General features: G+C 36.7%; 5 protein-coding genes and 1 pseudogene across 6 annotated transcripts; 5 read left to right on the top strand and 1 right to left on the bottom strand.

Moving 5' to 3' along the window:
- The first annotated feature begins 3178 nt into the window (after positions 1-3178).
- LOC148697819 (uncharacterized) lies at positions 3179-3829 on the top strand (annotated as a pseudogene).
- Positions 3830-29670: 25841 nt separating this feature from the next.
- LOC137714515 (F-box protein At3g62230-like) lies at positions 29671-31475 on the bottom strand. The gene is made up of 3 exons (XM_088690305.1): positions 30573-31475; positions 30066-30242; positions 29671-29964 (listed from the first exon to the last, which is right to left on the bottom strand). The coding sequence occupies exons 1-3, from the start codon at positions 31473-31475 to the stop codon at positions 29671-29673; spliced, it is 1374 nt and encodes a 457-aa protein (XP_088546431.1).
- A 1257-nt stretch (positions 31476-32732) lies between these two features.
- On the top strand, positions 32733-40850 carry LOC137715442 (uncharacterized). 2 transcript variants are annotated; one of them, XM_068454777.2, is made up of 11 exons: positions 32733-32948; positions 33509-34278; positions 34734-34762; positions 35162-35228; positions 35437-35494; positions 38418-38510; positions 39195-39309; positions 39398-39445; positions 39536-39581; positions 39692-39762; positions 40303-40850. In XM_068454777.2, exons 2-11 carry the CDS (start codon positions 33541-33543, stop codon positions 40340-40342), a joined length of 1305 nt encoding a protein of 434 aa, XP_068310878.2. In that variant the 5' UTR covers positions 32733-32948; positions 33509-33540; the 3' UTR covers positions 40343-40850. The 2 variants fall into 2 exon arrangements, with proteins under 2 accessions (XP_068310878.2, XP_088546926.1); XM_088690800.1 differs by lacking the exon at positions 38418-38510 and having other exon boundaries at positions 32809-32948; positions 40303-40813.
- A 3873-nt stretch (positions 40851-44723) lies between these two features.
- Positions 44724-48379, top strand: LOC137715074 (tryptophan synthase beta chain 1). The gene is made up of 5 exons (XM_068454295.2): positions 44724-45365; positions 45728-46084; positions 46834-47276; positions 47362-47456; positions 47859-48379. The coding sequence occupies exons 1-5, from the start codon at positions 45018-45020 to the stop codon at positions 48032-48034; spliced, it is 1419 nt and encodes a 472-aa protein (XP_068310396.2). The 5' UTR covers positions 44724-45017; the 3' UTR covers positions 48035-48379.
- A 5466-nt stretch (positions 48380-53845) lies between these two features.
- On the top strand, positions 53846-58736 carry LOC137715355 (glucose-6-phosphate/phosphate translocator 1, chloroplastic). The gene is made up of 6 exons (XM_068454651.2): positions 53846-54270; positions 54372-54928; positions 55341-55566; positions 55978-56200; positions 57152-57365; positions 58432-58736. The coding sequence occupies exons 2-6, from the start codon at positions 54407-54409 to the stop codon at positions 58441-58443; spliced, it is 1197 nt and encodes a 398-aa protein (XP_068310752.2). The 5' UTR covers positions 53846-54270; positions 54372-54406; the 3' UTR covers positions 58444-58736.
- Positions 58737-61891: 3155 nt separating this feature from the next.
- On the top strand, positions 61892-70022 carry LOC137715898 (AP-5 complex subunit zeta-1). Its single transcript, XM_068455258.2, has 16 exons — positions 61892-62168; positions 62341-62481; positions 63421-63512; positions 64366-64462; positions 65017-65060; positions 65474-65562; positions 66147-66238; positions 66329-66475; positions 66885-67032; positions 67118-67194; positions 67817-67888; positions 68245-68292; positions 68378-68505; positions 68610-68769; positions 68967-69177; positions 69643-70022. The coding sequence occupies exons 1-16, from the start codon at positions 62070-62072 to the stop codon at positions 69690-69692; spliced, it is 1695 nt and encodes a 564-aa protein (XP_068311359.2). The 5' UTR covers positions 61892-62069; the 3' UTR covers positions 69693-70022.
- Positions 70023-70763: the final 741 nt, after the last annotated feature.

Below are 70763 nucleotides of genomic sequence, written 5' to 3'. Positions count from 1 at the left end.
TTGATTTGGTTGGGATTTAAGGTTTTGGATGAGCTTTGGATATGCAGTTTGTGCTCGATTTCGTTGACGTTGGGCATGACTTGATCTTGGTGGCTAATGCCTCTACATCAGATTTGGGTTTGCAAAGATAGAGAGGGAGAAACGCCTTGGGATGGAGGTGGAGATAGAGGAAAAGAAGACGGTGGTGGGGTTCTGGTTTTAGTGTTGAAGGAAAGTTTGGGGGAGGGGGGGACATGGGTGGATAGGGAAGAACCGAAGAAGGGGTGATGGGTTGTAGGGGTGGGTCCCCCATTTAAAAAAATTATTAAATAATTTTATTTTTTAGTTTTTAATATTTAATTACTTTTTTAATATTTAATTAATTTTTTAATAGGAAGTGGGCCCCACCTCAAGTCACATCAGCATTTAATGGAGGAATTGACAGACAAATTGACGAAAGGTATGACATTGCAACAAATTCGAAGATAAGGTATGACATTAAAATATTTTAAAGATAGGGTATGAAACTGTGATCGGTCCAATGTTTGAAAGGGGTATTTGCTGATTGGATTTGAAGTCTTTGTGTTAGACCATCCCCAAAGAAGATATCAAATTTTAAACCTAAACTTTAAATCTGAAGGCTTACGTGGCACTTTGATATCTTTTAAAGTTTTCCTTTCCATCCTGTATGTCAAATTTAAACATAAAATAAAAATTCATATTTATTTTCTTTGCATTGGGAATGAAAGAAAATGAATTAAAAGGTATAAAGATATTTAAATATTGCATTGGTAATCAAAATAAACAAAAAGGCAAGCAAGTGGTCATTTACCACCAATGGTAAAAATGTATTGAGCCCTTACATTATGGCGTGGGTTCAAAACTTGACAGTGGCTAACCTAACATTTAGTGTAACATAATCAACAATTTGATACAAAAAACAAAAACAAAAAGGCAATGCTTTAACCAATTAAAAAATTAATAAAAAGCATTTAATAATTAAGGGTAAATTACACTTTCATACCTCAAGTTTGGGGTCTATTTCAATTCCTTACAACATCTTCAAAACATTTCACTTTCATACATCACGTACTATTTTATTTCAAAATAATACTTCAATTACATTTTCCATCCATTGGTCCGTTAAATGCTGACGTGGTATTAGCGGACCCCGTTACACGTTAGCCCACTCCCTCGAAAACTTGCACACTTGGAATTTTTTAGTCCACGTGGAGCCATGTGGACTAACAACATGGCAATTTTAAAATGAAAAAAAATTCTTGAATCTTTAACCCACTATTCCCATCCCAGTAACCAACATAACCCCACTATCATCGAGCACACCATTCCCAAACCCAAAATCGAGAAGGTTGAAGTTTCTGGTAACCCTAGCCTTGCCGATGAAACCCTAGTTCCGTCGTGAAACCCTTAACCCTTAATCCGTGACCTACAACCCACAATCCACAACCCAGAACCAATTTCCGATGCAACGATAATCAAGTGATTCGAAGTCGAAGGCTGAAAATAAGCTGGGAAAGGAGGGAGGATCTATTAGATTCATTCCCAACATACGGTTAGTGCTTTTTTGTTTCTTTATTTTGTGTTGTTCAATAATGCTTGGACTAACACACCCCTACCGAAATTAAGGCGTGACGGCTAGCACGCCTTGATTTTGGTCAGGTTCTGGTGTGAGTTCCCAAAAACAAGACCGTGAGGGTGTGGTCGGAGCCCAAAGCGGACAATATTGTGCTACGGTGGAGTCGAGCCCAGGATGTGGTGGGAGCCCGAGCCGGGATGTGACATGGACTGTTTGAAAATGGTTAGAATGTTCGAAAATGTTGGTGACCTGAAATTGTTTGTACTTTGTAATTTTGGATCTATATTTCCTATTTTTAAATTGCTTTGTTCGAAAATGGTGGGGAACTAAAAATTGTTTGGTGTTGTCAGTTAATGGAGGACTTTTGTCTTTGTTTAATCATGTTGGAAAAAAGCTTGTGGGTTATGTATGTTTGGCAGTGCTTTGTTTATGCTTTATATGTGCCTTTTGTGTATGATGATTTGTTTATGCCTTTATCAATGTCTTTAGGCCTTTATCTGGGACACCACATTGTCATTTGTGGTGTGCCTTTATCTGTGAATTGTTTTGTGGTCCTGGGTCCTGAATTTTAGGTTTCAGCACTTTAAAATAGGAATTTTATATGCTGAAATTTGGGTTTCATCAGTTTATAATAGGGTTTTTTATGCTGCAATTTCAGGGAACAATGAACTATTCACAATCCAAATGTATCACAGTGAACAACTTAGTGAAGACTTCTATGTTGGAGGGAATATGGATTTCTTTGACTTCTGTGACAAAGATTTCATGTCAATGCTTGAGGTTGACAATATGGTTAAAGAACTGGGATATGGAAATGTGTTCATAAGTTACCAGTATAGGATCCCAAGGATGGAAATTCACAATGGGTTGAAGCCTTTGATGACAAATTCAGATGTTATCAACATGTGCAAATTTGTGCCAAACCACACTGTGATTGATATGTATATTGAGAAGATAACACCTGAAGAATGTGTCTCTCAAGAGATGAAGTTTATTAAGTCATTTGAACCGGTTGCTCAGAGTAGTGTGGTTATTGAAAAACTTGATGGTGATGAGGATAACCAGTGCAAGAGGATAGAGGAAAAGCAAGTGCAAGTGAATAGAGGAAATGCCAAGCTAGCCATAGAATATCCAGTCAGTGGCCTTGGTGGTGAATGTAGTGTGCCTTCTCAATGTGTGACTCAAACTGATGAATAAGTGCCTAATGAAAAGGGTGATGGAGTAGTGGGTGAAAGAGTGGCTGATGAAGGGGTGGTTGATGAAGGAGTAGCTAATGTGGGTGATGAAGAAGATGATGAGAATGACAGTGACTTCATAGAAGAAGAATTTTCTGCTGATGAAGATCACTTACAGTTTATGAAGTTTGTAGATGATCATGTGGATACATAAGATGATGCAGTGTTGGCTGGCATTAGGGAACAAAATAACCCTCAATCAAGGGAAGGATCTCAACAACAAAGGGAAAGATTTGAAGAAAAGATTGATGTAGATGTTGTTAGTGTACCAAATTACAATTCGGATGGCCTTCACATTGTGCATAAAGATGAAGACAGTGATGGTAGCAAAAGTGAGCATTATCCTGAGTTTAATGAGAAGATTGACATGAAGAACCCACACTTGTCGTTAGGGTTGATATTTAGGGATGTTACACAGTTAAGAAAGGAAGTAGTTATGCACTCTATAATAAATGGGTATGGGGATGTCTATTTTCCCCGAAATGAGAAGTTCAAGGTTGATGCAACTTGCAAAGAATGTTGTATGTGGCTTGTCAAGTGTGGGAAGATGTGCAATTCAAACAATATGCAGATAAAGAAGATTTTGGATCATAACACGTGGTAGATTATGGATGAATAGGAATATGAAACAGTCTTGGCTTACTGAGGAATACTTGGAAAGGATCCAACTTAATCCAACATGGCCTGTTAAGTCATTTGTGGACACCATTGAAGCTGAATGGAATCACGGTTGCTCTAAGATGAAAACTTATAAGGCTATGGTTGCTGCTATGAAGATTATTGAAGGTAAGTATGCTAATCAATACACAAGATTATGGGATTTTGCTGGAAATTAATAAGACAAACATGGGGAGCACTGTGAAGATTAAGTTGGATGAAGGAATGTTTCAAAGGATGTATGTGTGTTTGTGTGCATGCCAGAAAGGTTTAAAGCATGGATGCAGACCCTTGATTGGTTTAGATTGTTGTCATTTGAAGTCTCAGCATGGGGGTCAATTGTTGGTTGTTGTGGGGATAAATCCCAATGATGAAACTTGGGTGACAACTTATGCAGTTATCGAGATGGAGAACAAAGATTCCTAGATTTGGTTCTTGGAGTTTCTGGCCGGGGATATTGGGATTGTAGATCAGCATGGTTGGACATTCATTAATGACAAGCAGAAGGGTTTAATTCATGCATTCTTGGCGGTTCTTCCCGATTGTCACCACAGGTTTTTTGTTGGCCATTTGTACACAAACTATAGAGAACAGTTTAAGGGTAAGGCATTGAATGATGCTTTATGGGCTGTTGCCAAGACCACTACAATTCCACACTTTAGAAGAGCCATGGAGGAGCTTAGATTGTTGAACGAAAATGCATATGATTGGTTCATGAAGAGACCTACCATTCATTGGAGTAGGTCTCATTTTCAAACGCAAACCAAGTGTGAAATGTTGCTGAACATCTTGTGTAAAAGTTTGAATGTCGTGATAATGAAGGCAAGGTTCACGCCAATTATAAACATGCTTCAGACCATTCATACCATGTTGATGAGAAGGATTCAAATAAGAAGAGACATTATGGTGAGACAACCTGGAGATTTGTGCCCCAAGATTAAGAAGAAGTTGGAGGATGCAAAAATGGAGAGTGGTCGATGCATTGCTCAATGGTCTAGTAGGACTAAATTCCAAATGGATGCTGGAAGAGGTGACCAATATGTTGTTGACTTGACTGAACGTACATGTTCATGTCGGAGATATGACCTCACCGGTATTTCATGCAACCATACCATTGCTACCATTAATTATAAGAATGAGAAGCCAAAAGACTATATGGATGTTTGTTATTCCAAGGTCATGTACTTCTAAATATATGGACACTTGATCCAACCTATGAATAGGATGTCGATGTGGAAAGTCACTGAAAATCCACCTATCCAGCCTTCTCTATATACTAGACAACCTAGAAGACCCAAGAAGAAGAGAAACAAAGAGGCTGCATAAATGGAGAAATAAGCTAATCCTAAACAAAGTGAAGCCACTAACAGAAGTGAAGATATTCCACAGCCACAACAGCTCTCAAGGAAAGGCCAAGGTACCCTCAAATGTGGAATTTGTAAAAAAGAGGGTCAAAATACTAGGACTCATCACATGCATCTTCCTACAGGACAAGAGGTGACATATAACCTCGTACAAAGGTATATGATTTCTAAGTTGATTTAAGACTTTGTTAATCCTGAAATCCTTTAATTTCTTTCAGGCATCAAGTTATGCGCATGGAGCATCTAGTAATCCTGGTGGTGTACCAAGGAAGAGGGGAAGGAAACCCAAGGTAAGCACTGTTTCACTTGTTTTATTGAGTTAGGGGAATTTGTGGCCTATATTATGATAACTTAGGGATTCTTTTGTATGCATTGGATGTGGGTATTCTTTTGTGATAACTTATGGCCTATATTGCTGTTGATTTGGATATTGGATGTAGGCATCAAACGCAGCTGGATAAGGTAATTCAGAGGTTCAAACGGATGGAGGAGTGAAGAAGAGAAAGATAAGGCAACTAAGAAAGTGAAAAGTGTTGCTATACAAGAACAAACTGGGTTTTTAGATGATGGAATTTTTTGCTAATGGCTGGAATTTTTTGTGAATGGTGGCAGCAGCTAGGAACTGTTTTTGTGCTTAGCTAGGAACTGTTATTTTGCTCCCAATTGGATTTGTAGCTTATTAGGAACTGTTATTTTGCTACTGGTTGGATATCCTTTTGGGAACATGCTAGCTTGTTAGGGTTCCGAATTCTTATTTCCAGTTGAACTCCTAGATGTTAGCTTTGGTTGCCAATATATGGAACATGCTTGTTATTTTCAGTTGAACTCTTGTGAAATATATTGCTAATTTAGTTGCCTATTTGGATATTGGAATGCATTTTTGCCTATTCATTGATTACCAGGTTCAATTCAATGTACATTTTCAATTGCATCTGATGCAATTGTTCATAACTATAAATATAAAAAAAAAAATTAAAAAAGGCGGGAAATTTTGAAATTTGAATTTTTGGCCATGTGGCGCTTTTTTCTGAGTTGGCATAACGTGGCAGATGGATATCCACTTGTGCAAGTTTTGGTGGGGAATGGGCTGACGAGTAACAGGTCCACTAATGCCACGTCAGCATTTAACAGACCAATTAATGGAAAATGTAATTGAGGTATTATTTTGAAATAAAATAGTATGTGAGGTATGAAAGTGAAATGTTTTGAAGATGTTGTAAGAAATTGACATAGACCCCCAATCTGAGGTATGAAAGTGTAATTTACCCAATAATCAATTAAAAAAAATGAAGGTGCTATCAAATTTGGCAGTAAGAAGGAGAGGTGTCATTCCATGCCATACCACATCAGATTTGGCTTCTCGGTTGAAAAACATTACTGTTGTCTTTTTTTTTTTACTGTTATTGCTGATTTGGACATTTTGACATCTCCTTTGGGGGGTGTAGGCTTGACTTGCCACTAGATTTTACTAAGCGGTACTACAATCTAATAAAAACTTGCCATGTAGTAAGTCTTAAGTATAATATTGGATTAAGTACCTACTATCCCTCAACCTTTTAGTGTCATTTTAAATTGGTCTCAACTTTTTTAAACATTCTAAATAAGTACCCAACCTATTAAAAATGTCGCATTCGTTAAACCGCAATTAATTGTTTAAACATGGATTCTATTCAAAATCCACCAACTGGGTATATCATGGACATTATAAATATTAGTGGCCTCAAAATCTAAATTTCTAACATATATTATAATATGAAACCCAATGATCAAAAGGTATTGACTTGAATCGAAAATAGACCCAAATTAAAATTTCATTAGGAGGGCAATCTCTTAATAGATAAGAGGGTTAAGAATTCAGATAGGGTTTCAAGGAATTTGTTTTTGTTCGCCAATTCTCGGTTCATAAAGCTTCCAGTTCTTCTTTGTGGGTGGTGAAGATGGTGGTGTCGGCAACATGGTAGTCCATACCATTTCAGCACCTCCATGACCTTCTTCTTGATGTTAGCCGCGTGAGGTGTAGGGTGGAGTTGGTGGTTTTGTGTTTCATTTGGAAGTGATTGCATGATGAGGGTGGTGGTAACCGTTAGTTGGTGTAAGCTACACTTTCATGACCTTTTATTGATTTTGGAGACGAAGAAAACCTTGTTAATTTAACAAATTTTTAACTGGGGCTTAACGGATGTGGCGTTTTCAACAGGTTGGGTACTTGTTTGAAATGTTTAAAAAGGTTGAGATCAATTTTAATCCTATAATATTTTATCATCTTTTAGTATTTAAAACTCTCATAATTATTTTTCTTACTAATTAAGATTAATTTAATCGTTCAACTTTTTCTCTTCTACTTTCCCTCTTTTTTTATTCCCAAATTTTCTCGTCTCCAATACTTCAGAATTGAGGATATACAAAACCATGTTTTACTTTTACATAAGTCCTCCTTATAGTCGTTATACGGATTTGTCTTCAGTAATGTCGCTTATTAAGTGGTCCAATTTTTAAAACAGATATTACCGTAACATTTTAAAGTCAATTGTAACTGTTTATTTTCCGAACGTTACTCTGTGTCTTTCCGTCTTCATAAGAATTTTCGGGAAAAAAAAATTAAGCCATTAATTTTTTCTTCCCAAATTTTCTCAGCAAAAGATTTCTTAAAAATGTATCAGCAAATTTATTTACAAATTTATTTATCTTTTATTAGTTGAGGACATATGCAAGTCGCAATTGTTGGGCAATGAAATATTGCTCACAAATGAAAAAATGAACAAACAGTTTTCGTAAAAAAATGAAATATGTGTTGAATTTTTTTTTTTTTTTTTTCATTTTATGATAGTTTGAGAAGATGACTAATTGTATCTTCTCTATATTCTTATGAAGAAAGTAAAGACACGGAATGGGGAAGAAGACGGTAGAGAAAATTTAGGAGAAAATGAAGAGAGAGAGGAGAAGAGGAAGCAAATGAACGATTAAATTAATTTTATGGTATATATTAATTAGTATGAAAATAAAGTTCCACATAAGTCTTTCTCTTCGTTTGGAGATGCTTTTAAGAGTCAAATTTGACATTAGTGCCAAATTTATCCACTAAAATTTCAACCAATAAAATTTTGTTTCAACAAATTTTTTAATAAATACAACAATTTAAAGCTTTACATTAATAAAAATAAATAATATTTGACAACTCGGTTGGATAATCATACAATTTGACATAAGATTTCATATTGTCACACAATCAATAGTAAAATTGATGGTGTGGCAGAAAGAAAAGAATATTTTATTAAAATAAATATTTATTTACTTATTATTTTAAAAATTAAGGAAAGAAAAAGAAAATGGCCAAAATACTATCCCCTCTCTCTGCTTCCCCATCTCCCGTTGCCAGCACAACAAAATTTTCTAGGGTTCCTTTTTCGGCAAGTTTTTCTAGTATGATTATTTGGAGATAGTTTTTGAAATTGTTGGTGATTTTGAGAGATTTTGTTGAAAATACAGGGCTACAGATTGATTGATTTTGATTGGATTTTAGTAAATTTCAGCTTCAAGTTTAGAATTGCAGAGCTGTTGTATAAACAGATGGCCATACAATTTTTGGCGTTTTTGTAAATTTAGTTAGAGAAGATGAAGAGTTTCGAAGCTGTTGCGGAGACGGTGAAGTTTGGAAGGAGCTGGGAAGAAGACAACGGGAGGATGGGTAAAAGTAGACATGCACGCATTATCTAAAACTTGAAAAACCAACTTCCCGAACCCGTGGGAAACATGATGGCTCCTTTTGGCGACAATTATGACAGAAGTCACATCATCAAGCTCGTCCCCGGAGCCCGTCCTTCCTGCGCCTGTTAATTCCGACATTAACCAGCCCATGCTAGGCGGTTGGCTATAAGAGCAAGCCCAGCGTGGGCTATAGCTCGGGGGACAGTGGGCAGAACAAGGGCCCGAGGGCCGGTGGGAGGGCTCCAGCGTGGGCTAGCCCAACCGAAGGTGGAGGCCCGAGCTCCGGGCCCGTGAGGAATTGCCAGCCCGAGAGCCTGATGCCATGTGACGTCAGCGCTGACGTTAGCCTGGCGTCAGGCATTATTTAATTTTTTTTGTGTCAGGCGCGTGCACCCCACTCGCGCGTGGGGGCGCGTCGCTGACACAAAATCAGAAAAAAAGAAAAAACTTTGTCAGTTACTGTTGGGAAGCCACGTGGCTTCCCACGGTCCGTTAGATCTCAACGGTTATTTAATTTGGATCGTTCGATCTCTACGGTCAAAATAAATAAAAAAGTCTTATTTAATATCCACCGTTCGATCTAAGATCAACGGTGGATATTAAAATGCTTTATAAATAAAAAAATAAAAGAAAAAATTGTTTTAAATTTAAGAAAAGTTACCGTTGTGACACGTGGCACAATCTGAAGTGTTGGAATTCAAATTTTTTTATATCCAACGGCAGAGATTAATTAATTGAATAAAAATTTTAAAAAAAATTGTAAAAAATTCAAAAAAAAAATCTGAAAAATCTGAAAAAAATTGTAAAAAAAAATTGTTTTTACTTTTGTATAAATACTAATATTTTATAAATAAAAAAAATACTAATATTTTATTGCCTATTGCCAGGGCTATTGAAGTGTAACGGTGGAGATGCAAATTTTATTGCCAGGGCTATTTACTGTTCATTAGGTGGATTGAATAGTGCATTGTCTGGGGAGAGGGCTCCAACGCTGGAGTTGCTCTAAGGATTAATGTCATAGGGAAGGGGTACAACTTTGATTTTTGAATAAAGGTGTTAAGGAGACTATATTTGTAGACAAAATTTAATAAGCTAAATGATATTGAAGTTGATGATTGAGTTATTACTTAAGCATTGATAAATATGTTTATTTATGTTGGTGATAAATTATTTAGTTTGCAAATTTTATTTACAAATTTAGTCTCTATAACATTCTATCATTGATCTCTTTTGTTTCAACCATGTGGCACAATTTGATTGGATGTGGGAATTATACTTTTCCCACATCAGTAATAAGTGGGTCTTAATTGTGGCACATAAGTAAAATTCAACTGTTGTTTAACTTAATAGACAAAATCTAAGCAAAATGAAGCAAAAATTTGACTTTCTAGGGTTTAAGTAACAAAAATTGAGTTTCATGGGACAAGGTGAAATCAAAGTCTAATTTCATGGGGCTTTATACTTGTACCATATAAGCAATTTGGTCTCCCTAGAATTATTTTTAACGGAATCAACGAAATCTAGGCAAAATAGAGCAAAAATCGACTTTCAAGAGATTAAGTGACGAAATTGAGTTTCATGGAGCAAAGTGAAATCAAAGTCAAGTTTCATAAATCATAGCTAATAAGAGCATCTCCAAAAGAGGTGCCAAATTTTAAACATCAAAATGATACTTGATGGCTTATTTGGCATTTGACATTTTGCACAATATTTTGCTCCACCCAATATGTTAAATAATAATGGTATTTAATAAAAAAAATTTATCTTTTTGTGGGGTACAATGATTGAGGCAACCAATCAAAAACATGGAAAGAGATCCTCTCCGAATCTATGCATCCGAAGCCTAGGGAAGAAATGATTCGGGCCTCTAAAATTTGATCAAACGGCTAAAAATAGAAAAGTTAGTAAAAACTTTTAAAAACTACAATAATTTTTTGTCGAATGATCAAATTTTAAAGGTCCGGATCATTTGATCCCTAGGATCCGAATGCATAGATCCGGAGAGGATCTCTTTCCGAAAAACATAACAATATTTACTATATATTATATTAATCTATTAAAAATTATTTAATAAATTTGACATCTTCTGTCAAAAGACTTTACCTTCAATTAACTCTCCATGTAAGAAATTGAAAGCTTGGTTGAAAAGAGTTTACTGTCATTTTATACTATTGTATGTCTACCTGACAATTCTGATATGTCATTTGGAGATGCTTTAATAAGCCTAATCATTACAACATCTGCTCTCAAGTATAAACCGTAGCCACAATCTTCGATATTTTATTCAGGGTCACAACATATTCGAATCAAAAGTTAGCTTCGAACTTCAGTATCTGTTACTTAATCATTAAACAATTGTTATGGACAAATTCTCCGATGCCTTTCTAAAACCATGCACTTGCTCAGCTACATTGCAAAAAATTATGGGCCGCGGTTGCTCTCTTTACTTGAGGTGATCAGTGATCACAATAAGCTTCTCCAGCACACGAGGTTGACAAGATAGAGCATCACATGGACTTCATTTGGCGTCCCCTTGAAGCCCTTGATCTCAACTTTCCTCAAAGTTTGAGTTATGCACTGGAAAATTATTGCACTGCGCGTCCACTGCAAAACCAGTACAATTTTTCAAAATCATTTTACATAATGAGTACCATTCATCAACCAAAAACAGATAACTCAGGAAAAATAGATAACCCATAATTTTCCCTATAACTTTTACATATGGTAATAAGATTAATAAGCCTCGGCCATGCCCAACGACACATGTAAACTTTGAAAATTCTTGGGTCTATTTCAAAATTGTGAGAATTAACGGTAACCACTCAGTTCTAATGACCAAAAACCTCAAGGAAAAAAATTATAATTAGTAATCTCAATACATATGTAGATTGAATGAACGGATAAAATGGTAATGGTTGTATATACCTCTGGTGAATCATGGATACGATAAAATGGTCTTCACCAACGGTTTTCATCGTCATCTTCATCCAAGGTTAATGATGCGACTTTCATCATCTCTTAATTGATTCCTTATCCTTAGAAGTTTTAGATTGCCCAGTAAACACCTCATAATGTTAGGCTAATTTTAGTGTGGACGGATGCTTCGAGAGAAAGCCAAAGGTGTAGTGGTTTTCCTAGAATAGTAGGTAGATGAATTCATTGAGAAGGCCAAAAGGGTAGTCCGTTTTTTAGAAACATTGGGAGGGCGGATGCTTCAAGAAGTTAGAAGGGTAGTGGTTTTCCTAGAAACAGTGTGGTTATGTAGATTTGCAAATCTAGTCTTCAAGCTTTTCTCGTGAAATTGGCAAGTGTTCTGCTAAATTTGATGGACCTATTTGGAAACTAATACCTAGGTTTACGGTGTAAAATAATAATGTAAAAGCCTTTTTTAATGAAAAATATGTTATGCATATGGAAATTGGTCAAATTAACCCTAATAGCGGAAAATATCAGTTTTCTAGTATGTGGGAGATAAATGATTTCTATGTACACCAATTTTTATCGTTATTTTATTAATCAACATTTCGTCAATATTAGATTTGATCACTTCAATAATTATGCTTTGAATTCATATCATTTTAGCCATCTTTCCAAAAAATTTTAACTAAAATGCCATATGTTTTTTGGGGAGAGAAATGTAAAGGAGATTCTCTCAAAGTGAAACTCTCTATGAACTCTATGACACCTCACGTTTTTTGCACAATAGTTTATAATGTTGGCACGGAAATTATACCAAAAACATAAGGTGCGGAGTGTCACATCCCGGACCAGGATCCACCACATCCACCTCCCGGGTCCACTCCACCACCGTAGCAGGATATTGTCCGCTTTGGGCCCCGACCACGTCATCACGGTTTTGTTTCTAGAAAATCACACGAGAACTTTCCAGTGGGTCACCCATCATGAGATTTCTCTCGTGCGCTACTCACTTAACTTCGAAGTTCCCATGAAACCTGAAGCCAGTGAGCTCCCAAAAGGTCTCGTGCTAGGTAGGGATGGGAACATACATATAAGGATCACTCATCTGGGTGATATGGGATCTTACAATCCACCCCCCTTAGTGGCCCGACATCCTCGTCGACACACCACGGCCAGGGTTAGGCTCTGATACCAAATTGTCACATCCTGGCCCGGGGTCCACCACATCTCGGGCATGCTCCACCACCATAGCACGATATTGTCCGCTTTGGGCCCCGACCACGCCCTCACAGTTTTGTTTATGAGAACTCACACGAGAACTTCCCAGTGGGTCACCCAGGCCTCGTGCTAGGTAGGGATGAGAATATACATATAAGGATCACTCCCTTGGGCAATGTGGGATCTTACATGGAGAGTCCATGGAGAGTCCCACTTTTGATCTTTTTCTTAGAAACAAGGGGCAGACAAGTTCTTAAAGAAAGACAAAAGGGTAGTCAGTTTCTTAGAAATAGTAAGCGGGCGGATTATACGAGAAGACCAAAAAGGTAGTGGGTTTCTTAGACACAGTGACCCGGCAGATGTTTTGAGAAGTTAGAAAGGTAGTGGTTTCCCTTGAAATAGTGGGCAGACATTTATGAACGTGGTTATGCAGATTTATCATTAACATATCTAGTCTTATAGCATTTCTCGTGAATTTGGCAAGTGTGTCTACTAAATTTGGTGGACCAACTTTGGAAATTTATATTTAATACCTAGGATAACGGTCTAAAATAATAATGTAATAAAATTCTTTTTTTAGGAAAATTGTTATTGGCACTCCAAAATTCTCAGTTTGCACTCTAAAATTTCTATATTTAGAAAGAAAAATACACTAGTGAGTAGACCAATAAACAGGTCGATTTTATTGGGTTTGGGTTGGTTTGAACCCAACCTTTTAAGCTAAAGGGTCACTCGTTAACATCTGTTAACAATATTTCTTTCTTTCTTTTTATTTTTATTTTTTTTTTCTTCTTCTTTTTTTTGCAGAGGTAACTCAAACACAATTGTGTGGAGTCAAAAATAATCCCAAAAATTCTAGAGGCGACACGTGGACTTTTATTCAAGAATGACAAGATTGCCCTCAATAAATGGGCAGGTTTCTTAGATGCTCCCACTCGCAGCTCACATCCCTTGAAGGCTCAACAGTAGAACACAACTGCCCACAACTCACCTGTTCTTGGCAAGGAATTAAAGATAAGGATTAATTACCCAAATCCTATCTTTAATACATTCCTAATTGAAGATTGACTCCAATCAAGTAAGTAATCCTAATTTAAAACAACTAGGGATAATTACCCCATTATCTCAAGATATTATTTCCTATTAAATATATTGGGAATATTTAGAGAATATCTCTCCATTAAACACTATATGGCCGGCCCGATCCCTATAAATATCTCATATTCTACCAAATTTTTAGAGCTTTTGCAACCCTAAAAAAGCCTTAAACACTTTACTCTCTCAAAGAAACTAACTTAGGCATCGGAGATCCGTTGACCTAACCACCCCCCCCCCACCTCATGGGCACGTGAGGCTTAGGTCTTTGATCAAAGGTGTTGATTGTTTTGTAGGTGCATTTTTGTCAAGACTGAAGATGACAAAAATTTGCATCGACAAATTGCATATTTTTTCTAAGTAACAGATTAACAATTAGTGTCACATCCGAACTCCGCCGTAGCACGATATTGTCTGTTTTGGACCATGCCCTCATAGATTTGCTATTGGGCAAGAGAACCTCACTACCCAAAATGCTTCAAGCTAGGAAGAAAAGGGCATGTACATATAAGGCCAGGGACCAACCCTCACCCCGCCGATGTGGATACTACAATCCACCTCACTTAGGAAGACCGATGTCCTCGTCGGCACATCCGAACGGACGGTGAGTCTGGTTCTGATACCAAATTGTCACATCCCTGTCCGCATAGTAAGATATTGTCTGATTTGGACCACGCCCTCACAAATTTGTTCTTGGGCAAGAGAACCTCACTACCCAAAACGCATCATGCTAGGAAGAGAAGGGCATGTACATATAAGGTCAGGGACCAACCCTCACCCCACCGATGTGGGATACTACAGTTAGAAGTTAGAAATTGTTGGAGAGATGTCAACAATCTGTGATAAATTTATATATGCTAACAAATAATAAATGCAAACAACTAATTAATAGTGTATGAACAATGAAATAATATTAAATAGAAATATTGAAGATCGAGGCTTGCGTACCACAATGTCTTTGAAATAGAAATTTCATCTCTACTCATTGCTTATAGTTTTACAGACGTCTGCTTCACCAGGATTCAACGATCAAGTCAGAATTCCAGCACCGGAAAACTTAACTTCTGGCGAATTTCTATGTGGTTCTCTCAGAAAGGATATTTGTGATTGTAGAAGAAGAATGTTGATTTTTTGTGTTCTAAATGCCATGCAGATAGATGTATATGTTCGCAACAGGTATGAGAATGAGATGTGACTGTTGGGAGACATCTCTTCAGAGGGATGCTGTGCTTTCTGCGTTTTTTCATTAACTTTAAACTTCATCTGAAAAACTGAGTCTGTTCAAATAAAAAATAATTTAATTAAATTCAAAATTAATTAAAAATAATTAATTGAAGAATTTAATTTTCAAAGCCCCAAGGCAACAGACCCATCTTTTGATAATTAATTATTAATTAATTATCAATTAATTAGTACACCCCAAAGCCCAACCCCAAGGTTGAGCCCAATTTCATTCTCAATAGTTTATCACTCCAATAACTATCTATAAGAGACAAAACCTTATAAAGTGAGGACACCTTTTGGGAATGGCCAATGTGGGACAATGAAATTTCTACTCAAAATTTCCAACAATACCCCACATTTGAATGCAAATGTAAATGCAAATGCAAATGTATGATTAGGCTACCTAAAACTGAGAGAGAATAGACATGATATGCATCGGATGAAGTGTTTTTTGGACTTGAACTTACCCTAATGAAAACATATCGGGTTTACTTGGTGACGCAGTTGATGTGGAAGATCTTGAACTGTTCACCGCAGTAGTAAACCGAGATAATATGCTACACACATATGATGTCTGCCACACGTTAATTCATACAATAGTGTTCATTTTGGCCCTGAATAGATCCCGGATTTCATAAGAGCTTTAGAGAATTTATCCATTTCAATTCTCATAAATGCGGCCCCATTTACTCCTATATAGGTGACATTAATTAAAAATAGTCTGCCATATTCCTCTTGATAACAAGATATTAATGTCATTAAATGTATAAAACATAACCTCTCGAACTCAACAGACAACACACATTTTATCATAAGAATGGGTAAGTTGTGTGTGCAACTTGTGAATCAAACTCAACCAGTTTTCCTATTGAACCTAAACCATGGGATCTCCAATCAGCTAGGTTAGGTTTCCGCCCAGTCCGATTCATTGAATTGGCTTGAGACTCATTCCCCTCGATGTAAATAATATTTCCTCTCTTGGTAGGCCTTTTGTCAAAGGATCAACTATATTTTTCTTTGACTTCACATAATCAATGGATATTATTCCATTGGAAAGCAACTTCTAAAGAGTATTATGCTGACGCTTGATGTGTCGCGACTTTCCATTGTATACATGACTTTTGGCCCTTTATTGCGTGGTCATACTGTCACAATGTATACATATAGCAGTTACAGGCTTTGGCCACACTGGAATATCATCCAGAAAATGTTTGAGCCACTCGGCTTCTTCTCCAGCCAAGTCTAAAGCTATAAACTCTGACTCTATGTGGAACAAGCTATACATTTCTGTTTAGAGGATTTCCAAAATATTGATGCACCTCCCAAGGTAAAAACATATCCACTTGTCGACTTGGATTCTGTAGTGTCAGAAATCCAACTGGCATCACTGAAGCCTTCTACAACAGGTGGATACTTTGTGTAGTGTAATTCGTAGTCAAATGTATTTTTCAAATACCTTAAGGCCCTGTTTGGCACACCGTATAAGGCACCGGATAGTACTAATAATACAGAGTACTGTGTTTGGTGTTCGTTTGGATTAAATAGCCACCAGATTAAATAATCTGACCCACCTTTTTTATATGGTCTATACCCGCTTGCTTGTACCGTCCAAAACCACGGTACAATTTAGTCGGGCTCCTCTCCAGACGCACTCTCGGTCTCCAAACGCTCTCTCTTCCTCTCCAGACACATTCTTGCTCTCTCGTCTAAATCTCAGGTTCATATTCTCAAATTCTTCTTCTTCGTTTGAATCCCAGTTCGTTTTTCATTTTTCTTCTTCTTCCCAGGTTCTGCCCCTCCCTCTGTTCTCCACCGTTGGCCAAATCACCATTGACCCAAAATAAGGCCTAAGGCTTTACCCTCCATTCTCTTTTGTCAAGGGCACAGAAGTGGAAACCCTTGATTATTTTCCCTTCGTAGAGAGCTGCTTTTTCAATAGAAATTTTCCAGAAATAAAATTTGACGTTAGAAGCTCTTATGCCAACCGAGGTACCTGGTCATCTCTTCAAACAAGAAAATGTACTAAATTGACAAACCCGCTTTGGTGTTGGCGAGGATTATATGTTTCTGGGCTTCTTCTGCAACTAGGTCTTGCAAAGAAACATGGTGTATTTGCAGAGAGGTTCTTGACTGAAATTGCAGTGAAGGAAAACTGAGTCTGTGGGTGTTAATTGCAAAGCTTCAGAGTCAGAAATCAATCAGGGAAGAAGAAGAAGGGAGGGAGAATGAGGGAGTTCGGGGGGTGCGGCGAAGAGATCTGGGGAACAAAAGAGTTGAGAAATGATTTCAGTTTTTTTTTATTTTTTTATTTTAAGTTTGATTCCTCTTGTCCGGTAAAATACCAAACGCAGTATAAATAATACGATCATTAGTCCGATACTGCACCAAAAGCCCGATTAATCTAGTCAGTACCATTCGGTGGCTATTTATCCTATCTGACAGAAATAGTCAGTACAGTTCGAGTTGCCAAACGAGGCCTAACACTCTTACTAAAGCATCCCAATGCTCTTATGCTGGATTACTTGTATATCTACTAAGCCTACTTACTACATAAGCTAAGTTAGGCCTAGTTGAATTCATCAAGTACATTAGACTTCCAATTACTTAAGAATATTCAAGTTGAGATATGGCATTGCCTTTATTTTTCTCCAACTTGCATCCAGCATCAAAAGGAGTTGCAGCAGGTTTGTAGTGAAATTAATTATTAATTAATTAGTACACCTCAGAGCCCAACCCCAAGGTTGAGCCCAATTTCATTCTCAATGGTCCTTCACTTCAATTACTATCTATAAGAGACAAAGCCTTATAAAGTAAGGAAACCTTTTGGGAATGGCCAATGTGAGACAATGAAATTTCTACTCAAAATTTCCAACAGAAATTGAAACGTAACACTAATTTGAGAATATTTTGCATATGAATCAATCACATCCTGTAGAAATTATTTAGCAAGAGGGTTCAATGATGCTTCTTTTTGAACCCTTGGGCTCACACTTGCTAAACCATCGAGCTCATATGATCATATACCTTGGACCAAGAAGGTGCATATCATGATGAATTATAATGATCAGATCAAAAGTTTATTGCCGCCAACCATACTGTCGATTGCGGTTTCCACCCATCATGTTTGAGCTTCGACCTGCTGCAAAGCCACCATAGGGACCATTTTAAGGATTGTTTGGAGCACCTACTCCATGACCACTCTCTTCGTCCCTGTGAATCTACATAACAACAAAACAAACAAACAAACAACGAAAAAAAAAAAAATTCAACATCAAATAACTCATAAATTTCAATTTTTATATAATTGAAAAAGAAATATAATGAAAATGGGAGTTCTACAAACTTGAGAATGGCTTGGATGCTTTCTCTCAATGTTTCGCAGGTGCTTCCTGCCATCGGTTGAGCGACAACACTTCAGCTGCTGGGAGAACACGATGATGGAACCGTGTGGTACAGAGCCGCAAAGGATGAGAATGGTGGTTCAGGTCCTAAGCTAGGTTCTTGCAAAACCACACAGAGGTAGCAGTTTACTCAGATGAGAAGGGGAGGAGTATGGTTTTGAGAAGGAAATAAGGATTAGTTTTTTTTTTTTTCAATAATAAAATTACATAAACATCCTCACTAACGGGTCTTAATGGGTTCGTGGGTGAACCCACGTAAAATAACAGGTGATTAACGGGTCCATCCGTTAACAACCTGACCCCTTAAGCTTCACCCAAATATTGATTTTAACGGGTCGGTCAGGTCCAAAATGCCACCTCTACTTGTGAGAACTGTCAATGAGATTTTTGGAGCGCCAATAACAAATTCCCCTTTTTAAATATATTAATGCATATGAAAATTGATCAAATCCCTAATAGCAGAAAATATCAGTTTTCTAGTATGTGGGCGATATATAATTTCTATGTACACCAATTTTTATCGTTGTATTATTGATAAGTGATTGGTATGTCGTCAATATTTAATTTTGATCACTTCAATAATTATGCTTTAATTTTTTTATCATTTTAACCATCTTCCCAAACTTTAGCTAAAATGCCATATTTTTTCCTAGACGAGGCATCTCTCCTAATCTTTATCCTCCTAAGCTAACTTAATCTTTTAATCGCCATTCAATACTACATGTCTGGTGGTATTCATTTTCACTTGTAAGTAAGAGGTCTTAGCTTCGAATCTCATGGATGGTGGATTCAATACCAAATTCGATTGCCCATTGTTTGGCTTAGCCGAACTCCCCCTCCCCTTTAGTGTAAAATATATCGTTGTACCAAAAAAAAAAAAACTTAATCTTTTAATCCTGTGCATTGATAATTTAATGCTGGTTTTTTATTTGCGATTGGAACTAAAATATAAAGATTTCATTTTATATTAAATATTCCTTTTTTCCATTTTTTTTTTTTTTTTTTTAAATTGGGTGACATGAAATGTACACGGAAGTTTTTGATAAAATGGTTGTTCTACCAAGGAAGTTATGCATGTAGACATGCTTAAGTGTATTCCATCCGGATTCGAAACTTCACAAAGCAACTTCATGTAGCAATGTTACTGGAATCTAAGTCTCAGTGTGACATATATTTTGGTGTCAAATTGAGTGGTGTATTTTTTGGTTAGAGTGGTGCATTTTTGGAATGGAACATAAAAAAGCACAGAACTAAGCAGTCACATTTTAATTCTTTCCATCTAATTTTTTGTGTTTTTTTACAATGTTTGAGATGGTCGTTATTTACTTAACTGTTTAATGATATGGAACTTTCAATTATAAGATTCTAGTTTCTCTGCCAATATATTTTTACTAGCCTTCATACACGTCCTCACGCGCTTTCAGAAGACATTTTTTGAATTACAGCGTGCTACACGCGACTTACACGTTTTAAATGTATTTATATGCGTGAAATTGCTTAAATAATTTTTTTATGACAAAAAGAAAGTCAAATATTTGAAGTAAATGACTAATATTAGACCATGCTAGAAGAAACCCCTCATAAACCAATCAAAGCAATTTAATTCACATAATAAAATCGGTCTTTCAATTTCCATCCACATTCTATTGAATTTACATTAAGAATAGAAAAAATAATATTTAATAAACAACTGATTAAATCACATTATTACTATCCCATTGTGAGGCTAAGCCCACCCGCTCCCTCTTAATGTAGATAACATCGTTTTGTTCAAAATAAACATCATTCAACAACTAATTGAATCACATTATTATGCGTGTGCGAAATGCCTTTTTTATAACTGGCACTATGCGCCTCTTAAATGTTTAAAAATAGAGAAAATAACATTTAATAAACAACTGATTGAATCACATTATTGTGCACGTGCGAAACGTCTTTTTTATCACCGATAGTACGCGCCTCTTAAGATGTTTTAAATGGGTTTAAAGATAGAGAAAATAATATTTAATAAATAACTGATTGAATCACATTATTGTTAGCCCATTGTGAGGCTAAGCCCACCCATCCCCCTTAGTGTAGATAATATTGTTTGTTCGGAAAAAAAAAAAAACAATCATTTGACAACTAATTGAATCACATTATTATGTGTGTGCGAAAGACTTTTTTTATAACCAACACTACGTGCCTTTTAAGATATTTTGAACATATTTAAAAATAGAGAAAATAATATTTAATAAACAACTGATTGAATCGCATTATTGCTAGTCAATTATAAGACTAAGCCCACCTCGTCCCCTTAGTGTAGATAATATCGTTTGTTTAAAAAAAAATAGAGAAAATAATATTTAATACATAGGGTAAATTACAAAAAACTACCTCAACTATTGGTGTCACGACACTTTCATACCTAATATTTTAAAATTGACAGTGTCATACCTCATCTTACGAATTTGTGCTAATGTCAGACCTCCGTCAGTTTTTCTGTTAATTTCTCTGTTAAATGTTGACGTGGCTAGTGATAGGACCCACTTACTAATCCAACAAGATTAAAAAATAATTAAATATATTTTTAATAATTAAATATTCAAAAACTAAAAAAATTAAGAATAAAAAAAAAATTAAATGGCCTAAGGGTGCAGGCCTTTCTTTTCCTCAACCCGCACTAACCCTTTTTCTTCTTCTCTTCGATAGTCACCAAACCCTTCCCCGTCCCCCAACCTTCCTCCACCACCATCTCTCTTTCTCCTCTCTCTCTCTGGGATATAGTCTCCCTCGTCCTCTTCTTCATCGTCCAACCACCCTCCCCACAACATTCGTGATAAGGCTCGCCGCCACAACACCACCCACTCCTAGTCCTAACGCAAAAGAAGAAGAGAGAGTGGCAAGTACTGGCAGGTCCCTTGGTGTCCCCGCCAGAATGATTGCCTCGTTTGAGCGCGATAAGGGCAAGAATGAAAGAGTGGGGCCTATTGATGGTACGCAAAACGACGAGAGGGAAGGCACTTACGCGGACCCCACCGTCTAGGACCTCGGTTTCGTGAGGGGCTGGATCGGCTACTACAGCGGATGTGAAGTTGCGCTCGGGTCGAGCTCATTGTCGTCGTCGTCGTCGCCGTCCTCGCGCTTATTCCGGCGAATATGGGGGTCGCGCCTTCGTTTCCCCCATTTGTCGTGTGAGTCTAGAAAATTCAAAACAATGTTGGGGTGAAAACAGAAATTGTGGAGTGCGGATTACTGTGTGTGTAATCAATTGAAATGTGTCAGAATTTCTAGAAGGAAAGAGGGTTTAGGTTTGAGTTTTACCTCAAAGAGAAGCTGGCATTTTTAGAAGAGAGAGTGAATTGAAGATTTGTAGGGACTTTTATTGGCTCAAATTAGAAATCAAAGGCAGAGACACACACAGAAAAGAGAGTGGTGGAGGAAGGTTGGGGGAACAGGGAAGGGTTTGGTAGCTGTTGAAGAGAAGAAGAAAAATGGTTGGTGCGGGTGGAGGAAAGGGAAGGCACGCACCCCTAGGCCATTTTTATTTTTATTTTTATTTTTAGTTTTTGAATATTTAATTATTAAAAATATATTTTATTATTTTTTAATCCAGTTAGATTAGTGAGTGGGTTCCGTCTCTAGCCACGTCAGCATTTAACAGAGAAATTAACAGAAAAACTGTCGAAGGTCTGACATTGGCACAAATTCATAAGATGAGCTATGACATTGTCAATTTTAAAATATTAGGTATGAAAGTGTCGTGACACTAATAGTTGAGGTAGTTTTTGTAATTTATCCTAATAAATAACTGATTCAGTCAGATTATTGTTAGCCCATTATGAGGCTAAGCCCATCCCCTCCCCTTAGTGTAGATAATATTGTTTGTTAAAAAAAAATGCAATCATTTGACAACTAATTGAATCACATTATTATGCGCGTGTGAAAGACCTTTTTTATAACCGGCATGACACGTCTCTTAAGATGTTTTGAACATGTTTAAAAATAAAGAAAATAATATTTAATAAACAACTGATTGAATCACATTATTGCTAGCCTATTATGAGGTACTAAAAAAACAATCATTTGACAACTGATTGAATCACATTATTATGCGTGTGTGAAAAATCTTTTTTTTATAACCGGCACTACACGCCTCTTAAGATGTTTTAAACGTGTTTAAAAATAGAGAAAATAATATTTAATAAACAACTGATTGAATCACATTATTGCTAGCTTATTATAAGGTATTAATTATATTAAAAAAATTAAAAAAAGTACAAAAAGAATTAATTATTAAAAAACATAGTTTATATGACAAAAAACGAGGCCCCGGACCAACCCGTTCTAAATATAATGAATGGACTCTTCTTCTCCATCATCTCTCCCATAATCCAATGTCTCTAGACCATCCACTCTTCTGTATTATCCTCATGGACGACGTCAACCTTTGCGACTTCGTACTTACTCTTCTCACGGTCGTCTCGACCACCAAGACGGCACCACCCATCTCTCCTCCTAGACGACATCCTAGAAAACCCAGGTCCCAGAATCATGACAACACCACCCATCTCTCCTTCTCGACGACATCACCGTCATCGTGACCACCACAACCCATCATTACCGTCGAGAACACTGCTAGCAACCATCATCCTGCTAAAATTTAGGAAATTATGAATTAGGGTTTTTTATTTGTGATTTGTTATTGGCACTCCAAAAATCTCATTTTGCAATCCAAACTTTCTATAATTAAAAAGAAAAATACACTTATAAGGAGTGCAGAATGAGATTTTTGGAATACTAATAACAGTTCCCTTTTATTTATGTGAATTTCTGGTTTAGGGATTTAGGGGTTTTTTTTAGGATTTGTAGATTATGTTCCGGGTTCTCAATTTGGGGTTTACAATTTATTCTTTTAAATTTCTAGGTTAAGTATTGGTTGATAGTTTTTTCTCCGATTGAGTTGGCTGGAGCAGTGACCAAATTGGAGCAGTGCTCATTGAGGAGGAATTTGGTAAAATTCTGTTTGCGTAATGTGTAGAATTTTTCAGGTTGACGGGCCGAAGGCCCACTCCAACAACACCGATATTGTCCCCACTTAACCACTTGCACAATCTTCATGTGTGGGGTTTTATCACAAAAGGCCTCGATGTTAGTTAGAGTGGGGTAATTCTATTGAAAGTGCTTTCTCTCTTCCCTCTTGACTGATGTGGGACAATGGGTGTTCCAACACTCCCCCGCACGTGAGACCCCATTTTGTGGGTCACATGTAGAGATCCGCACATCGGCAACCACGTGGAACCAAGTCGGGGCTCACCCATCACGCGGGGCCAAACGGGGACCCACCCAATCACGTGGCATCTTTGGCCTACATGGAGCCATGTCGGGACTCACCCATCGCATGGGGCCAAATGGGGACCCACCCAATCACATGGCAGTACAAGCTCGTCCCCTGGCTCTGATACCATGTAGAATTTTTCAGGTTGACGGGCCAAGGGCCCACTCCAACAACACCAATACTGTCCCCACTTAACCACCTGCACAATCCTCATGTATGGGGTTTTTTCACAAAAGCCTCGATATTAGTTAAAGTGGGATAATTCTATGTAAAGTGTTTTCTCTCTTCCCTCTTAACCGATGTGGGACAATGGGTGTTCCAACATAATGTTCTCTCTTCAATCCTTTTATTAATTATCTTTGCTTTCTTATATATTTTGTGTTGCAAAGTTTCAATAGTTAGTGGATTTTCTCCATTTAATAAGCTTGATCGCATTAAATTTAATGGGATAGTTGATATGTACATAGATTTTTTAACTATTATTTTATTTTTATATTATTGTAATCGATGAGTTTGTCGACTGAATTTGTTTATAATGTTCTTGAGAGATGAGTTTACATTCAAAGCTCACATAAGATGTATCATGTATGCGTATATTATATTATATATAAGAATATGTGCGTGTGTGTAAAAATAAGAATGAATAAGAATTGATGTGCAGTGCATACTCAATTTTTAAAAGCAGCTCCTGTGTGAAGCGTGTGAAACAGGTCCTGTAATTTTCAAAAACATGTATGTGCTGCTGCAGTGTTGTTGTGCACTGCAGTTTGTAAATTAAAAAAAAAAAAGTTGGACACTTGGACCAGCCTCGAATCGTCCTGTTTGAAACGGGCTGGGTTAGTCCGGTTCCAAAACTCAAAATCCCTCTACCCGCCCCATCCAGCCGGTTATTGTTTAAAATGGATAAGGTCCGGTTCCTCCAAAATTGGGTCTGCCCTGACCCGTGCCTACCCCTAGGAGGGGATGCTTTCGAGAGAGTCTGAAGGGATAATGCGAGGGGATGCTTTTGAGTGAGTTTGAAGGGATAATACTTGCGTTTTTTTTTTTTTTTATGGGGATTCAAACCCTTGTGAATAAGGTATTTACCCTGCGCAAATTTTATAATTGATACTGTTCAATTTCTTAATCTTTATGTGAACATTTTTATAAAATATCATTCAAATCGGAGGTTGTTAAGTTATCCAAATGTATGGAACAAATCCATACTATGAGTTCTAAGTAACATATTCGTGACGAGTAGAATTTTCCCGCACATGTATGCCAATTTATGTTCATTAATTGGAAAATAAAAAAAAAAAAACTAATTTTACTCAGGATTACTGATTGAATTTTACTATTTTCTGCTCGTTTGTGGTGACTTGGCTCGGTTCTTTTCATAGGGTTTAGGGTTCAACATACTGAACAATTTTTTTTAGAGGTTTTTTACCACCTGTGTAAAAAAGTTAAAACACTTAAAAATACTTATAAGAGAACAATTGTAGTATAAATGATTCAAGTAAGGTCGTTCTCTACATAGATTGAATGAATAATTTGTATATAAAACCAACTCTTACTTAATTATTTAAAACAAGTTTTGGAAAAGGTTAGAAATTGTAACAAAAAATTCAATAAAACAATTGATTTAACGTTTAATTGAAATTGGCAGCAAAGAGAAAACGAAATTGTTTATACGAAACATCAAATTGAAAGGTTTAGCGACTGTCATTAACAATTGTACGCAATCCTACCAATAATTTATGTGTTATCACATGCAACTTTGAGGTTTAAGTTTTCCTAATGGATATTCTCCACGTGATGTTCAAACAAGAATGTATATCTAACATACAATCCGTCTGTTAGGTTCAAATCAAATATAGACATGCAAGACTCATTAAGTTTTGTGAAAACCTATCAAAAAACCATGCAACCCTTAAGACCGTAATGTTCGCCTTAAGTGAAATTACAATTATCAATCACAAAAAGCCCTACTCAATTTCTGAGTGACGTCCAACATAAATTGTGTCAAATTACTTGCCTAAGTATCTTAATGGTAGCTAGTCATTAAGACATATAGATAATTTCAACACGGTGATTAATAATTCAACGTATGCATGCATAATCATAAGTAATTCGATAAAGACTACAAACTCATGCTAGGGCTTGTGGCCTCACCCTATCAAAAGGGAATTAGTTATGCATAATCATTCTTAAAATCAAAGAAAATATTATTGAGAAGAAAAGGATGGATAACACCTTGTAATTGAAATCTGCAAATCATCAAGCCTATGCCAAGTACTCTCTCAATGTCGCATAGAAAAAATAAATAAATAAACCCTAAGGCACGGTTGGCTACTTATAAACAACCCCTCATATATAATCTTACCTAAATAAGGTCTTCTAAAAAACTAGGAAACAAAATAACAAAAGGATAACAAAAAATCACAATCCTAATCAAACTAGACAATCTGCCCAAACAGAAACCCTTCACGTTTCTAGACCAAAAGCAGCTCCAAAACAGGAGAAAAACTTGTATGGGGCTTGACTTGCCACTGGACTTCGCTAAATGGCACTACAATCCACTTAAAACTCGCCACGTGGCAAGTCTTAAATATATTCTTTTGTCATTCTTTTATATTTAAAATTTTTATAATTATTTTTTTAACTAATTAATATATTATATATATTAATGTTATGTTTCCTTTTTTATTTCTTTCCCCCTATTTATTTTCTTCCCAAATCCCCCCACCACACTTTGTTTTGCCGACTCCCTCCCCTTTCTTTCTTTCCCAGTTTTGTTTGTTTGTTTCTTTTTTTTTTTTTTTTTTTTTAAAAAAAATAAATAAATAAATAAAAAGGGTTATGCACCCACTCCAAGTTTATCATGGAAAGCAACCATAAGTTTCTTTTCTTTCTTTATACAATAGTTGCTGGGCACACTCCAGATTATCGAGTCAATTTTTTCATATTTGTTATCTTTCACTTTGTTTTGATCGTAGTAACTTTCTATTTTCAAGAAAGTACTTCTCTACCAAATATAATTAAGAACCATAGATAATACTATTTGAAATAAAACTTTGATCAAAACATTAGCTATTAAAAAACTTGATATCCCAGGTGAATGTAAAAGTTATTTTGACTAAATGTCAAGCAACCAGACTATATAAATAAAAAGAAAAAAAAATCCCACATTGTCTCTTCAATTCATCCATCTTCAATCCATGAGCTCTATGTTTCCAGCATCTGCGCATTTTTCTAAGAATTCTTGAAGTTGAAGAGCTAAAGTTATGTTATCCAAGATGTCTACTGCCATTAACCTAAATCAATAAACAAAATGTTAGAATGATAACACAAATTGTGACTTATAACTCCAAATATAAGTTTCAATACAAACCTGATTATAAAAGTCATGAAATGATGGATACAAGGTTGTCATATTTGATGGAGCATTGATATACTCTTGATTATGTTGCTCTGCAAGTGTACATATATTCATTACATAATAATATAGTATATTCACAATAAAAAGTATAAAGTACCATATTGAATGAGTATATTAATTAAAGACTCATAATAAAGAAGGTAGCAACCATAGCAGACACCCTAATTCATATTATAAATATAAAAAAACCAAAAACCCTCACCCAAACCCAAAAACCCCCAATTAAAAGAAAAGAAAATAACCCTAGTGGGTTATTCATGTCACATGATCAAAGCAACTATTGTATAAAGAAAGAAAAGAAACTTACATATTCTTGGTTGCTTTCCATGATAAAATTGGAGTGGGTGTAGAACTTTTTTTTTGTAAAAAGAAAGAAAGGGGAGAGAGTACTAAAACCTTAAACCTACTGCAAAACAAAGTTGTCCGGGGTGGGGGGGGGGGGATTTGGGAAGAAAAAAACAGGGGGAAAGAAATAAAAATGGAAACATAACATTAATATATATAATATAATATATTAATTAGTTAAAAAAAAATAAAAGAATGATAAAAGATTATATTTAAGACTTGCCACATGGCGAGTTTTGAGTGGATTGTAGTGCCACTCAACGAAATCCAGTGGCAAGCCAAGCCCCACACAAGTTTTTCTCCCAAAACAGGCCCAAAAGGTCTTGTTTTAAAGATCAAGACATCCTTAAAAGAGCTCAACTCCAGAAAACGTCATCTTTATACTCAAAAATCACAATTAAGCTTGGAACAATCTGCCAGTATTGCGCATTGGGCCTTAATTGATTCACCCCGTTCAAAAGCCTTGGAATTAAATGCTGAAATTCTGATATCAGCTTGACAAACTTGTGAATCTACGCAAGTAGAAATTTTCCAAAACTCCATCATTTCATCACTTTTTGCATAGAGTAAATCACATGTCCTACATTTGAAATATAAAATAAAGTATCCAAATCTCACAAAATAATCACCAAAAACACAATAGGAATAGGGTTAAATATATAATATAAAATTGACTTATCAGTGTTCAAGCTTTTACTCTAGAAATATTAATAATATGATTTTACCATAGTGGTGAAAATGTGTTGAGCCCTTGCATAACTACGTGGGTTCAAACCCCGTAGGTGGCTTAGGATTTAAGAAATTATTCAATAAAAATGACATTGTTGTAAAACTATCTAAAAGAGATAGTGAGAGGTGATTCCTAGACAAAATTTCACCACCTACTAAGGTGGTACTTTTAATGGGTTGTCCATCATCATGGACGGAGCCACCTTAGACTCAGTGGGGGGTGGATGCCCCCACTCACGTTAGTCTGTAAAAAGAAAAAGAGGAAATGTAATGTCAATTTCCAAACTAAAAGCTCACCAAATAACAACTCTAATGAAAAAAAAAAATTTCCACTTACATTTTTCCAGCAGCACCCCACCCATCATCTTATGCCATATGCAACAGGAATTAAGCATAATTGATCTACTTTTAGGTATTGACTGCAATATTTACATGTATTTAATATAAATCATTATCTGACAATCAATATAATTCATGTGATTATGTGTATTTAATACAATGACCATCTGCCCTCGAGATGGTGATTTGTATTAAATATTTGTAAATATTGTAGCCAAATCCCCAATTTTATTCTAATTTGGAGTTTTTCATTCTAATTGATTTACTTGCTCTATGGTTGTGTTTCTTTTTCTTGCTTGTGCATATTATTTATTGGATTTTAACATGGTTTTGATTTATTGATGTTGGTTGTTTTTGATAAAGAAAGGTGATTACCACAGATGTACAACATTATGACTTAACATATAAGTGTTTCGTTTAGTATATTGTGTTGAAGTTTTTAATTTTACTTTGTTGTTCTAGAATGCCCGCATCCACAAATTTTTTTAGCTCTGTCCATGTCCATCAAAGTTGATAGAATTGAAGCTGGGCATTAATTTTGATCTAATTTTTAGTTATGTCCTCTGACATTCAATTTGGATCTAATTTTGCCCCCTGAAACTCAAATTTCGTCACTTACACCTCTTGAAACTCGATTTTTGCTCAATTTTGCCTAAATTCTGTGTATTCCTTTAAGTATGCATCAAATTGATGACGTGGTAGAAAGAAAATGATATTTTGGTAAAATAAACATTTATTTACTTGTTATTTTGAAAGTTAAAATAAAATAAAAAATAAAAAAGGCCAAAATCTCATCCCCATGCCTTCTCTCTGCTTCCCCATTCCTCCCATCACCACCTCGCACGCCAAAATTTTCTAGGGTTCTTTTTGTCGACTGATATTTCTTGTATCTAAAGGTAAAATGGAGTAAAAATCGAGTTTTAGGAGGTTAAGTGACGAAATTTGAGTTTCAGATGACAAAATAAATGAAATCAAAGTTGAGTATCATAGTGCATAGCTAATAATAAGCCTAATTATAACAACATCTGCTCTCAAGTATAAATTATAGCCACAATCTTTGATATTTTATTCAGGGTCACAACATATTCGAATCAAAAGCTAGCTTCGAACTTCAGTATCTATTAATCATTAAACAATTGTTATGGACAGATTTTTCGATGCCTTTCTAAAACCATGCACTTGATGAGCTACACTACGAAAAAATTCTGGGCCGCGGTTGCTCTCTTCACTTGAGGTGATCACAGTAAGCTTCTCCAGCACACGAGCATGGTTGACAAGATAGAACATCACATAGACTTCATTTGGCGTCCCCTTGAAGCCCTTGATCTCAACTTTCCTCAAAGTTTGAGTTATGCACTTGAAAATTATTGCACTGCGCGTCCACAGACTCTCGAACTTATCCCCCAATGGAGGTTCATATTCCTGAAGGGATGGATGCAACAAACATAAGAATTGCACAGTATTAATTAGTGTTATGCAGTTAAATAAAAGGACTAGTTACTAATTAATCAATGAGTACTCACATCACATATTCTGCGTGAGCGGTCTATGTCGATTGTAAGAGTCTCCAAACGAGGACAACTATTCAAGAAAAACCGGATGCCATATTGTTCATAATTATGCATGGCAGTCCTTAAGGTCAAATGTGTAACATTCAACCTAGGCTCCATACCAAGTGGTTCCTCTCCCATGGGAATAACCTGCAAAATCGACAAATTAACCATGAAACCAAGCTTTAGTTAATTAGGAGAGAAACATACTCAAGTAATTAGGGAAGAATTTCAGGGGTTGAAAAAATGATTTTATACTTATAACTCATAATCTTATTGCGGGACATTCTTTTCTCCTTTGCAAATCCCGCAAAAAAAATTTCGAAGCCCGCATAAATGCAAAGATAATTTGTTTAATGTGACAGGTAGAGGACGAACACTATATAGTTTTTTTCCTATTTAGGGTTTAGGGTTTAGGGTTATATCACCCACATATTATACAGATGTGAAATTAAAAAGTTGAAGGGGGGAATTAAGTACCTGAAGCATGTAGGTGCAAACGGTCAAAGCCGTAGTAGGGCAAATTTGATTGAGTGATTGATAAAGAGAATCTCCCAGTGACTCATCACATTCAGACTCAAGCCCAAAATCAAGGTCTGCCTCCTCCAATCCAGTTCCGTTCACAAAAAATACACCAACAGTGCCAGAATACTTCAAATATTTGAGATTTGGAGCCTCGATTTCAAAGTACGGATTCAGAAAATGGCACTTTTCAACAACCAAAGTTGACAACTTCAAGTCCTTCCCACAAACATAAAGGCCGTCCATGTTCCAGCAACTCTTCACGCTCAAACTCTCGAGACACCCACAGTTGGCCAGCAAAGCCTTGAGAGTAGAAACTTTGAGTTCGATCCAACGCAGCGAAATACTTTTCAGCAACCCAAAATTCTTGAATCTTAAAACGTCGAATTTGCAAGAAAAGAGTGTCACGGCTTCAAGAACTTGATGGTTGTAAAAAGACAGAGGCAAATCAAACATTGGACGTGCCGGGCCATCGAGGTCGTTTTCATCCCATGTGGGGTCGGAGAAATCAAGCTTCAGGTGTTTGACGTTGTGCTCGACAGAAAATGTGATGCATTTTTCCACCAATTCTTGGGAGTCTCCAGGCGAAGAAAATGTGAGGGAAAGTTTGTCCATGATGGGACTTTTGTTGTTTGCAATAAATTGTTGGACGAAATTGGTGAAGATTTGTGGTTGGAGTTCCACATCTCCGTTAGAATCAAGATTGGCGAAGTAAAGGTGGTTGAAGTCAAGGTTTCGGGTTGACTTCCACTGGTGGCGCCATTGCTTCGACAAGGAGGAGGTTTTTGCCGCTTCTTTGAAGGGCAAGGAGGAGAGTATGTGTGAGAGGAGGGGATCAGGGAGGTTTGAGAGGCGGTCCATGGTTGTGTTTTTGTTTTTTAGGGTGGCGGGATTGAACTGAAAGAAGTTGAAGGGACTGGGATGATTTATAGGAGATGATATGATTGTTTGAGGCACCGTTTCGGGGTTTGGCGAAAAGTTGTGTGCCTCTTTGATGTTGAGATACGACCGGGGGATGGGGTGTAATAGAGAGACACTACGTTTTATGGAGTTAGGTTCAAAGGGGTATATGTTGTGTGGGTGAATTGTATGTTGAATAAGAACAAGGTAATGTACGTGGATCAAAAATAGGAAAAGTGAAATAATACAAGAAACTAATCCAAGTTTATATGACAAGTTTTTTTGGTTTATTTATTCCCAATTACGATTGTTATAAAAATAATGTTGTGTAGTTACTTGAATCTGAAAAAGTTAACAAATTTAACAGTCTTTCACGTTAAAATAATAAGCTAAATACATGAAACTCATCACACATAAGTCTGTTTCAAGTATGCTTCTTTTTTTATTAGACTTAACTGTTTTGCGCCAAAATAATAAGATAAACACGTGAAATTTATCATGCATAAGCCTATAGATCACATGCTTGCATCAATGAAATAGGGTTTGTGATTTTTTATTTATTTTAATTCTAGCAATAATATTCAAATTTGGGACATATGTTGCAAGAGAATGTTTTTAACCAATAGTGCCACAAAGTTCTTACGATTGTGCATTTTAGCAGCCTTGCAGCCTTACTTTCCTCCAACAATGCGAGTGAAAAGAACCAAGACCCAAAGTTTGGTTGTGGAATTACCTAAATAGAGTACTTCTTTCCCGCTCAGATCAATTAGGAAGAACCAAGGTCTCTGATAGACCATTCCCCTCCCTTGAAACCATAAACTGGTTAATCTAAATATTACCATTCTTCAACAAAACATCTAAAATTAAACATGAGGTTCTTCATAACCAAATGTAAATATCATCTGAATAAAGTGCAAGGCTAGCTAGACGATGAGCCACTTTATTGACAACATTTTTTAGTGTAGCAAGAAGGCAATTTCCTTGTAGAGCTAAACATCAACTTGGCGTCCACTAATGCTAGCTTAATCATAAATTGGTCCAATTAGATTATAAAGAGTTAAAATGATTTGAAGTAAATCGCTTTCAAAAAGAAGATTATTATACTCATTGATTTTATTATTATTATTATTATTATTATTTTCAAAATTCCTTCTTTTGTTATTACTATTATTATTTTTTTATGAAGAATAAAAAGTTTAAAAATATAGAAATTCTATTGTCACATGGGACCAAAAAAAAGTTTAGGGCTTGGGCTTCCAGAGTCTCATACTCTACCTGTCACTTCCGGCTCTCCACCGCCTTCTGGTTTAAACTTAATCGTATTCATATTCCTTCCGCACTTCACAATCCAGAGCTTTATGCTAACAATTTACAGCGACAACCATACCGTCGACGAAGCTTCAACCTCGCCATTGCCGCTCTACTCTCTCTCAGGTTAGTAGATTTTTTCCCTTTTCTTTTTCTTCAGTAAAACCTCTGATACCAAAACCCTACGTTTCTTCTGGTTCAACGTCGGGAAATTCCAAAGCTTCGTTGCCCCAAATTGTATCTTTCCATTTCTGTATTCTGCATATTTGAATTTCTATCGCAAGCTTTTGCCGCTACATCATAGCATGCTCCAACGTGCACACCAACTGTTTGATGAATGTCTCTACTAAAAATTTCCAGTCTTGATCTTTTGTGTTTTTATAAAGGTTTTGCTTTTGCGTACTCTCTGTGTGTTATGCCTGCTGGGAACTTCTTTTCTTATGTTGCCGTTGCGGATGATTTCTGGGGTGGGCTTGTTATTTGAATTTTTCACCATTTGAAAATTGTGTAGAATATAATTAATGGTTGATTGTGTATTTATTTATTTAGCATTTCCATTAACAAATATTGGGCGATGAGGATATTGATGCATATTAGACCAGTACATGACCTCGAGCTTTTACAATTTTTTTGTTGTTGTTGCTTTATCTGAATTTCTACTTTGTGTGTCAATTTTTCTTGGATAGGTGAAGAGGCTCATGCATTTGTGAATTGATTAATGGGGCGTAACGTTTCAAATCGTTCAGTATCTCCGGTTGGGTCTCCTCGTAGGAGGAGCCCATATAGGAAGAGTCCATCTCGAATAGAAAGATCACCTGCCCGACATAGGAGATCCAACAGGGGTAGTTCTCCGCCAAGGGAGAAACATTCAATTCACCCTAAGTCTCCGAAGCATGCAAGGTCCCCTTCTCCTCTTGCTCGCTCTCCTTCTCCCCGGACAAAACGGTTAAGAAGAGCTCAAGCTGGAAGAGAGGCTGACAGAGTATCCGAAAGGAACAATGGGAAGGGAACTGATAAGGATTTACAGAAGGAAGTGGGTTCAGTGAGAGATGTTGGGAGCGATAGAAAGGAGAGACGATCGGGAAGAGATGATACTGATGGTAAATCTTTAACATCAAGACATGGTACTTCTCCATCAGATCGACGGCGCAGGAGTAGGCATAGATCTTCCTCACCTCAACCTGCTGGTGATACTAGAGGTGTGGAGAAAGTAATTGAGAAAGACCGTGCAAGCAATCATGGCAGAGGGAGTGATAGAACTATGCAAGGGGATAAGGGTTCAGATAGGGAAACTGAGAGTGACAGAGTGGAGAGAAAGCCAGGAAAAGACAGTGCTGATCACAGGTCTTCAAGATCAAGACATGGGCGGTCTACTTCTCCATTAGATCGGCACCACCAGAACAGACATAGTTCTCATTCACCTCAACATGCTGCCAATACCAGAATTCGTGATGAGGTGTCCGGTGATATCCACACCTTCAACTTCTCAAGCCCCCCTCCCCCATAATTTTATTCCGTCTTGAAGATTTTTACTTCTTAAATTTCATTTTTTTAGTTTACTTCTTAAGTTTCACTGATGACTTTGGAAAGTATTTTTACATCATTATAGATTGGCAGAGGTTATTTTGCATAGGTTTACTTTTCAGTAACTTCCATTTCAATTTAAAACAGTTATTCTCTTTTTTTCACCCACCTATTCACTCATGCCAGTATGTTTTAAGACTTTTTTTTAAATGAAGTGGAGCACAGAAAATTAGTCAGTAAATCATTAATTATTTTAGTTTGACAAAATAACCATTAATTATTTTAGCATTCATTGTGCGATGATATTTTGTGATGCTTATAAGTGACTTCTCCTTCAGTTTGCATTGATTCTTATTTAAAGTATCTAACCAAAGGTAATGTCTTCAGGTGCCAAATTCAAGAGGAGCTGAGCAAGGGTGAGTTGATATGTTAAAACTTTTCGTTTTCTGTTTATTGCACTTTGGTATTTTTTTATCATTCTATTTATTAGTTTTGGTGAATGAGAGGAGATAAAGGTGAATGAAGCAATATGTTCTTAATTAACAAGAGTAAACCTTCATGATGTAGTAAAAGTAAGAAAACATGTCAATTTCTTAATAATAAATAAGATATAGGGGTCAATGGAAGAAATATGAAGCCAATTTAACAGAGTAAACCTTCATGTATGTTAACTTTTTACGCTAGATTCACTTGAACAGAGGTTCTACACTTTAGACTTTGTTGATTCAAATTTTTTCAAAGTCTGAGTGCTTGCTTTTTAATGTCAATAACCCTGGGTGTATGTTTTGATGACTGTTGGTTGCTTTCTTGGGCAGGGATGATGAGAATGATGCAGTGGCGATGATGAAGGCTGCAGAGGAGGCCTTGGAAGCAAAGCAAAAGGTAAGTAATGCATAGATAACATTCTTTCTTGATTCATAACTATCATCTACTTTCTGTTATTCATGCTGATATTTTAGCTACCGGGTGCAAGCTGTGATAGATAACCTTGCTTCTTTTATTTCCAAGTATCATTTTAGTGCATATTATTCTTTTGATTGTGTGGAAAATTGCAGTTGTACTTACCTTTCATTCCTTTTACCACATACAGCAAAAACCTTCTTTTGAGCTGTCTGGGAAGCTTGCAGCAGAAACCAATAGAGTCAATGGTGAGATCTCCATTTCTTTGGGTGTTGATACAGAAATTTGAACGTATCTATCTTATGGTTTTGAAAATGTTTTTGTTGAAAATAGGAATAAACAGATCCACCAATTAGAAGTTTAGAACACATAAAGGGCTTATTAGAGTACAAGCGGATCATAATAAGAAACTAAATAACAACCAATCACTTAAATGGGGAAGCCATATGTCACAGTGAGAAACTGAATGGCTATCTCTTACATAACTAGGATGTTAAATATTCTTTTTACTTATATCCTAAAACAACAACAACAACAACAAAGCCTTTTCCCACTAAATGGGGTCAGCTATATGAATCCTAGAACACCATTGCGCTCGGTTTTGTGCCATGTCCTCCGTTAGATCCAAGTACTCTTAAGTCTTTTCTTAGAGTCTCTTCCAAAGTTTTCCTAGGTCTTCCTTTACGCCTTCGGCCCTGGACCTCTGTCCCGTAGTTGCATCTTCTAATCGGAGCGTCAGTAGGCCTTCTTTGCACATGTCCAAACCACCGTAACCGATTTTCTCTCATCTTTCCTTCAATTTCGGCTACTCCTACTTTACCTCGGATATCCTCATTCCTAATCTTATCCTTTCTCGTGTGCCCACACATCCAACGAAGCATCCTCATCTCCTCTACACCCATTTTATGTACATGTTGATGCTTCACCGCCCAACATTCCGTGCCATACAGCATCACCGGCCTTATTGCCGTCTTATAAAATTTTCTCTTGAGCTTCAGTGGCATACGGCGGTCACACAACACGCCGGATGCACTCTTCCACTTCATCCATCCAGCTTGTATTCTATGGTTGAGGTCTCCATCTAATTCTGCGTTCTTTTGCAAGATAAATCATAGGTAGCGAAAGCGGTCGCTCTTTGGTACTTCCTGATCTCCGATTCTCACCCCTAACTCATTTGGTCTCTATTTGCACTGAACTTGCACTCCATATATTATTTTTTGATCGGCTTAGGCGAAGACCTTTAGATTCCAACATTTCTCTCCAAAGGTTAAGCTCCGCATTTACCCCTTCTTGAGTTTCATCTATCAATACTATATCGTCTAAGAAAAGCATACACCAATTGAATATGTCCAATTAACTCATCCATTACCAATGCAAAAAGGGAAGGACTTAAGGATAAGCCTTGATGTAACCCTACAGTTATGGGGAAGCATTCGGTTTGTCCTTCATAAGTTCTTATGGCAGTCTTTGCTCCATCATACATATCCTTTATAGCTTGGAGATATGCTACTCGTACTCCTTTCTTCTCTAAAATCCTCCAAAGAATGTCTCTTGGGACCCTATCATACGCTTTTTCCAAATCTATGAAGACCATCTGTAAATCCTTTTCCCTAGCTCTATATCTTTCCATCAATCTTCGTAAGAGATAGATTGCCTCCATGGTTGAGCGCCCTGGCATGAATCCGAATTGGTTGTCCAAAACCCATGTCTCTTGCCTCAATCTATACTCAATGACTCTCTCCCAGAGCTTCATTGTATGACTCATTAACTTAATACCCCTATATTTCATGCAATTTTGTACGTCGCCCTTATTCTTGTAAATAGGCACCAAAGTTCTCTTTCGCCACTCATTTGGCATCTTCTTCGTTTTCAAAATCCTATTGAAAAGGTCTGTGAGCCATGCCATACCCGTCTCTCCCAAGACTTTCCACACTTCAATCGGTATATCATCTGGGCCCACTACTTTTCTATGCTTCATCTTTTTCAAAGTTACAACCACTTCTTCCTTCCTGATTTGGCGGTAAAATGAGTAGTTTCTACACTTTTCTGAGTTACTCAACTCCCCCAAAGAAGTACTCCTTTCATGTCCTTCATTAAAAAGATTATGAAAATAACCTCTCCATCAGTCTTTGACCGCGTTCTTTGTAGCATGAACTTTTCCATCCTTATTCTTGATGCACCTCACTTGGTTTAGGTCCCTTGTCTTCTTTTCCCTTGCTCTAGCTAGTTTATACATATCCAACTCTCCTTCTTTGGTATCTAGTCGCTTATACATATCGTCATAAGCCGCTAGCTTAGCTTCTCTCACAGCTTTCTTCGCCTCCTGTTTCGCTATTCTATACCTTTCACCATTTTCATTGGTCTTATCCTTGTATAAGGCTTTACAACATTCCTTCTTAGCCTTCACCTTTGTTTGTACCTCCTCATTCCACCACCAAGATTCCTTTTGGAGTGGAGCAAAGCCCTTGGACTCTCCTAATACCTCTTTTGCTACTTTTCGAATACAACTAGCCATGGAATCCCACCTTTGGCTAGCTTCCCCCTCTCTATCCCACACGCATTGGGTGATTACTTTCTCTTTGAAAATGGCTTGTTTGTCTCCTTTTAGACTCCACCATCTAGTCCTTGGGCACTTCCAAGTCTTGTTCTTTTCTCTCTCTCTTTTGATATGTACATCCATCACCAACAAGCGATGTTGATTAGCCAAGCTCTCTCCTGGTATAACTTTGCAATCCTTATAAGTTATACGATCCCCTTTCCTCATTAGAAGAAAATCTATTTGTGTTTTTGACGACCCACTCTTGTAGGTGATCACATGTTCTTCTCTCTTCTTAAAGAAGTTGTTGGCTAAGAAGAGATCATATGCCATTGCAAAATCCAAGATGGCTTCCCCATCCTCGTTTCTCTCCCCAAAACCATGGCCACCATGAAAACCTCCATAGTTGCCTGTCTCCTTGCCCACGTGTCCATGTAAATCTCCTCCTATAAATACCTTCTCCGTCTGGGCAATTCCTTGCACCAAGTCTCCAAGATCTTATATCCTAAATTACAAATATTTGTCTTTCTCTAAAAAATTTCACATAGAAATTGTAGAGATTTTGCATTTCTATTTGTGTTATTATAACAAATAGAAAAAAAATGATCTTTTTCATGTGGTTATTACTTTGTCAGGTGTAACACTATTATTCACCGAGCCTCCAGAAGCACGAAAACCTACTGTGAGATGGCGACTTTATGTTTTTAAGGGTGGTGAAGTTTTGAAAGGTAAATTATCTACTTGTTCTTGTGCCTTTTTTGCGACCTTCATGTGCTTCGTTAACAGTGACACACTTAGAGGTTGAATGACTTGTGATAATGAGGGAGCTGTTAAGTACTGACGGGTTTCTTCTGTATAAACGTTAAATGCTTCTAAAGACCTCGTGTCATGTGTGATTAAAGTGCCTTTTTTGGTGTGGAGCAAAATTACTTTAAAAAATAGTTAAACACCATAGGTTGAAGAGCTAATGGCCGAAGATTCTCTGATTTTCTTAAGGCCCCGGGCTGCAAACCCACAATGAGGCATCAATCTTCATTTTTTATTTAAGTGGCCATAGGCTTGTAGGGAGAACTAGTTCTGTGTGAAGAAGGATAAATGTTTGTGCTCAAGAGGAGGTAGGCTTTTTGTGTTCTTAAGATCCATATGGTAACTTCTATCACACACTTAACCTCTCCAGATAAGATTGTTTTTTTAGACTATCAGACTGTAGTAATTCTTTTCCTTTTCTCGTAATGGAAACATCTCCTTAAAAGTTCCAATCAGTGATTGGCTTGGGTGCAATGGTGTGAGTAATAAATAGTGGACAGTTTAAGACTTTTCATTAAAATATAATATATTGCAAGTTTTGCACACAAATAAATGGTTGTTGAATTATGAATCGGTTCTAAGACGTATATATATATGATTTCCAGACCCCCTTTACATACATCGTCAAAGCTGTTACCTATTTGGGAGGGAAAGAAGGGTGGCAGATGTCCCTACGGATCACCCATCCTGCAGCAAGCAACATGCTGTTATACAATACCGGTAGATCTAGAATTTTGTAGTTCTATTTTTGCTATATAGATTGTTGGTTAGCAACTAGTATCTTATTCTATTTTTCTTGTCATACCAGGCAAGTTGAAAAGGAGCAACCTGATGGTATGTTATCAAAGGAAGTCAGGTAAGACAAAGTTACCTTGCAGTTAATTCCATTAATTTGAGAGTGAATTTTTCAAATCTCATATCTAACTTCTTGCGTGCGCCACTGTAGGCCGTACTTGATGGACCTCGGAAGCACAAATAAAACTTTTCTTAATGTAAGTGGCTCATTAGATTTATTGGTTTTTGCATTTGTGTTGTGTAGAGTAAAGCTTGGTTTTACTGTATTTGCAGGAACTTGGTTTTAACATTTGCTTTGCTGTTGCAGGAAAATGCAATCGAACCTCAACGATATTATGAACTTATGGAAAAGGATACAATCAGATTTGGTAATAGTAGGTACGTCACTAATCAATTATCTAACTTGAGCTTTGTGATGCTTAGATTGTTGTACCCCCTGAAAATAATCATCTTTTTTTAATGCTTTCTTCCTTACCGATTACTGTAGTGATATTGCAGTTGAGTACCTGAATTGAATTTGTTTGATTTAGAAGGTTACTATATTTGGATTACGTTGAAACAATAATTCTCATGTTCATGTAGTTTCTAGGACTAGAAGTGTAAGTAATTCGAATCAATTGAAGAATGACATACATGGAAACAAATTAGAGCTTTAGAAAGCCTGGAACATATGAACAATCAAACATCACGCCTACGTGTTTGTAACTGCTATCAGCACCAAGTGATTCATATTTCTTGGTTGACTTTATTTTCAAGTTTGAAAGATGATTTCCTTGGTTAGGCTGGTTGATTGGGAAAACTTCTGTATATCTCTTCAAATTTGTTCATCCGTTCTGATGATTTGTAGTCAATTCTGTACTGCTGCTAATATATATGTCGCATATTTTGACACCGTCCTCATAATTTGGTTTTTTGCAGCCGGGAGTATGTGCTGCTGCACGAAAACTCAATGGATTGATGGGTACAATTTGGCGGCGCACCTACCTTTCTAACATGTGGAATGTGGAATGTGTAATGTACGGACCTCTTTTAGTTTTTGGCAAATCAGAATGTATGGAAGTGAGTCGATTTTACGAATACCATCAAAGTTTTCTGAATGTTATTTAAGGATGTTACTAGATAGAATGCGTGGTATGTTGCCTCAGTCTTAGAGTATACTTTACCGAAGTACAGATTGTCTTTTTCGTTTTTCGATTACGATAGAAGTGCAAATTGGAAATTTGCTTGAAGACCGTAACCATTGATGCCGGAAATTGAGGGAAGCGCGAAAATCACTGTTCTTTTGTAGTAATGCTATGAGAGGCATATGCATTTCTAATTTTCTATGGTTGGTACTCGGTAGTCTCTGGATAAAGACCAAATGGATGCTCCCCTCTTATTATTTTTGGTTAAATTTCCCAATATATACTTGAAACTAATCCAAAGTAAACTTTTTGATTGTTTATCAAGACATAAATTTCATTCTTTGTATTTGGTCTCAATAAGCTAACAAATCTCACAGCCTAAAGGCATATTTGTCGGTTTGCCCTTCGAACTTGGTAGCTCTCACCCACTAACCACAACTTCCGTTTCCACCGTTTGCCTATAAAAGGCACTAAGCCAAAGTAAACTGGAAAAAAATCGAAACACAGTAAAAGGGGGTTCACGGCAAAGTGAGCAAAAGTACTAGGTATAAATTTATTGTTTATAATTTGTTCTTTGTCTTGGTGTTGGTTCAGCTTTTTGCAGAGGAAGAGAAAGAAGACTTAGCTCTTCTTATTTTCACAAAAGCAAAGAAAAAGGTGAAAGTTCCACCATCGCAGCCATCAGAAGACACGGCTACTGCAGCAATCACTACCGCCAGTGTTAACCTCCCCAGGGACAATGCAACAATCCACACTTGCAACCGCGGCGAAGCAACATTGGGTATCAAGCATGCAGTAAGGGACAACGAAGACGATGCCAAAGAAACAGTTGCAGAAGGAGAGAAGGCAGCGGAACACGAAGCCAAAGAAGCGGTTGGCGAGCAGAGAAGGAAAACGCAGAGAAGAAAGAGAGACGCTCTCCGCTCCCTGCTGTCGACTCCCCAAGGTCCAGACGGCTGCTTCTTGTTCCTCTGCCCAGCGAGAGTGCCATCCGTGAGCCCAGAGACCGCAACGTGCACCCTCGTCTCGGCCGATAACAACGGAAGGGCAGCAGCACATTCGGAGACCATGAGCCCACCGCAGTTCTCTCTCTACTTCTCTTGGACTCTCCTTCAACGCACACTGCAGCCCTTCCTTCCTCGCATAATGCTGCAACAATCGCCGATGTCAGACGGAAGTCCAAACGGAGGTAGAAGCCGTGCCATTTCTCCAGCCGTCGTCTCCCCGTCTTCCAGAAAGAGCCCATGCATTCTGTGACTTGAAGGAGATGGATTTGGTGATGCAGTGTCGTGACAACGGAGGTGAGGATCAACAACCGCCGCTAATCTGCACTGCCCTTCCTATGCCATGCCAGCACCGCTCTCGTCACAATGAGAGCAGGCAAAAAATGCAACACCAATCGCTGCGAGCCATTCCCATCCCACCGACAGTGGCGAGAATAACCCAAAGCCTTCAGAAAATGCGGAAGACATCCGAAGGCAAGAAAGCCGAGAATTTGAGGAAAGAAAAAGTCCCCTGGTCCAAAATCGTCTCTACCACCGTGTCGGTCAAAAAGCAGGGAATTGAAATGGCATTCATCGCATTGAAGCAAACACAAGCTGCAGCGGAAGTGGCTCTAAAGTTGCACTTTGAAACAGATTGCAGAAGCTCAAAAGCTCTCTGTGAAGTTTCTGCAGCCATACACGACGGCTGTGCAGTACTATTCCAGACTTGGAAAATTCAAGTCTTCAAAGAGGAGACAGGAAAGCACAGAGGAGATTGACGGTAAAAGCATACAAAGAGGGACAAAAGCGCTGCAGAAATTGCGAGGCATCAAAAGCTCTAATGGCTCAAAGTCCTCGTCCGCATGAACTAAAACTGCATAAGACATCAAAAGCTCCAAGTGACTCGAAGTAGTTCGCCTACAAGAGCCTAAGGCATCAAATGCTCCTTACTTGCACGAGTTGAAATTGCACAAGGCATTAAACCCCAACAAATACATAAGGAACTACGAGTGACTTGATCCCTCAACAAGGGTACGTATGCAATCTAAGGCTCTACCTAGGTGTAGTCACAAAATCAAAATCAAACACCCAAATCCCCAAGTTACAATTTATTCGTATTGGAATCAAAGGGTTTTTCTTTTTAACGGAGGATTGTAATTAATATACTTATAGTTTAGAATAGGTCGAACTCAAATTAATAAAACCCGCTTCGGAAAAGTGAACGAGGATGAAATTGTGTCGAGTGAATTATTTGTTTACATATTGTTGTACAATTTGTTTCTCAACAATGTGAATACATAATACATCCAACGTGCGCAAAACATATTTTGGTAATCTTACAATTTGGTGGGTAATTGAATGAAAAAAATTCAAACTTTTAGGTAAATCCCTTCACTCCACTGATAAATTTTTCAATTTCTCAGAAACACAGTCAAATACATCAAGTATCAATAAAATTAGTTGAATTTTTTTTTTTTTCAAATTTTCAATCATTTTTATTATTATTAGTATACCGAACCGTATCAGACGACTCTTCTCTCGACTGACCTAACCTTTTACCTTTGTCCCCAGGAGGTTATAAAAGTCGTTAGAAACTCTACTCCAAACAACAATAACAACAACAAAGCCTTTTCCCACTAACTGGGGTCGTTATATGAATCCTAGAACGCCATTGCGCTCGGTCATCTGCCACTTCTTCCATTAGATCCAAGTACTCTAAGTCTTTTCTTAAAGTCTCTTCCAAAGTCTTCCTAGGTCTCCCTCTACCCCTTTCGGCCCTGAACCTCTGTCCCGTAATCGCATCTTCTAACTGGAGCGTTAGTAGGTCTTCGTTTCACATGTCCAAACTACTGTAACCAATTTTCTCTCATTTTTCCTTCAATTTCGGCTACTCTTACTTTACCTCAGATATTCTCATTCCTAATCTTATCATTCCTCGTGTGCCCACACATCCAATGAAGCATTCTCATCTCCGCTACACCCATTTTATGTACATGTTGATGCTTCACCACCCAACATTCCGTGCCATAAAGCATTGTCAGCCTTATTGTTGTCCTATAAAAATTTTCCTTGAGCTTCAGTGGCATACGACGATCACACAACATGCCGGATGCACTCTTCCACTTCATCCATCCAGCGTGTATTCTATGGTTGAGATCTTTATCCAACTCTCCGTTCTTTTGTAAGATAGATCCTAGGTAGTGAAAACGATCACTGTTTGGCACTTCCTGAACTCCAATCCTCACCCTAACTCAGTTGAGCCTCTGTTTGCACTAAACTTGCATTCCGTATACTCTGTCTTTGACCAACCTAGGTGAAGACCTTTAGATTCCAACACTTGTCTCCAAAGGTTAAGCTTCGCATTTACTCATTCTTGAGTTTCATTTATCAACACTATATCGTCTGTGAAAAACATACACCAATGAATATCATATTGAATATGTCCCATTAACTCATCCATTACCAAAGCAAAAGGGTAAGGACTTAAAGATGAGCCTTGATGTAACCCTACAATTATGAAGAAGCTTTCGGTTTGTCCTTCGTGAGTTCTTATGGCAATCCTTGCTTCATCATACATATCTTTTATAGCTTGGATATATATTACTCGTACTCCTTTCTTCTCTAAAATCCTCCAGAGAATGTCTCTTGGGACCCTATCATATGTCTTTTCCAAATCTATAAAGGCCATGTGCAAATCCTTTTTCATATCTCTATATCTTTCCATCAATCTTTGTAAGAGATAGATTACCTCCATGGTTGAGCGCCCTGGCATGAACCCAAATTAGTTGTCTGAGATCCATGTCTCTTGCCTCAATCTATGCTCAATTACTCTCTCCCAGATCTTCATTGTAGGAGTCATTCACTTAATACACCTATAGTTCATGCAATTTTGTACGTCACCCTTATTCTTGTAGATAGGCATCAAAGTGCTCTTTCGCCACTAATTTGGCATCTTCTTCATTTTCAAAATCCTATTGAAAAGATATGTGAGCTATGCTATACCTATCTCTCCCAAAACTTTCCACACTTCGATCGGTATATCATCTGGGCCCACTACTTTTCTATGTTTCATCTTTTTCAATGCTACAACCACTTCTTCCTTCCCAATTCGACAATAAAAGGAGTAGTTTTTACACTCTTCTGAGTTACTCAACTCCCCCAAAGAAGTACTACCTTCATGTCCTTCATTGAAAAGATTATGAAAATAACATTTCCATTTGTCTTTGACCGTGTTCTCTTTAACAAGAACCTTTCCATTCTCATCCTTGATGCACCTCACTTGGTTTAGGTTCCTTGTCTTCCTTTCTCTTACTCTAGCTGGTTTATAGATATCCAACTCTCCCTCTTTGGTATTTAATCGCTTACATGTATCGTCAAAAACCCCTAAATTAGCTTCTCGCACAACTTTCTTCGCCTCCTTCTTCACTATTCTACTCCAAACAAAAAAAAAACAAAAAAAAAAAAAAAAAAAAGGCGACGTTTCTCCTCTCAATTGTTTGGGCGTGTCACTTCCGAAACCTCATAAATGGCAGCAGCAGCCTCCGGTAGCGCCTCCACCACTTGCAAAACCCACCGCCTTATCGCCCCGCCGCTCCCAAAACCCTACTCCTCCTCCTCCACCCAACTTCCCTTCAAGTTTACCTCCCGCGCCACCGCTGCCCCTACATCCATCTCCTGCAGTCTCACCCGGGATTCCGCCGCTCTTCAGATGGATGACAAGAACGATAACGGCGCCTTCCCGGTTCTGCCCCGGCCCGATTCGTTTGGCCGGTTCGGCAAGTATGGCGGGAAGTACGTCCCCGAGACCCTAATGCACGCGCTCGCTGAGCTCGAGGCCGCGTTTCACGCTCTCGCTAATGACGAAGAGTTTCAGGTCCTGTCAATTTTGCTTCTTCCATTCCTATTTTTCTTTTCTTTTTTAAATGTGAAATTCTCATTTCAATGCTGCATCCAATTATTTAGAGAATTTGAATTTGTAGGAGTTGTTATTCGGTTTAGGGTTTGTTTTATGTAAATGTTTGCATTTTTTGGTTGTCATGTGGTGTGTTTAGGAACAAATTAGGACTAATTAACAAAGATTGTCGTGATTGATGATTTTCTAATCTTTCACATTTTTTTGTTCAATCCGATTTAAGGTAGGATGCATACACTAAATATTAAAATGGGATGAAGATATCTTTATGATTTGGGGATTATACAGTTTTTTTTATTGACGATGACCGTGTGATTTTGCAGAAAGAGTTGAATGGCATTTTGAAGGACTATGTTGGGAGGGAAACTCCTCTCCACTTTGCGGAGCGGCTAACTGAGCACTACAAACGCCCTAATGGTGAAGGGCCTCATGTTTACCTGAAGAGGGAAGATCTTAACCATACCGGGGCCCATAAGATCAACAATGCCGTTGCCCAAGCCTTGCTTGCTAAGAAATTGGGAAAGAAACGGATTATTGCTGAGACTGGAGCAGGACAACATGGTGTTGCCACTGCCACAGTTTGTGCTCGGTTTGGATTGCAGTGTATCATCTACATGGGTGCCCAAGATATGGAAAGGCAAGCCCTCAATGTTTTCAGAATGCGGCTTCTGGGGGCTGAGGTTTGTTATGATTCTGCAACTTCTTTTAAGCAATGCAATTTAATTATTTAATTTAGCGTCTGTTTATAAGCTGACATTGAATGTTCTATGAAACTGGAATGTACCGACAGGTGACAGATTGGCCATATTTTTCTCGATTGTCTTTCTGTGGAATGTTCCATACTGTTAATATGTAATGCTTGCCCCTTATGTTGCCTAATTGGATTAGTCATGGTTTCGCATCTGTTGAATACTTTTAAATTTGCTCGGATTGCTAAATTTAGCTTCTTTTTCTCAAGGGAGTTTGTTTACATAATTTTTATTCGTCCTAGTTCCCATCACATGGATGGTTAGCCAACAGTTGTTTTGTTCTGTAAGTCAAGAAATGATGACTTTACTTATGCTAAGTTGTAAGTTTATAGTTATATTTCACCCCAAAAAGCTCTTATATTTCCAAGTTGTGAAATTTATAAACCATTTTATCTTTTCTGGCGTGATTTAGCAAGATAGGTTTTCTGATCAGAACATACACATTGCATCTTCTCTGTGTAGTGTACACAGAAAAATGTGTATTCATTTCATAGCACAATTAACTGAATTTAACATGGATGACCAGTTCTTTTAAATTTGTTTGTTCTTTTTCTTGAGAATCTCAATATTTTGAAAAAGGCCTAAACTGTTAATGTTTACGTAAGCCAGATGTATTGCTCTTATTAATCCTATGTATTTTGAACTGCAACTTCTCTTCCTGTTTTATAAAAAAAAAAAAGGTTAGACCAGTCCATTCTGGGACAGCAACATTGAAGGATGCTACTTCAGAAGCGATAAGGGACTGGGTGACTAATGTCGAGACAACTCATTATATTTTGGGCTCTGTTGCTGGCCCACATCCATACCCTATGATGGTTCGGGATTTCCACAAGGTGATTGGTAGAGAAACAAGAAAACAAGCACTGGAAAAGTGGGGAGGGAAGCCAGATGTGCTGGTAGCTTGTGTTGGTGGAGGTTCAAATGCCATGGGACTCTTCCATGAGTTTGTTGACGACAAAGATGTCCGGTTGATTGGGGTGGAGGCTGCAGGGTTTGGATTGGACAGTGGAAAGCATGCTGCAACTTTGACCAAAGGGGAAGTTGGGGTCTTGCATGGAGCAATGAGCTACTTGTTACAGGATGATGATGGACAAATTATTGAGCCTCATTCTATAAGTGCAGGGTATGACAATTAATTGGATTTTTTGGCTATCGATTTTTGTATGGCTTGTAGTGTGTTAATCGTATGAATTTTGTGTGGTATTCAGCCTGGATTACCCTGGAGTTGGCCCGGAGCATAGTTTTCTGAAAGACATGGGGCGTGCTGAGTATTATAGCATTACTGATGAAGAAGCATTGGAAGGTATGGCACTTACACTCAACTTTACTTTATGCTCTCTTTTGACATCTTTCGGTAGATGGTGGGGGGAAGCATTCTAGGTATGCATATTGTTTGATATGTTATCTATAGATGAATCTTTGTTTTACATATCGAGTATTGATGTATTTCGTCCTTGGTTGCCATTCCATCTGAAGCTTAACGTATGGTCCTCAAATGATACCACAAAGAAGTACAGACCTTAATAAGCTTTGACGTTTTTCTTTGCCCCATAGTCGCAGTGTCCTTGTGATGTCTTGTTCTTAAGTCCCTTAACCATACTTTATCCTTCCCTTCCTCTGGCTTTTTTTGTTCTTGGTTCAAACTTCCAATGGATTTCTTTTTCCCTTTGCACATCCTTCATCATTTTTTTATCCGCATATGCAGCTTTTAAACGATTATCAAGACTGGAGGGGATAATTCCGGCTTTGGAGACATCTCATGCACTGGCTTACTTAGAGAAGTTGTGCCCTACGCTCCCCAACGGCGCCAAGGTCGTGCTTAACTGCAGTGGCAGAGGGGATAAGGATGTCCAAACCGCCATCAAGCACTTGAAGCTTTGATGTTGCGGCCACGAATGAGCAAACCAAAGGACCGTCTTCGTAAAAGTAAAAGGACCATGGAAAATAGAAGTTTCATTATTTCCTTAAATGTGTCTTATGTAGCCACAGTTTGAGAGAAAGTTTAGAAATGCAGTTCGTCGTTTGGTTGAGGATGCCTGTTCGGCATCTGCCAACCAAAGGAAGAACTGCCGGTTTCGGTTGTTTCTTTGAAGGGAAATTTTGTGTTGCACATTTCTTAAATAACTTAAGCCAGTTTTTGTAATAATGCAAGTTTCTTTGGTTTTGCTGTATGATGTAACTTCAATAATTTCAATGAGAAAATACACAGTTCTGTTTTGGTCTGAATAGTTCTGATGGATTGCTATTGCAAAGCCTTCGATAAATTGCTATCTTTTTTTCTTCGGAAAAAAACCACGATGTGTCGCCACACATGTGGGAGCATGTGAAGTGGAGTAATGTAATTATTTCATGTGGGTCTTACCTCAAATTCAAGAACGAGATTTACTAGGTGAGTTGGTCCTCTCTAAATCTCTCCCACCAAAGCGCACCAATCAATTAATTCGGGGGCTTGAAATTTGATCTAACGGCTAAAATTATTATAATCGTTAAAGGAACCTCCTGTTTGTAGCAGTTAAATCAAATTTCAAAGGTCCGGATCAATTGTTTGATGGGCTTTGGTGGGAGAGATCCGAAGAGGATCTCTTCACTCCGATCCTCATTCATTTCTTAATTTCTATGTTCCTAGTAAGCACACATGTCATTCAACAGTAGGATACATACGCAAATGCTCTAGGCTCTGTGTCACCGTTACAAATTGCCTATGTATTTGGATTGCTACATTTATATATATTACATCTGGACTCGGGACTTTAAAGCTTTGAAGTTTTATGAAACTTGAATTAAATTGGTTAGGAATGCACTACAAAAATTAGAAAAAAAAGACTTGAAAATGGCTTCAGATATAATACATTCGAGGGAACTATCAATCAACTCTTTAAAAGTTGTCATTTTGAAAGTCTTTTGTTAGTGTTGTTGTAGTGCATTTCTAGTGTTTAAGTGGAAGTTTTGTCGTGTTTGAGTAATGTTATGTTGTTGAGTATCTATAGCAATTTCTTTAAAATTTTGTTAGCTTAGCTACTAAATAGTGTCCATAACTATGTAGCTAAACAATTTAACCCAGTATCTCTAATAACATTCTCTATTTTAACAAACACTATATACTTCAATATTAAGTCATTGTCTCTTGGAACCGATAGATCCGACCTAGCATAAAAAAAAGAGAGTCAATAAAGCAGGAAATATATTCGTGGCAAACAAGCAAGCTGGACCTTACCCCAGTTGTATTTGGTAGAAAAACTTGTCGCAGCCATTCAACATTTCTCTCTTGTTAGTTAATAACCGTTTATGTTTAGCTAACTCAAAATTCTCTTTTCCTCTTTAAAGTTAATTAACAACTGTCCACAAAACTTAATATAGAGAATGAGATAGAGAGCATCTTATTATGTTTATTATTTAACGGTTAGATATGCAATTCAAAAGAGAGAACATCATATTTATCTATATTATGAATGTATTAAGGGTAAACTACATAAAATTACCTCAACTATGAATCGAACCACAATCGCATACCTCATATTTTAAACATTGCAATGTCATACCTCAACTTATGAATTTGTTGCAATGTCAGATCTCCGTTAAATTTTCTAGCAATTTGACTATTAAATGATGATGTTGCAAGAGTACAAGGTAGAGTTACGACTGGGGGTTAGCAAGACTCATTGAAGAGTTGAAACTAAGGATTGAAAGCAACTAAATAGCTTGTATAACATATCTACGAATAGCCAACGCCTCTAACAACGTATTTTAGGGCGGTTCCTTAGGCACCTTCACATCTACATCTACCTATAACAAGCGCACACACACAAATAAGCTTGAATCCTGTTATCTTAATGGGGAATGCCATTACTTATAGCCGCAGCTACACATTGGTCGAGACTCACACGATAGTCGATACTCAGGATTTCGTTTAGCCTGTAGACTAGAATAGTAAACCTCATCCTAATTTAACATCTGCTTGAACTCCCGATCGCTTGGGGCCCACTCCTTGTCCAACTGGATTAAAATATTGATAAAAAATTCTTCATTTATTAATATTAATATTTCTAAGTGAAAAATATTAATATTAATAAAAAAAATTCTTAATTTGTGAGAACAAACACAACACAGATACAAACCATAAATTGAAGTAATTTTTGAAAAATCGAGTAAATCAAAGAGTTAAATGAGAAGCTGGACTTTGGGACTAGATGGTTTATGGTGTGAAGGCATTTAAGGGGGTGTATTCAATTGAGAATTCGAGAGACTTTAATAAATTTATAAATCCATAAATTTTTATGGAGTTTAATTGATTTGTAGAGATTCCATATAAAATTTTGATTCAATTCCCTCGAAATCTCACGAGGAGAGGTGAGATTTGTGGATGTTTAAAATACACTACGAAATCTCTCCAATTCCCTATAATTCCTCGATTTTCTTAAATTCTTTAAAATCAATTTCTAATTGAATACACCTGAAATGTTATAAACTTCTTTAAAATCCTAATTGAATACACTTGAATTTCTAAGGATTTTAATAAACTATCTTAAAATTCAAACTATCTTAAAATTATAATTGAATACACCTAGAATTTTAGAGAATCACTTAAAATCCTGATTGAATACCCCTAGATTCATTAAAATAATTAAAATTCCTCAAAATCCCAATTGAATACATCCCCTAAATCCTGCTGGTGGATCTGAATCTCACTCTCGCAGGCCATCCATAACGACTCCATCTTCGTCCGCACGAACTTATCTGGTTAGCTGCCAGCGGAGCAGTGGTGGATCCAGGAATCTAATCCTGGGTGGTCCTAAGGTAAATGTTCAAGAAAAAATTTAGATGAAAATTGCATTGAAACATGAAACCATAACTTTCAATTTTAAATGTTGGTACAAACAAGATGAGTCTTGTTCTCCTAGACTCTAGGGTCTATGAAAATCACAGTCACTCATCGTTTAATTTTAATCTTATGATAGAGAAGAAAGTACAACAAATTTAGTTTAAAAAAAAAAAAAAAAAAAAAAAAAAAAAGTAAAAAAACAGAAGGAAAAAAATGAATACAAAATAGTTATCAAACAACTTTTTTTTTTAATAAATTTTATATAATAACAGCTACATTTATGAATAATATGAGTTTCTTTGGTTTTAGGATAAAATAAAATTATCAGGGCACTAGTTTTATATATAACAGTAAAGACATGTGGGTGGGACGAGTTTGTGGGGTTTCAGAAGTGAAAAGGGACAACAAACAACTATGCAGCCCTTCCCTAAAAGATACAAAAAAACAAACGCAACGTTTTATTAAAGCCAAGCCTTTAAAATGACCGCGTGTTAAGCTTTAAAAGAGAAAAGGAGAAAGCAGAACTCTTCTTCTTCGTAGGTTGTAGCCACTCGCCGTCAATTGTGTATCTAAACCCAGCCAAGAGATCCTGCCCAAATAATCAGGCAGTCCTCAAAGGTTCTCTCAAGTCTTTCTCCAGAATTTTGGAGGGTCCCGGGACCACCTGGATCTCTATGTAGATCCGCCCATGCAGCGGAGTACCCGAACTTGAACCACCTTCATTCTTCCATTGAGTTCGCCGCCGCCAATTGGGTCTTTCTTGTTTACGATTCCCTATGACTTTGCTATGCTGAACCGTGATTCGCAATCCTCTCGATTCAATTGTCAACGTCGACAGTGATGAGCTTGGTCCCGAGATCCGCGGGCGGAAGGCAACTTGGTAGATATGGATTCGTGGAGCTTGCCTGCGCAACATGGGAAGCTTGTACCTCTTTACCTCCAACAGTCTCAAGCCCCACGAATAAAAATAATTATTTTTTCATTTTTTTTTTCCTTTTAGAAAAGCTAATGAAAATGGATTGGAAACTTTGAGTTTTAACAATAAAGATAAAATAAAAGGTAAATTAAATAGTATTGACTTTTTAGCGTAAAAATGTGATTTTTCATTAAAGTGAACAATACCGAGAGCTTTTTGTTAAACTTTTTTATTTCTTTATTTTTTTTGTTTTTTTTACAATTTTCATCTTTTTATTAATATTAATATTTTTTAGGGTTTAGGAATATTAGTATTAATAAATTAAGAATTTTTTATCAATATTTTAATCCAGTTGGGCAAGGAGTGGACCCCATTCGTGCAACATCATCATTTAACAGTCACATTGACAAAAAATTTAGTTTCAATGTAATAAGTTAAGGTATGACATTACAATGTTTAAAATATGAGATATGAATTATGGTTCAACCCATAATTGAGATGATTGTCTGTAATTTATCCATGTATTAAATAAATGCATGTATCGGTCCAAAGTTCTTCATTTTAAAGAGGTTTTTGGAGATGCTTCCTTGAGCTATTTTCCTCCACTACAAATCGTACGTACAGAATGACATGGGAAGGTCTGATTACTACACCCAGCCACACCATATCCTAACCTAGAAAAGTACATTTTAGTTTACACTACGCTTCTTAAAACTCAATTTTGATTTCGCTTTGCTTTCTGAAACTCAAAAATTGTCACTTTATTTCTTGAAACTCAAAATTTGCTCTATTTTGCCCCTTGGAACTCGATTGATCCCATTTTGCCCCTTGAAATTCAAAAGTCTTAATAAATCTCAAAATTCGCTCCACATTACCATCGATCTATTAATTTCTTATGTGAATTTGATTTGGGTGCACTAGGCTAATCAATTTCTTAATTTTTTTTTTTTCATCTTTTCAATTTATTTTAAACTTAACATTTTCTGAATATTGAATGTTAACTCATAATGAAGATTTAAAATCAAAACTATTACATATATGACATAGTTTTATTAGTGTTGGGTCCCACATATATTTCCAAATGACCTATGAGTTTCAGGAAAAAAAAAAGTCTATAAGTCAAAGTAAAACAAATTTTAAATTTCAGATAATAAAATTATAACTTTTAAGTTACATGGACAAAATAAAATCAAATTCTAATTTGAAAAGCGTAGCTAAAAATAAGCATTTATAGTATTCCCTTCCAAAGTAGAGAAAGTTGATGGAATACCTTAATGCGAAAAATGCGGACTGACGTGACCGTTTGGTAGCAAATAGCAATAAGCAAGGCAACCTCATACTCATTGTTCTCTTCTCTGGTAGAAAGACTTGTATCCTAACCGAGAAAAGTACCTTTTAGTTTATATTACGCTTATGAGGGTCGATTTTTATCTCATTTTATTTTTGTAATTAAAAAATTGTCACTTTACTTCTTAAATTTTAAAATTCAATTCATTTTGCTCCTAGAACTCAAAATTTTATTTTGTCTTTTGAAATTCAAAAGTCGTTTCTATAAATCTCAAAATCCGCATCACATTGGCTTTAGATCTATTAATTTCTTATGTAAGTTTGAACTAGGTGCACTAGACTAATCCATTTCTTTTTTATTTTTCTTTTTCATCTCTTCAATTTATTTTAAGCTTAACATTTTCTGATTGTTAAATGTTAACTCATAATAAAGATTTATAATCAAAATTATTTTATATCTGGCATAATTTTATTGTTGGGTCTCACATATATTTCAAGAGGCAACTCATGAGTTTCAAAAAAAAAAAAAAATTCACAAATTAAAATAGAACGAATTTTAAATTTTAAAAAGTATTTGTGACTTTTGAGGAAGACAAAATAAAATTAATATTGAACTCCAGTGTCGTAACTAAAAATAAGCTTTTATACTACTCCCTTCCAAATTAGAGAAAGTTGATGGAATACTTAATGCAAAAGGATGCGAACTCATGTGACAGTTTTGGTAGCAAATTGCAAATAAGCAAGGCAACCTCATAAGCATCGTTCTCTTCTCTGTCGACTGACATTTCAGAGAAGAAAATAAACCCCAACCCCTTTTGCCTTTGTAGATTTCAACGCCACCCCTCCACCAAACCCAACCGTCAACAAATTCAATTAAAATATATAAAATATAAATCCTATTTATTTGATTGTTCTGCTTTCTGAGACCTGCTTCTCCGGTCAACAATCTATGAAAGCAAAAAATAAATAAAAAATAAAAAATAAAAAATAGTTCCTTTGCTTTTTCTTTTTTTTTATTTTTTATTCAAAAAGCTTTGATCTTTCTTATATATTGAAGATCTACCGTTCTGGGTTCAACTTATTCAAGCTTTTCAGGTCAAAAAAACCATAATTTGCTTCTGTCTTTGTTTTTTGCTCCACCACCACCACCCCATTGATTTGATCTCTTTTGGGTTTTGTTCTGTGCGTGTTCACAGAAAACCAATTGAATTTTCACTCCAAAAGTCCCACCATGATCTGCTCCGTGAAGCAATACACCGGCGTGACAAATGGGTCCGACATCTTTTTACGGCGCAGCACACGACCGCCGCCGGTGCAACGATCGCTGTTTGTGCCTTCTCTTCCGGCGCACCAGCCTCACAGATCAGGAATCTCGTTGCAAAAGGCCTTGCACGTGTCTGCGATCGGCGGTCTCGGAGCTTTGCCGAAGCCGACTCGAATGAGTGTGATCAAATGTCAGGCGTTCGAGGCTGACCGATCACAGCCGATCGAGTCCAACGTCGAGCTTCCGAAGGTCGATGCTAAAGTGGAGGCGGCGAAGAAGCTGAAGATCGGTGTGTATTTTGCTATGTGGTGGGCGCTGAACGTGGTGTTCAATATATACAACAAGAAGGTGTTGAATGCTTACCCTTTCCCATGGCTGACCTCCACCCTGTCTCTGGCATGTGGGTCTTTGATCATGCTGGTCTCTTGGGCCACCAGGATTGCTGAGGCCCCCAAAGTTGATATGGAGTTCTGGAAAGCTCTGTTTCCTGTAAGTTCAATTGGTTTTAATTTGGTTTATATATATATATATATATTCATATGCATGTATGTATATATATTATGCTTTTGGGGTTTCTGAGAATGGAGGAATATGATGGAAAGTGAAGTTTTTAACTTGTTATGTTTGATGGTGTTGAAATTTCGATATGGATATCGAATGAGGATTGTTGGGCGTCTTTTATTCTGTGAAAATAACTATTTTGTTTGGTAGCTGAGCAAATTAAGGGAAAGAAAGTTTAACTTGAGAGGTCTTAATTGTTGAGAAAGTTATAGAGATAAGTTTTTATTTCCAGCCATACAATGACTCAGAACCTTTGGTGGTTTGTCATCATTTTGCTTGAAAATTCTGTTTCGGTTTTCGATTATGGGTTGTGATTTTATTGTTTGATATCTCTGAACAGGTTGCTGTGGCGCATACGATTGGGCATGTAGCAGCTACTGTTAGTATGTCTAAGGTTGCAGTTTCTTTCACCCATATCATCAAGAGTGGAGAGCCAGCTTTCAGTGTGTTGGTTTCGAGGTTCTTGCTGGGCGAGTCCTTCCCTACATCGGTCTACCTTTCCCTCCTTCCAATCATCGGTGGTTGCGGTCTTGCTGCCTTGACAGAGCTTAACTTTAACATGATAGGTAACCGTTTTGTTCTTGTCCCAGAGGGAATGGAATTGTAAAATTATTGGTTTGTTGGTATTTGCAACCTTTGTCAGGCTCCGTTGGAAAAGAAAACAAATACATATTAAAATTAAAATACGCCAATACATGTTTTGCCTTTGTATTCTTATGCAACCAAATTGAGTTTCCATTCTTCGTGCTATATGTCTCAATATAACTTATTTGGCCAAAGTTTCAGTTTATTTTCTTTTATCTAAAGTTGGGTGTCGTAGACAGTTTCTTTCTCCTTCTAGTTTTTCCAAAAAGCAGGATGAGTTTTGGCTAGTTGCAGGATTTTATTCCGTCATTATATTGTAATTATAATATAATTTTGTTGCTTTTCTTAAGGTTCTAGAGACTTAAATTCGGTCTTTTTACTGGTTGTTTCAGGATTCATGGGGGCTATGATATCAAACTTGGCATTTGTATTTCGGAACATATTTTCAAAGAAGGGCATGAAGGGGAAGTCTGTTAGCGGAATGAACTATTATGCTCTTCTATCCATTATGTCTCTAATAATTCTCACACCATTTGCAATTGCGGTGGAGGGACCACAGATGTGGAAAGCTGGATTTGATTCAGCCTTTGCTCAAATTGGACCCAACTTGATATGGTAATTACATGTCATCTACTAACTGTGATTTCTTGGCCTGTTACTGACTCTGATATGTTTTAAAATTTTATTGTGTGGTTTGATATTTGCAGTTCTTAGCATGTATTTGTTTTCATAATAGAAACTAATGTATTTGTTTTCGTAATAGAAACTAAGGCAGATAACTGATGTTCCGTGTTGGGAACAAGATAATCACTATGCAACTACTCTTGTGCAATTGTTCTACGAGTGTATTATTTATTTGTTCATTTTTTAATTTTCACTTAATTATATCCTATTTCACAATCTGTCCAAAGTCAATTCTCTTCTATAGATTACTCTAAAAAAATACGAGAAAACAATATAGTCTCTTTTAGAGATGTCTTGAATGTCCTTAGCAGCTTAGCCAAATGCACACGATGAAAGGGATAAGGCACAATGCTATTGCTTGGAAGGTAGTGTGCTAGAAGTACATCTAATCAGATGATCTCATTCTTACTGATCATGGAATCCTTCTACATGCAAAGTAGTAGGTCTTGAACTTCCTTTGGTATGTTTAACTGATAGTTATAATAGGGTCCTGCGATCTGTTTTCTTGTCTTTTTCTGTAGGTTTTGTAGCTTCGTTCTTTATGGTACAGGTCTTTTTATCTTGATGTAATTGTACTGGAGGAGTTTAACCAGTACTAAATCTGTGTGAATTATTGAATGTTGCCTTATTTACAGTCGTGATTATAAGGTGCAGGTTACTTGTTATATTATGAATTCATAGTTTATATTTCGTGTATTGAGCTGGAAACTTATGGCGATGTTGTTGCAGAGACCATGTGGTGTAATTGCTGATTGGAACTTGAATCCCCATAGGAACAATTCTTTGTGTTTGTTCTTGTTTGATACAGTGATACCTTTTTTTTTTTTTCTGAATGTTTTTATAAATGCCTTTACTTATGCTGCTGTTGATTACATCCAATAGGTGGATGGCGGCTCAGAGTGTCTTCTATCATCTCTACAACCAAGTGTCATACATGTCCCTGGATGAGATTTCTCCCTTGACATTTAGCATAGGAAACACCATGAAACGTATATCCGTCATAGTATCCTCCATCATCATATTCCGCACACCTGTCCAGCCTGTCAATGCCCTTGGAGCTGCTATTGCAATTTTCGGAACCTTCTTGTATTCCCAGGTATGCCCATGTTCTCTCTATGCATTGAGGTTGATTGTTCATAATTTACTTATGGACTTTTTGCTAATTTTGCCCATTAGCTTTTTGGACATTCATGATAGATTTCGTTAATGTGCCATAGTTTCAAAACATCGATTATTATAATGTGCACCAATTATTCTTTATATACTTCTAAACATTCTCTTTTACTTGTGGGGTTGTTAACCCACAACATCTGGAATTCAGCAAAATAGGACGGTCAGGGTTTCAAGGATTTGAACAAATGATCTCCCATTTTGATACCATGATGAACCTAACACTTCTCCTCTACCTCTAATGTGTCATATTTCCCGCTTTCGTTAAAGGACACAATTGTGGACTTAAAATTAGGTTGGGAGGTTCTAATTAAAGGGATTTGAACTCCAAATGCCCGAATCCCTTGTTTTAACGTCATATGATTTTTTTGTTTGTTTACCGATTATTTCTACAACTTTGAAGTTGTTACAACGTAGGCCAACTGTTAGTATATTACAACACTTGCTCTGATGCAAATTGGCCAACCCTATAGATCTAGACAAAATTATTTGTTTGCATTCTTCGCTTGGCTTTTGTTTGTATGTTAAGGATACCAACAAGAAATCCGGTGGATATTTTTGTTGGTTGTGGGTTGTACCACGGTGCTTACAATAGTGATTGCATCGGAACCTCAAACTAGGTATTTACTTTTACGTTATATTTCTACTTCTTTAACCTACCTTAATGAAGGTTTAGGTGGAGGCAATGGGAGCAATTCGGGGGGTAGATGTATATACTGGCAAGGATCATGTTCCTTTGCTACTAATTAGGATGTTGAATGTTAGGTGGCCTTCGCCATGCTGTGGTTGGACCATCAAAACCTACCTAATTTTACTTTGATAAGTTTGTTTCATCGCTTATACCATTAATTAAAGTCGAGAACGCCATTAGGCGTCTAAGTTGACTCCGACCGCACAATGTTGGAATATGCCTTGGTTTCTCCCTCTATGATGCTAAACACAAACATCTACTCTTTTACCCTAAACATTATCTTGTCTCCCTTTTTCTCCAGGCGAAGCAGTGAGAAGCTCGGGCTTGAGGAAATTTACGTTCATGCAACACAAACGACGGGAAGGGGAGGAGGTGGAGCGGTGATGATCCATGGTTACTGAATTTTTGGTTGTACGAACCAAGAATGTGTAATTGTAGATACCAATAATGGTTGAAACAACATTTCCACCTGTTAAGAGAAGGGAACTAGGCAGTTGGTTTTTTGTTTTTGTTTTTTCCATATTTTTGTTTGATGAGGTTGGAGGGAGAAATATTTCAATAAAAAGCAGGGATAATAATAATGATACATGAGACTGTATCTATCTATATATCTATCTGCCGTTAGAAAGCATCAATGTCAATGTGGACCTTATAGAGCATATTCCAAGTGGGTTGGTGGTAGGTATGCTTCCATACGCATCGTCCACCTGGTGTAGTTTTTGTTTGTTTCATGGGTGCTTAACTTGTGGCCGGGGAGGCCGAAATACCGCTTTGAGTTTTTTCAGCCCCCGGAAGGGGTGGATAATCGTAACTTGTCACCAGTTGTCCTTCTTTAAAAAAAAAAAAAAAAAAAATTAACCGGGATTTAGTGCCTCGTTTATTTATATTTATTTTGGTAATATGGGGGTTGAACACTCAACACCCCCAAAAACACTAATTATTGAGAAGTGCAAACTAGGCGGTTCCTAGCAATTTCCAAAATATCGTCTAACAAAAGATCACAAATTCGAACAAGAGGTTCTTCAAGAAAACAAAAGCCCATGTCAAGATTGTAGTTCCAATTGTCTAGACAGTCTACAACAGAATTCTTCTCTATGTAAATATGCGTGAGTTGAGAGTATTCACGGCCGCTCATGTGTATATTGAGACTTAATCAAGTTGATTAGAGTAGTTTGTTTCGACTTTTGCACTCCAGTTCGAATATCCTTCTCCATAAACCATCTAATACGGAACTGTTTATTTGGGGTTTTCTTCTTGGGAGCTTTAGTTTTAGGTTAATAAAAGCTTACAATATTAAGAATATTTCAATCACATTTATAGTAGTGCACCTAAATCAAAGAAAAATTACATACAAATGCCAATATATGTAAAGTTAGCAGCAGCTGTGTGCATATTCCACATAGTTCTTATTATACCATAGAAATTATTCAAATTAAAAATAAAACATATTCAAATTCAACATCCATAACAAATATGGAAGTCTAAAAGTCAAATCCTAATCAACTTCAATTTATTCTCGTAGCCATCATTGTTGTAAAGTAATATGGACTCCAAAAATATCTCATCAACAGTAATATGAATTTTTTGACCAAAAAAAAAAAAAAAAGTAGGGTTAAACTCTGTTTATTACCCTCATGTTTCGTGGTTTTCAACATTTAGTACATCAAGTTTTTTTCGTCCTAGAGTCATACCTAAAGTGTTAATTTTAGGACAGTCTCATACATCTGTTAGTCAAACTGTTAATTCTTCCGTTTAGTGATGACGTGGTGCCCAAGTGGACAATGACTGGACGCCACGTGTCATTAAAAATATTAAAATAATTAATTAAATAAAATTTATTAAAAAAAAAAACCCCATCCCTTCTCCCCCGGCCCCAACGCAGAAGAAAAAGAAGGGAAAAAAAAAAACTGAATCTACAACCCAAAAGAAGAAGAAGAAGGAAGAAAAAAAAATCGAATCTGAGAAGAAGAAGGAAAAAAAAAAAAAAACCAGCCCAAACCTAGTTCGTCACCCCCCCCCCCCCCCCCCGGGCCCCCTGCGTGACCTACCTGCCTTCCTCCCCCACCCCGCGACCGCGAACACGAATCCAGACCATGAACTCCGTATTTTTGGGATTTTCAGTGTGGGTGAATTTCGAAAATACTTTGAGATGAGAAGTTTGAGTTTGAGATGATTTTTGGACTGGTTTTGTGGTAGATCTCCATTAATGTGGAAATGACAAACTGGGTTTTTTTTTCCTTCTTCTTCTGGGTTCTTCTTCTTTTTCTGCTTCTGGGTTGGGGGCGGGACTGAGTTTTTTTTTTTTCCCTCCTTCTTCTTCTTATGCGTCGGGGGGCGAGGGGAGAAGGGATGGGTTTGTTTGTTTGTTTGTTTTTTTTTTTTTTTTTTTAACTTTTATTTAATTAATTATTTTAATATTTTTAATGACACATGGCGCCCAGTCATTGTCCACCTGGCCGTCACATCATCACTTAATGGGAGAATTAACAGTTTAACTAATAGATGTATGAGACTGTCCTAAAATTAACACTTTAGGTATGACTCTGGGATGAAAAAAACTTGATGTACTAAATATTGAAAACCACGAAACATGAGGGTAGTGAACATAGTTTAACCCAAAAAAGTAATATTGATTTCAAACAAGATTGGGCTTAGGCCCAAACAAGTCAGACCAAAATGCCCAATCTATAGAGACATGGAATATTGATATTGTCGACTTTTTAACCGTTAAATTTTGAATAAAAAATCAAAATTTTATAAATCAACGGTTAAAAAAACACAAAGTATTCTATATTACAAAGCTTCATAAAATTTTTGTTGACCAATTGCTCTTATAGAACATGTTATCCAGTTTAGTAACATGAACTTCACACCAGATATCATTTACTCCAAAGTTTTCTTCTCATTTGACTTCCGCGTATATTGTCGGCTTAATTTTAAATGGGCCCTTTCAATTTAAAAAAGGAAATCAATTAACCTTATCCAAAATCAATAATGAAAGAATTTCATAGAACATGTTTGTTGACATCAAATTGTCTCAATTTAATTACATAATGTCATGCGTAAGTTTTTCTTTACATGATATTATATTATTGGAGTGAGACCTCACCATATCAATGAACTCGTTCTTTAAAAATTGCTCTCGACACAAGACTGACACACTCTCTGATAAGAGAAATATGAGATCAACTATCATAAGCGGTGTAATTTTTTATTATTTTTTTATAAAAAAAGTGATGTTAGCATTACTCTATATTCCACTTAGCATTACGATATAGTAGTATTTTTTTTCACCTGTAGTTGAGTGAGAAGTTTTCCATTATTGACAAAGCAAATTCAAACTAAATTATTATAGATAGCTCATTGTGATAACTTATTGTGAGGTTTAGCTTACTTAGCCACTTTAGTACAACTAATATCAAATGTGTATATATATATATATACTCTATCCAAATTGTCCAAAAAGAGTTAGGAAAACTAACGAAAAATCTTTAAAAACTTTAGTTTTAATCAAAAAGACAAAATAAAGGTGTAAGCAAATAGTATCATGAGTGACTTTTTAAATTAAAAATATCTTTAACATTAAAAATGAATAATACCAAAAATATTTCATTAAAATTCGCGAAAAAGTTTGGGTTTGGATTCATCGGGTTTGTCTCCTTGTCCAACCGAAGAACCACGAGTAGGGGTGGGAAGTGATTACAGGGGACGGATCGCTGGGGTTACGTTTAAATGAATACCGGCATAACTCTTTAGCCTTTACCCGTTAAGTAATTTCCTAAACGGTGCACGACGTGCCGTTTTTGCCCAGTTGATGTAATTTTTGCTTCACTCGCAGTAAATTAAAAAAAAAAAAAAAAAAAGGTTCCATTCGAATTTTGCTACGAACGAAAAACAACACACTTCGGATTTCGTTCGTTTTCTGAGAAAAACGAAAAAATGGGCGATTGGGAGTTGCATCTGAGAACCCTTTCAAGCAGTGCGAGAGACTCCAATGTCGCGAACGATCCCGCTTCCGACTCTGCTCTTCTCCAATCCGTCAGTCCCTCTCTCTCTCTCTCTGCATCTCATCATTTCCCTAACTTTCTGTTTGTTTCCCGAGAAAATAATTGAAAAGCAGGGAAACCCAGAAATGAGCTTAATTTTCTTTTCATTTTTCTGATTAAGGGGAAAAAATTGGTTCTTTTTTGTTTTATTAAATGTTGAGCAGGTGAAGAAGCTGTATGAATTGTGTAAAGCTGAGAATTCAGAGGATTTGGTGGCGAGAGTTTACACGCAGATTAACAAGCTCTTTCAGCGCTCGGTGGCTTCGCTGTCTCAATCTCGAACCTCCATTGGCCTTCTACTGCTGGTTAGTTTTTTGGTCCCATTCGGATTTTGAGTCGTATTTTTGTTGCATTGCTATCCTAATTTTGTTTCTTATTCACTTAGCTCCATGTTGTTAACTGCAAATTTCGCTATTTTGTTCCGTTTTGTTTAATTGCTGAGAAAGGATTAGGAAAATAAAACAAATGTTGACATTATCAATTTATCAAACAGTGTTTTTAGAACTTGTGGTATGGAAAATGGTATATGGGATGTTTACAAAAGTCACAATATAGATTATCCGGGGAATCCTCTTTAACAACTGATTGGAGTGAGTGCACTTTCTAATTAACATTCTATAGTTGTTTGGGCCAAATCGCAAGAAATGGCACTCGGCAGAGCATTTATGTGATGCTTAAGGTTTCAACTCCATTTAAGTCTTTGACTTTTGTATGCGTAAGCATTCAGTATGATTTTTTTTGGAAGTAAACTGCAAGTGCTTTTTACCCGGTTACCTAAGGTCTGAGCTTTCCCTTGCAGGATGAGAACTGAGCGCTTGTTCTCTAGGGCATGTACTTTTGTAAGCAATAACGTGATGGATTTTCTGAAGCAGTTTCATAGTTTAAGAAGGGGGGGGGGGGTGTGTGGGGGGTGGGAGGAGAAGTTATGATGTAAAAGGGAATCTCTTCTTTTGGTGTCTAGTAGATTTTGGTTTTTTGAAGGAGTGTATGAAAGGCATATAGTTGAAAAATAATTTTATGAAATTTAATGATGTAAACTAGCTAACTTGTATTTTCTGTTAGTGTAATAGCTAATTCAGTTTTCCAATCTATTAGTTTTTTTATTGATATAACATTTTATTGACACAGCAATGTCTGTGGATGTGGTAAACTGTCATATCCGCCGTCTCACACTTTCCTTTCTTTGGTAATACCTTTTTTTAATATCCCTTGCTCATAATTTAATTACCCTGATTTTCTATCAGGCCATTCTTCAATTTTACCTTGACTTTGGGGAAATGGTTCTACATGATGCTGATCCCAGTCTCAGGACATTTTTCCGTTCATGTTTGAGCCGGTGAGTGATGTATTTCATTTGAAATTAGTGTCTAGGCTGATTAAAAGTATATGATATTGTGTGCCAATTGGGTTTTTCTTTTATCTATATTGATATATACCTAGTCATTAGTTGTGTGATATGGAAAGTTACTTAGCATTTGCTTGGTTTTTACCATAGGAAAAGAAGAGAAATTTTGGCAAGATTAACGTGCAACTTATGTTATTCTGTAACTAAAGATGAAATGGAAGTGAGGAAGATTTTTATTTGTTACTAAAGTTGTTTTAAACTCTCCGAACCATGAAACCTGAGGCCCAGGTCTATTTTAACTTTTAAGATCCAATGGTCAATTGACGAGGGAGATGAACTGAAAAATGACGTACTTTTTATTGGTTTACAGAAGTATGACGCACTTTGCTCACCTTGTCCTCCTTTATAAAAACCTTGATCATCTTGTTTTTTTATGTCAGGTTTTGATGGTCAACATGTTCTTAACTGTATACTGTATACATGGACTCATGCCAGACTCGTCCAAAATTTTATTACTATCTATCAGCTTAAATGGTAAATCAGACATAAGTCATGATGTCTTATCAAAGGATATTGTAGGTTGCTTTATGAAGTCAACAACAAGAAGCAATATTGACCTGGAAATTATTCTCTAGATTCTTTTGTACTTTGAAGAGAAAGTTACAAATTTTAAACTTCAAAAAGACGGGCTAACTAAGTTTCATTTGCACTACTTGCCATTTTGTGTGGAATAAGCATTTGTTTTCTTGCTTATATTCTTACATTCGTTTTCATTCTTCTTATATCAAATCTAACTATAAATATGATGGCCATCACATGTCAAATTTTTCTAATCTGGTTGCAGTGAGTTTGCAGATCCTGTTGTCGCAGAATCAACCCTTGAATTTCTGAACGTCAACAAGAAAAAGCTTTTAACTTCTTTCCCTACCTTACTGCCTCAGGTATGACCAATATTCCCAGGGTTTTCTGTTTATGATAAAAATTGTTATGTAGTATACCTATTAGAAATGTATGACATAAGTCTTTATTTTGATATTGTGCAAAGGTTGTGGAGGTACTTAGCAATTGTGGTGGTGTTTTCATGTACTGCAATACACCCATCCACTTGTAAATTACAAACAATCAGTCAGTGAACATGCTGTCTGAGTTAAAATACTGCTTCCATTTGAAAGCCACAAAATTGAACAGTTGGACCATGCTTATTAATGGTGATGTTATCTGTGGAATGCAAGACTTTTGTGTTTTTGTACTTGTCTTGCTTCATAAACCTTTTAAGTTCTTGCTGCTTGACAAGTCCTCATCAAGGCTCTCAAATATCCGAAGGAATTAAACAAAATCAGATCCATTGTGGTCAAATATTTCATCTTGAATTTTATATGCTTTCATTCAATTCTTGCTTTTTTTTTTTTGTTCTTTTATGCCTTGCAGGATCTTACCATAATATTTCTTTCAATAGCTGGATTATGTATCTCTAACCTTAACAACTTCTATGCAGTTCTTTCCCTTGATGTTAAAGTTGATTGCATGGAATGGGGAAAAGTGAGTTCTACAGTAATTATAATTTGACCTACTGCTCATGCTCAAAGATGTATATACCACACGCGCACACACACACGTACACACGTACATACATATGATGTTTCTAAGCTGTCAGTTCTGAACACACACACTGTGACACACACACACTGACTGACACACACTGTGACACACATGATGTTTCTAAGTTGTCAGTTCTGAACTTCTGATGGTACAGCTGAAGATAGACACACACACACACACACACATGATGTTTCTAAGTTGTCAGTTCTGAACTTCTGATGGTTCAGCTGAAGATAGACACTTGTGGATATGCACATTACAAAGATTCTTTTTATGTTTCTATTGTCATTTAGCTTTAAAGTAAATAGATGAATTTTATTTCATAATTGTCCACTTCGTTGTTTGCCCTGCAGGTTAGAAAAGTCATTTATGAAGGTTTTTCCAGGGTTGATGTCCCCTGGGTCATTTCTTCCATTATTTCCGGCTTTGGTAGACTTGCCAAGTGAGTATGTTTATTCAGTTCACCGTTATCCTCCGTTTTCACCATATTTCTTTGATGTCACGTTGTCTCTTGGCTTCTTTTACCTTATAAAGCTTTTACCGTGTTGCATGTATGTGTGTTTTTCATCTGTTGTTTCTCTTATGTGTGGAGTTAATTGATTTTAGATCCTTATCTTTAAAATATTTATTGTATATAACTGATCTGAAATATTTATCTAGCCGTCATATAAAATTTATAAGTTGTTAAGCTGATATGTCAAGTGCAAAGTCTCAGCATTCAGCTTATGCCTTACCACTTTTGAACAGACAGTCATTATGCTTAAAAGAAAAGCGTGAAATAATGGGCTTATTAATTTATCTGTTTTTGCCGAACCGAGTTCTTTTATTTCAAATTTGTATACTTTTTTTGTTTTTTCAAAATATAAAAACTTTTGGTTTTTTCAAAATATAAAAAACTTTTGGTTCATTGTTGCCCTGTAATTTGGGCTTGTCCAGGTGTGCTTTTAAGCCTTTTTTCAATTGGTTTTTCTTAGTTTCCTCTTAAAGTAGCCTGAGATCTATCATTTTTTGTTTCAACTATGGTAGTTTTGGTAGTGGCATTGGAGAAGGTTGAAAAGAGCTCGGGATCGTTAGTTGGAAACAGCATTGCATCAATGCAGAAGAGTTCAGCTCCTGAGGTTAATTTTTTGACGTTTGAAAATTACACGTGTTAACCTAAAAGTTTAGAAACCATGCAATTAAAGATACGCATTGATATGTTGATGCAGATGCTGCTTGCTCTTATGGATGAAGCTTATACCGGTTCAACAATAGGAGATGGAGGGGGAGACTCTGAATCAGAGGACAGCAGTTCAATTGATGTTGCTGATCCTCTGTTCCTTGACCTTCTAAAGGATGAAAATGATGGCATTGCTGTAAGGATATTTTTTTTCTGAATCTCAATTTCCATTTGCATATCCTAATTTAGAACTTTTTTTGCTTTTAAGGTATATAAAAGTTATGTTTCACTCACTTGTATTCGTCTTCTTTCTTTTCTTTTGATGTGTCCTTTTTATCATTTCAACCGAGTGCAAATGCAAGACCACATAAAACCATGGTTTTCTTGTAATTACAAGGAATTAAGTAGAGTTGTGGACTTACTGGTAAACATTTTTTTGTTCCTTGTAAACGTGACTTTAATGTATATGTTTCGGACCACTGACAATTTTCCAAATCAGATTTGAGCATGTTTCTACAAATGGTTGGGTAGCATTATGCTATTACAAAATTTATTTCACATTAACACTGAAAATATACTCAGATTTTATTTATGCTGTATTGCAGGAACGCCATTGGACCTCTCCTGCAATGGCTGCAACTTTACAGGCTGTAATTAATACTCCCCAATCTGATAGGCTGAAAAATATACTACGCATGACACCACGGTTTCTTGATGTGTATTTTGCTATAGCACTGCGTGATGTCAATAATTGTACGTGATATAGCTCTTATCCTACATTAGAGTTTGGTATAAACTCTTTTGTTTCTAAAAATTTATTTTCTCTATTTTATTCCAGCTTTGGTCTGTGCATTGATACCTCTACTCATGTCAAGAAATGCCACAATATTTCCTGACAGAAGTTTTTCTTATGAGGTGTGTATGCATTTAAATATATTTTATGTTTTCTTTTGCTGAGTTTTTTGATGTAGTGACTTTTTGGCTTCCTAGACAGAAAAATATGGGAGATTGATATATTTATGATTTTTTATGCATGGAAGTGGACCAATCTTCATGCGCACTTGATATTGTCAAAAGATCATTCTCCAGCATCACACCAACACCTTTAGTGATCTCATTTTCTTTGATCTCGGGTTACAGTTGAGTCAGGGGTCACATGAAATACAGTAATTGTTGGTCTGGCTTTGGGTTTGGGGATCAAATGTGATGATTGGAGACTATTTCTTGCATTTCAATATCCTTGATTTGCTGGAACCCTTGTATATATTGGTGTTACGTTTCATCTGTACTCATTTTCACTATAATTGACATCTGTTGGTATCTTTTGTGCAAAAAATTTATGTCTATGTCCTGCAAGAAAAGATGCTTTTCGAATTATGAAATGTGTGAAAGTAATTGTGATCAGTTTATATAATGAAATATTATTTACAGCTTTATGTCATAAATCTTTCTGGTGAACTCTAAAGTCTGGTTGGTCCTCTTATCATCCTTTATCATGAGTGGATAATCTTATTTCTAAAACTTATGCATTCTATAGGTTCGTAAGAGGCTATTAGAATTTATGCTTGCCGCATTTCAGCGCTCTCCAGATTTTATTGCACTTTTGAAGGTACTGTCCCAAACACATTTTGCCTCTGATCATTATTATACAATTTCTTTCAGTTGTGTATGTTTTTAAATCCATTAGAAACTGTTGGTGGCATAGTTCTCAGGGTATGTGATTAGAAATTCTTAGTAGAAAAGAGAAATACACGAGTTTGACCAGATAGGAGGTTGAAGGAATGGATTTTGGTTATTGTGGGTCTTGGTTCATTCCTTTCATGGTTTAAAGGGAAAAGTAGTACAATATCCAACCGGTTACTTACTGAGTAGAAGATCATGTTTAATTTTATTAATATCTTTTCGTTGGATCTTTTCGGTTGTTCTTCATTGAAAGAGTTTACAAGGTGATTTCAATCTTTGCAGAAGCCTATAATGGACAGGCTTGGGGAAGCTTATGACAGCCCAGAAAAGGTCAGTTGATCACCTCACTGTGTTTTTGAAGCTTGTCGGTGTTGTAGTTTGTGTCCGAGTGTATTACAGTTTTCTTTTCCTATAGACAGAGTTGGCATTACAATTGTGTTGGGCCATAGGAGAGCATGGTGGGGGTGGACGATCTCACAAAGATGAAGCTCGTGAGCTTTTTGAGAGTTTAGAGCTACTCTTGTATGAAAACCTTTCATCTAGGTAAGGGATAAACCAGCTGTTTGATTTGTGTCTCATTTTTTTCCTTAGCAATGTCGACTAAATGTTTGCTGATTTTTCTATTTTCCTTTTGTTTTCTTGTGAAGTCGTCTAGGCCTGGGACAGGAATCAACCTTTAGCTCTGATAATCAAACTTACCGAAAGTCATCACAATCAAGGCTTCTATGCTTTGTTGTTACAGCCATTGCAAAGTTGGCCACCATCCACCGTGAATTGCTGCCTAGGGCACATTTTTCCTTGGGCAAGGTTTGACTTTCAGATTTGACCATAAGCGTAGCTATTTTCCTTGCTGGAATAATGTGTGGTTTTTCAGTTGCAATTTTCTTAAGAGAAAATTTAGCTCCTATGTGTCATAGTGAGATTGGTGGAGTTATGTAGAAGTATATCATGCTGTCAAAATTATCTCATCAGCTCGCGTTCACTAAATTGTTTTGTATCCCCAGGTAGCTCGCTCTCGAATATCAGATGAGAGGGTCTGGAGACGGGCTCGTGATTATTTGGGCTTAATGACTGAACCTGCAATTTCCTTGTCTGTGTTGGGGCCTTCCCGGCCTTCAAATGGACAAATGCAGAACCGCGGTACTGTCAAGTGGAGTGATGGTGCATCAAAGATGATTGCTCATCTTCCATTTTATATTCTTGGTGAACAAGAAGGTCAGGATCCTTATTGAAACTTTTTTTTTTTTTTTCTCTTTTCTGGTCGAATATTCTTATTTGAACCTGTTTTACTAAAACTCTGAAATAGTTGCACGCGTCCTTAAACATGTCCTCACGGAGCATTGAACTTAGGTCAACATTTCAATTGATCTGCACCATCACATGCTGTTGCCTTTTGAAAATGATTTTTCTTATTTATATTCCCAATACTTACTTAGTGGGATGAGGCTTTGTAGTTGTTGACGTTGTTGGGCTAGGATTATGAACGTATAAAATAGAGATGGTAAACAACACGTGGAAAATGAATGAGTGCGTGGTTACACTGCCTACGAAATTTGGGTACTCTGGTTCCTTTACGCTATACTTTCACCAAGTGCTGATTAAGTACAACATATACTTCAATGCAATTATGCTATGTTTTGCAGAGATCCGTTACTATATTCGAACTTCGCCTTCTTGCAGGTCCACCCTTCCATGATTTTTTGTTTTCAGATATCCTTCCAAGAAGATGATGAATGCGGCGGATCTTTTTCTGGGTGTGTGTACTTTGTAATTTCTGTCAGAAGTCTTAATTTACAGATTGTATTCGTTCTTTGTTCTCTCGATAGTAGTTCTAGTTTGTACATTGCCTTTGTACAATATGGTTCTATGAATGTGTAAACTTTATTAGCTACTCTGCTTATAGCTAATTGCTTATATTATTTTTTTGAACATAGTTAAAAAAACCGTTTCTTATTTTATAATTTCCATTTTTTTTGTTTATGTATTGTAAGCACCTGAAATCATTGGAAGACATAAGGCCTGTTTGGTGGGCCGGATATGATGAGTTATTTCCAGTTAAATTGGACTTGTAGCCTAGCAAATATTTGGTGAGTAAAACTGTAACATGGACTGGATTGGTTGCAAATCCGAAATAAGGGAAAATATAATGGGTTATGTAACCCAACCACACACATAGGCCATATAACTCATCCTTGCCAATCTAATCATGTTCCTAAGGTTTAATCTCATTCAGCCCACGAAACTGGCAGTGTGCTTTTGTTGCGCTATACTATTTTGGACTAAACTAGCTTTAGAGGCTGAGTTGGACTTGCTTAGAATAGACTTAAACTTGATTTAGTGAAGTGTTCAGTACAGTGTTAGATTTATTATTAATTCTACTCTTTTTTTTCCCCCAAAATACTCTTCCTCTCTCAAAACCTCCATCTTTTTCAACCTCTTTCTCTCTGTCTCAAACTCTGCCTTCCTCCTCATTTTTATCCAATTAAATTCTAGATTTTTCCTGCAAAACGCATAATCGAGCTTTGGTTGTTGGGATTTTTGTTGGGTGGGCGTGAAAGCCCAGTGGGTGAGCTTGGTTGGCCGAGATCTTTACGATTTTGAATCTGAGCTTGTTGAAGTAGGGCTTTGTGCTTGTAGCGGTCGTCGTTGAAGTGAGGATTTGGGTCTCTTCTTGGGCCCAAGCCCGTTATTGGCTATTTTATTCAAATTAATAGATAATTAAATATGAGTACATTATATTTAGTTTTCCAGTAATTTTTTTTAAGAAGATAAATTCCTTATTTCTCAAGATATCTGTATTT

Source organism: Pyrus communis, chromosome 3 (genome assembly GCF_041283825.1).
Source record: "Pyrus communis isolate YQ-2024b chromosome 3, ASM4128382v1, whole genome shotgun sequence".
NCBI classification, from domain to species: domain Eukaryota; kingdom Viridiplantae; phylum Streptophyta; class Magnoliopsida; order Rosales; family Rosaceae; genus Pyrus; species Pyrus communis.
Note: the sequence above shows the minus strand (reverse complement) of the source record. Positions and strands in the feature narration are given on the sequence as shown.

What these genes read in the sequence shown, in the direction of transcription:
- LOC137714515 (XM_088690305.1), bottom strand. Translation starts at nt 31,475, where the DNA reads ATGGACCGCCTCTCAAACCTCCCTGATCCCCTCCTCTCACACATACTC. An exon ending in TTTGCACCTACATGCTTCAG is followed by an intron (nt 30,243 to 30,572) that starts GTACTTAATTCC and finishes TCGATTTTGCAG; the next exon opens with GTTATTCCCATGGGAGAGGA. An exon ending in GCTCACGCAGAATATGTGAT is followed by an intron (nt 29,965 to 30,065) that starts GTGAGTACTCAT and finishes CCATCCCTTCAG; the next exon opens with GAATATGAACCTCCATTGGG.
- LOC137715442 (XM_068454777.2), top strand. Translation starts at nt 33,541, where the DNA reads ATGGGGCGTAACGTTTCAAATCGTTCAGTATCTCCGGTTGGGTCTCCT. An exon ending in TCAAGAGGAGCTGAGCAAGG is followed by an intron (nt 34,763 to 35,161) that starts GTGAGTTGATAT and finishes TTTCTTGGGCAG; the next exon opens with GGATGATGAGAATGATGCAG. An exon ending in GGGTGGTGAAGTTTTGAAAG is followed by an intron (nt 38,511 to 39,194) that starts GTAAATTATCTA and finishes TATGATTTCCAG; the next exon opens with ACCCCCTTTACATACATCGT.
- LOC137715074 (XM_068454295.2), top strand. Translation starts at nt 45,018, where the DNA reads ATGGCAGCAGCAGCCTCCGGTAGCGCCTCCACCACTTGCAAAACCCAC. An exon ending in CTAATGACGAAGAGTTTCAG is followed by an intron (nt 45,366 to 45,727) that starts GTCCTGTCAATT and finishes GTGATTTTGCAG; the next exon opens with AAAGAGTTGAATGGCATTTT. An exon ending in CCTCATTCTATAAGTGCAGG is followed by an intron (nt 47,277 to 47,361) that starts GTATGACAATTA and finishes TGTGGTATTCAG; the next exon opens with CCTGGATTACCCTGGAGTTG.
- LOC137715355 (XM_068454651.2), top strand. Translation starts at nt 54,407, where the DNA reads ATGATCTGCTCCGTGAAGCAATACACCGGCGTGACAAATGGGTCCGAC. An exon ending in TCTGGAAAGCTCTGTTTCCT is followed by an intron (nt 54,929 to 55,340) that starts GTAAGTTCAATT and finishes ATCTCTGAACAG; the next exon opens with GTTGCTGTGGCGCATACGAT. An exon ending in GCTTAACTTTAACATGATAG is followed by an intron (nt 55,567 to 55,977) that starts GTAACCGTTTTG and finishes TGGTTGTTTCAG; the next exon opens with GATTCATGGGGGCTATGATA.
- LOC137715898 (XM_068455258.2), top strand. Translation starts at nt 62,070, where the DNA reads ATGGGCGATTGGGAGTTGCATCTGAGAACCCTTTCAAGCAGTGCGAGA. An exon ending in AGAAGAGTTCAGCTCCTGAG is followed by an intron (nt 66,239 to 66,328) that starts GTTAATTTTTTG and finishes ATGTTGATGCAG; the next exon opens with ATGCTGCTTGCTCTTATGGA. An exon ending in CACATTTTTCCTTGGGCAAG is followed by an intron (nt 68,770 to 68,966) that starts GTTTGACTTTCA and finishes TTGTATCCCCAG; the next exon opens with GTAGCTCGCTCTCGAATATC.